This window comes from Lepidochelys olivacea (genome assembly GCF_965140295.1).
Source record: "Lepidochelys olivacea isolate rLepOli2 genome assembly, chromosome: 13".
NCBI lineage: Eukaryota > Metazoa > Chordata > Testudines > Cheloniidae > Lepidochelys > Lepidochelys olivacea.
In genome coordinates, this window is record NC_140423.1 from 38,537,828 (window position 1) to 38,591,988 (window position 54,161).

The 54,161-nt window shown below is 58.4% G+C and overlaps 5 protein-coding genes across 12 annotated transcripts; 3 read left to right on the top strand and 2 right to left on the bottom strand.

Annotated features, from left to right (window-relative positions):
* Positions 1–1,995: 1,995 nt before the first annotated feature.
* On the bottom strand, positions 1,996–4,784 carry LOC311529302 (polyadenylate-binding protein 2). Its single transcript, XM_084645193.1, has 7 exons — positions 4,661–4,784; positions 4,030–4,144; positions 3,364–3,431; positions 3,178–3,284; positions 2,945–3,032; positions 2,521–2,672; positions 1,996–2,095 (listed from the first exon to the last, which is right to left on the bottom strand). The coding sequence occupies exons 2-7, from the start codon at positions 4,109–4,111 to the stop codon at positions 2,056–2,058; spliced, it is 537 nt and encodes a 178-aa protein (XP_084501319.1). The 5' UTR covers positions 4,112–4,144; positions 4,661–4,784; the 3' UTR covers positions 1,996–2,055.
* Positions 4,785–8,559: 3,775 nt separating this feature from the next.
* Positions 8,560–9,820, top strand: PPP1R3E (protein phosphatase 1 regulatory subunit 3E). The gene is made up of 2 exons (XM_084645298.1): positions 8,560–9,104; positions 9,318–9,820. The coding sequence occupies exons 1-2, from the start codon at positions 8,688–8,690 to the stop codon at positions 9,774–9,776; spliced, it is 876 nt and encodes a 291-aa protein (XP_084501424.1). The 5' UTR covers positions 8,560–8,687; the 3' UTR covers positions 9,777–9,820.
* Positions 9,821–10,416: 596 nt separating this feature from the next.
* Positions 10,417–18,710, top strand: HOMEZ (homeobox and leucine zipper encoding). Of its 6 annotated transcripts, none has more exons than XM_084646394.1 (3): positions 10,417–10,822; positions 16,209–16,270; positions 16,440–18,710. In XM_084646394.1, exon 3 carries the CDS (start codon positions 16,505–16,507, stop codon positions 17,750–17,752), a length of 1,248 nt encoding a protein of 415 aa, XP_084502520.1. In that variant the 5' UTR covers positions 10,417–10,822; positions 16,209–16,270; positions 16,440–16,504; the 3' UTR covers positions 17,753–18,710. The 6 variants fall into 6 exon arrangements, with proteins under 6 accessions (XP_084502520.1, XP_084502521.1, XP_084502522.1 ...); XM_084646395.1 differs by lacking the exon at positions 10,417–10,822 and adding an exon at positions 10,830–11,096; XM_084646396.1 differs by lacking the exon at positions 10,417–10,822 and adding an exon at positions 12,910–15,984.
* A 770-nt stretch (positions 18,711–19,480) lies between these two features.
* Positions 19,481–37,990, bottom strand: RNF212B (ring finger protein 212B; the record flags this gene model as incomplete). The annotated part of the gene is made up of 15 exons (XM_084646484.1): positions 19,481–19,585; positions 19,802–19,842; positions 20,017–20,078; positions 20,271–20,398; positions 20,628–20,667; positions 20,923–20,965; positions 21,170–21,227; positions 21,445–21,487; positions 21,989–22,035; positions 22,628–22,656; positions 23,942–24,002; positions 24,256–24,371; positions 35,814–35,888; positions 36,868–36,920; positions 37,891–37,990. 15 exons carry the CDS (start codon positions 37,988–37,990, stop codon positions 19,552–19,554), a joined length of 930 nt encoding a protein of 309 aa, XP_084502610.1. The 3' UTR covers positions 19,481–19,551.
* Positions 37,991–42,219: 4,229 nt separating this feature from the next.
* Positions 42,220–53,406, top strand: SLC7A8 (solute carrier family 7 member 8). Of its 3 annotated transcripts, none has more exons than XM_084645564.1 (11): positions 42,220–43,524; positions 46,187–46,391; positions 46,472–46,623; positions 47,924–48,049; positions 48,535–48,688; positions 49,043–49,166; positions 50,355–50,458; positions 50,656–50,752; positions 50,963–51,112; positions 51,742–51,919; positions 53,032–53,406. In XM_084645564.1, exons 1-11 carry the CDS (start codon positions 43,398–43,400, stop codon positions 53,160–53,162), a joined length of 1,548 nt encoding a protein of 515 aa, XP_084501690.1. In that variant the 5' UTR covers positions 42,220–43,397; the 3' UTR covers positions 53,163–53,406. The 3 variants fall into 3 exon arrangements, with proteins under 3 accessions (XP_084501690.1, XP_084501689.1, XP_084501688.1); XM_084645562.1 differs by lacking the exon at positions 42,220–43,524 and adding an exon at positions 45,086–46,066; XM_084645563.1 differs by lacking the exons at positions 42,220–43,524; positions 50,963–51,112 and adding an exon at positions 45,082–46,066.
* Positions 53,407–54,161: the final 755 nt, after the last annotated feature.

Below are 54,161 nucleotides of genomic sequence, written 5' to 3' on the forward strand. Positions count from 1 at the left end.
GAGTGAGGTCTAGTGGTTAGAGCAGGAGAGGCTGGGAACCAGGACACTTGGGTTCTTTCCCACTTCTGGGACGGGAGTGGGGGCTCGTGGTTGGGAGGCGGAGGGGACCCAGGACTCCTGGGTTCTCAGCCCGCTCAGGGAGGCACCACCACCCCAGGACTCACAAACAAGCGCACACTGCTAGGCCCATCCAGGGGTGTGGGCGGGCCAGGCCCAGGAACACGCCTCGCCAGGTGACCATGTGAACTCCACGCCAGTGCCACACCTGGACTTATGGCAGGCCTGTGCCAGGCAACAACACGCCAGCAGGCCCGTGACACGTGAGGAACATGCCAACGACATTGCCAAGTGCCCAGCACACACACCAGCAACACACCAACTCCATGCTTGGCACATGCCCCACCCCATGCCCAGACATGCAAGCACACACGGGCACCATGCCAGCACCACACATGGGGCCAGGCTGACAGGCCAGCTGGCAAGGGGCACCCTCCAGTGGTGGGCAGTGGGATAACAGCCTCCTACTGAGGATGGCAGGGACCTGGGTTCAAATCCCAGACACCCACTCCCACCACCTCTGCACTGCCCCCCCTCACCAGCCTGGCTCCCACCTCATCTCCCCTGACATCAGAGGAAGGGGGCCAAAACATCTGGGCTCCCTGGGAGGGTGATGAGGTCTAATGGTAGAAGGGGGCAGCAGGCCCCTTGTCCCTGCTGTCTGCCCCCACCTCAACAGCTGAGACACCCCAGGGGGATGCCCCCATCCCTCTACAACTCCCTAACCTTTGCTGGGGCCTGCTATGGCCTCAGGGCGCCTCCCCCAACCTTGCTAGACCCCATCATTCTCTGGGGTACCCCCTAACCTCCTTTGACCCCAAATGCTCCCAGGGATTCCCCATCTTTATCAGGACACCCCCCCCAGTCTCCCCAGAACCTCCAGAGGCCCCCAACCATGCTGGGACCCTCCCTCTTCTATGGCACCTTTCACAGGCCGCTACCACCCCCATCAGCAGAGACCCCAGAGAACCCCACCCCCAACAAACCCCCAACTGAGAGACCACCCCCTCGCCACTGTCAAGGGCCCTTTCCACAGCACCTGCCCCCCATGACCCTGGTCATATGACACCCGCTCCCCAAACACCCCCTCCAACCCAAGTCACGTGATCAAGAGAAGACACCCAACAGACTGGACTCAAGAGCCTAGATTTAGGACCCTCCAAACCCCACTCCCACCAAGGGACAGCAGAGCAAGCCAGCAGCTCAGGTCCCCTCCCCCGCAGGGGGGGCTGGTTATCCAGGGACCCCTTGCCCCGGGCTAAGATGCACCCCTTAACAACCCAGGAGTCCTGGTTCCCCACCCCCACCACAAGAGAACCCAGATGTCCTGTCCCCTCACAAATCACCCTTAACCCCCTTTTCTTTCTTCCAAAAACATCTTTTATTTTTTTTCCACCCTCAAAACATTTTTTTTTAAGTTTTTTTCTCCCCCCTGCCCTTGCCCCCCCCGCCCCCCAGCCTGGAAATTAAAATAAAGGGGGGAGGGGAAAGGCCCCCCCAATCCCTGCTCCGCCCCCCTCCCCCGAAATAGTTAATCTGGTCGCAAGAGCTCCGTGCGGCTCGACAATTCCTTCAGGCTAAAGCCACCTGCAAAGATAAAGACACTGAAATACGGCAGGTAACAGCCCCAGCCCGGACGGAGGGAAGGGGACAGGGGCAGCGAAGGAGAGGAGAGAGCCGGGCAGGGGGCAGCGCCAGGGCCAGGGCCCACCCGCCGGGGGGCGGGACGGGGACGAGACGGGGGAAGGGAGGAGTGAAGCGCCGCCTGCCCAAGGCGGAGAAGTGAGGGGCCGGGCGCAGAAAGCGGGAAGGAAGCGGGCCGCCCTCGGAGGGATGGCGGGAAAAGGGGGAGCGAAGAAGGACAGAGAGGAGGAGTGCCCTGTGCTCAGCGAGCCAGCCCCCGCCCCCCGCCGCGCCCCACGGGGCTGCTGCAACACTGTCACATTCTTCTCTTTTTTTTTTTTTTTTTTCTCTTTTTCTTTCCCAAAAAACACTTTTTTAGTAAGGGGAATACCATGAGGTTGCTCTCGCCCGGCCCCTGCAGAGGAGAGAAGAAGGGAACGAGTTAATAAACCAGGGGGAAGAGAGAGGAGAAGAGAAATACAACCGAAGAACCCAGGAGTCCTGGCTCCCAGCTCCTCCTGCTCTAACCATTACACTCCCCCCCCAACACACACACACACCCTCCACTCCACCCAGGAGTCCTGGCTGCTAGCCCCCACTACTCTAATCACTAGCCCCCTACACTCCCAAGCTGGGCAGAAAATCCAGGAGTCCTGGCTCCCAGCCCTCCCCCTTGCCCCTGCTCTAACCACTAGCCCTCACTCCCCACCCAGAGCTGGGGATAGAACCCAAGAGTCCTGGTTCCCCAGCCCCTGCTGCTCTGACCACTAGACCCCACAGCCCTCCCAGAACCAGGAGAGAACCCAGGCATCCTGCCCGCAGCAGCCTGGCCCCCCAGACCTGTATGAGCGTCCGCGGGCTCGGCTGCTGAATCCACTGTAGAACCGGGCCCGGGAGCTGGTGTAGCCAGAACCGCGCCCTCGGTACCGGGCCCGGGGAAAGCCCCGGTCTGTGGTGCTGATGCCGGGCCGGTTGGTCCGCTTGGGGATCACCTGTGGGGGAAGAGGGGGGTCAGAGAGGCCCAAGCAGGGGGAGGGAAGCGGGGTGCAGCAAGGCTCAATGAGGAACTTGGGGGCAGGGGAGAGAAATGGGGTTCAGACCCAGGCTATAGAAGGGAAGGTGGGGCTGGGGTTCAGGGACAGAACCTTGGGGATCAGGGTGATGGGTGAAGCTCCTGTAAGCCAGGAGAGAGCCTAGAGATCAGGGCAGGATAGGGGCCCAATCTCGGGATTCGGGGGTCTGGGTTTTAGGGTGTGGGGCTCACCTTGATCTGTCGCCCCCTGAACAGGGATTCATCTAGCGCCATGGAGGTGCGCACAGACTCCTTGTCGGAGAACTCGATGTAGGCAAACCTGGGGGGGATCCCACATTAGACACCTCAAAAACATAGCCCCCATAAAAACCAGCCCACAGGGCCGCAGCTTCTCCTCCAGCCTCTCCCTTATGATCCACACTCCTCCTCCTGCCGCTCCACGAGCCCCCCAGAATCTCACTCACCCTTTGGGGTGCCCACTGTATTTATCACACAGGATGGTGACGCGGTTGACAGACCCGCAGCCATGGAAATGAGCCTCCAACTCTTCAGCCGTCGCCCCATAATCCACCTGAAAAAGAGCAGGGGCAATGGGCTGAGAAACAGTGTCCCTTGAATCCCCCCAGCCCCTCCATGGCTCCCCCACTTACATTACCCACGTATATGGATCGAGCGTCTGCCTCCATCTTTTCCTCTAGGGACATTATGACTGGTCCAGCTGTGAAGAGAGAACAGGGGGCTTAGTAAGGGGGGGCTGTACCCCAAATCTCTTCCAGGGCACACCCCCTTTCCCAGAACAGAGAGGGGAAGACCCCCCTTTCTGCATTGGATTTATACCAGCATCTGGCATAACTAGTATGGACAGATGTATAAACAAAGATGTTTATACAGGCCCTACACAAACAATCCAAGGGGTAGCGTTTATGTAGGACCTAAACGGTTCAGAACAGCATGAGTGAGGTCGGTGTTTACATAGGTCCTATGCAAACCAGATGGGAACATTTATGTAGGTACTACACAAACAAAATTCAGAGGGGCATAATTTGCATGTGTCTCTAGGCTTTACAATCGCCAAGGGGGTCTGAGTTTGAATGTGGGGGGCGGGGAGGTTACAGTTTACATAGGTCCTACACGAATACAATTCAGAACAGTGAGACTCCCCTAGAGTCTGGAAATCACCACCATCCACATGGTCCAAGGGCGATATTGCAGGGATGGTTCAGGGCAGTGCAGTTCACAGATGCCCCCTAACTTCGCCACGTACAGGGGGCCTGAGGTTCATGGGGGGCCAGACAGGGGGTGCGAGGAGGTCTCACCGTTGCCAGGCGGGGGGCTCATGTTCATCTGCTTCTCCACCTCGTTCTGCAACTCCTTCAGCTTCTCCGCCTCCTCCTCCATCTCCCGCACACGGGCTTTGATGGCCTCCAGCTCCTGGGGCGCAGGGGGGGAAGATTGGGGGCCTGAGTCACCGCCCTCACTCCCCCGTTGACATCTGCCACCCCCATGTCACCCTCCCCCACCAACTCCCCCCATAGCTCTGCCCTGGCCCCCAACAAATCTCCATCCTACCCAGGACCCCCAGCAAAGAGCCCAGCGCCCCAAATCAGCCCCCTCCTCCCTACAGCCCCCTCTCCTGTTTAGTCCCCTGAAAACTAGCCCCACCCAAGACCAGATCTGCCCCCTCATGGGCAGCCCCCCCCTCGGGCCCCTCCCCCCCACGGGCCCCAGATCCCTCCCCCCCTCCTCGTGCCCCTCCCCCCACGGGCCCCAGATCCCTCCCCCCCTCCTCGTGCCCCTCCCCCCACGGGCCCCAGATCCCTCCCCCCCTCCTCGTGCCCCCCTCCTCGTGCCCCAGATCCCTCCCCCCTCCTCGTGCCCCCCTCCTCGTGCCCCAGATCCCGTCCCCCCTCCTCGTGCCCCTAAACCCCGTTCCCCCGCCCCGCTCACCGGGTCCTCGATGGCGGGGTCTCCGGGGTCCCCCTCTCCCAGCCCGGCCTCCTCCTCCAGCTCCTCGGGGGGGCGGTGGGCACCGGGGCCCCCCCCAGGCCCGACCCGGGGGGCGGAGGCGGAGGGGGGGGGCGGGTGCGGGGGCCCCCCCCGTGCGCCGCCCCCGGCCCGGCCCCCCCCGTCCAGCAGCAGCTCCCCCTCCTCCTCCTCTTCCTCCTCCGCACCCCCCGCCCGCCGCGCGCGGGGCCCCGCCCCCAGTTCCGGCCCCCCGCCCAGCCCGTTCCCGTACTGCGCGGGGGGGCCCCCGCCCGCCTCCGGCCCCTCCCCCGCCCCGCGCGCGCCCCCGCTGCCCCGCGCCGACGAGGCCATGGCGGCTGCGACTCTGCCCCGCGCTGGGCCGGCCGCTGCGCCGCGCGCCGCTCCTCATTGGCTGCCCGAGATGGGCCCACCCCCTCGCCCCCACGCCATTGGCTGGCTCGGCGGAAGGGCCTGAAGGGCGCGTCTGATTGGCCGACGGCCCACCATCGCTCTATTCCATTGGCGAAGGCGCCCGCTCGTCTACGGAGCTCTCCCGTGTGATTGGCCGTCCGCCGGAAGGGCCGTGCCCAAACCTCTGATTGGCCCAGTGTCCGCTATCGCTCGAATCCTATTGGGGAAGAGTCCCGCCAGTCAAGAGATCGCTGCCTTCCGATTGGCTGCCGGGGGCCAGTGGCGGGGCGTACGCTCTTGACCGGCTGAGCATCATGATTCGTCACGTCCCTCCCCGTGGCTGCGGCCCTGAGGGGATAAACCGGCCCAGCCTCATTGGCGGGGGGCTCCGCCGCCCTGAGCAAGCCCCGCCCACGTCGGACCTTTTGACCCCAACTTGAGCCCCTGGGCCCCCGCCCCCCAGGTCGCTGAACCAACATGGCCGCCCCGGGCCTGAATCAGTCCCCGCCCCACGCACCCCCCACCGGGCTGGGGCTGCCGGGGCCGCGGGGCTTCTTCAGGCTCCGTGATGGCCCCTGCTCCCGCCCCGCCCCCGAGCCCCTCGCTCCCGCCCCGCAGCCCCCTCCTGGCCCCGCCCCGCCCCCACCCCCCGAGCCCCCTCCTGGCCTCGCCCCGCCCCCACCCACCCCCCCGGTGCCGCCCCGCCCCCCGAGCCCCCCCTCCGAGCCCCGCCCCGCCCCCGAGCCCCTCGCTCCCGCCCCGCAGCCCCCTCCTGGCCCCGCCCCCACCCACCCCCCGGTGCCGCCCCGCCCCCCGAGCCCCCCCCGAGCCCCGCCCCCACCCCCCGAGCCCCTCGCTCCCGCCCCGCAGCCCCCTCCTGGCCCCGCCCCGCCCCCACCCCCCGAGCCCCCTCCTGGCCCCACCCCCACCCCGGTGCCCCTCACTCCCGTCCCGCAGCGCCCCCCGGCCCCGCCCCCACCCCCCGAGCCCCCTCCTGGCCCCGCCCCCACCCCCCCCCGTGACCCTCACTCCCCACCCGCAGCGCCCCCCGGCCCCGCCCCGCCCCCACCGCCTGAGCCCCCTCCTGGCCCCGCCCCGCCCCCACCCATCCCCCGGTGCCCCTCACTCCCGACCCGCAGCGCCCCCCGGCCCCGCCCCGCCCCCACCCCCCGAGCCCCCTCCTGGCCCCGCCCCCACCCACCCCCTGGTGCCCCTCACTCCCGACCCGCAGCCCCCTCCTGGCCCCGCCCCGCCCCCCGAGCCCCCGGTGCCCCTCACTCCCGACCCGCAGCCCCCTCCTGGCCCCGCCCCGCCCCCCGAGCCCCCGGTGCCCCTCACTCCCGACCCGCAGCCCCCTCCTGGCCCCGCCCCCCCCACCCCCCGGTGCCCCTCACTCCCGACCCGCAGCCCCCCCCCCCGAGCCCCTCACTCCCGACTCGCAGCCCCCTCCTGGCCCAGCCCTGCCCCCCGCCAGCTCTGCCTCCCCTCAGTCCCCCCCACACCCATTCCCTGGCTGGCTTCCCAGCATCCATTAGCTGCATCTTGTCTCATGAATTATTGATCCCAGATTGGAACATTTTAGACCCTTCACCTCTCAGGTACATGGTGTCCCCAGCTGGGCCTAGACTCCCGGACGCCTGGGTTCCTGCCAGGTTAACTCCGTATGGTCTGGAAGGAGCAACTACCCCACCCCCACCTCCTGGCCAGGGGCGGGGGGGAAGGGGGAGCCCTGAGCATTGGAAGGAGGGGAGAGTGCTTGGAGGGGATGTGTCGTTTCTGAGCATTACAGTAATTGCCAAGTCAGATTTTGTGTGCACCTGGACCAGGAGGGATGGAGGGATATTGAAAGAAGGAGAGAGTGGGAGGGAGGAGGGGCGTCTGCGGGAGGAAAGAAGGTGAAAGAGACAGAGAGAGAGCCAGGGTGAAGCCCCCTCGGAGCGACAGAACGAGACAGCTCCTAGCCAGAGCAATAGAAAGATGGATCGCAAGGAGACAGAATGAACCAGCGGAGACATCAAAGGAGGCAGTGACCAAGCCAGACAGAGCCCGGCCGGAGCGAGAGAACGAGAGAGTCTGGAGGAAAGGAAAGTGGCAGGCAGAGTTACGGCAGGATAGGAGGAGAGAGGAGACAGCGCAGAAGCGACAGAACGAATCAGAGCCTGGACAGAGAGAGACACTCAGACTCTCAGGAAGGGAAGAACCTGGAAGACGGAGTGACGGAGAGAGAGAACAAACCAGCGCCTGGCTGCAGTGATAAATTGGGACTCTCCAGAAAAAAGGAACAAGAAAGCAACAACAGAGAGATAGAAGGAGGCAGAGTCCAGACGGAGACGTAGTCTCGGAAACTCTGGAAGGGAGGAACGTGGAAGGCAGCGAGGAAGGAGTAGAATAAGCCAGCGCCCTGCCAGAGCAATAGAACAAGACACGGCCGAGAAGGAGAATTTCGGGAAGGGAAGAATGTGAAGATAGCGACAGAGCAACAGAACAAGTCGGGGTCCAGACAGAGAAACAGACTTGGACTCTCTAGAAGAGAACAATGTGGAAGGCAGCGATGAAGTGGTAGACTGAGCTGGTGCCGTAATGGAGCGATAGAATGAGACGCAGCCCAGATGGAGTGATAGAAAAAGGGAGCACTTTGTTGAAGCAGTAGAATGGACAGAGAGCTAGGAGGACTCAAAACCCAGATAAAGCGATAGAGCGAGCCAGGGCCCAGAAAGAGCGATAGGAGGAGGCCTGGACGGGTGACAGAAGGACACAGGGCCTGGACGGAGGGACAGAATGAGGCCTGGACGGAGCGACAGACAGGTACAGCTCCTGGATGGAGCAACAGAATGAGCTGGTTCCCAGACAGAGCGATAGAACAAGCCAGCACCTTGACAGACCAATAGACCAACACAGGGCCTGGACAGAGCGATAGAACGAGCCGGCGCCCGGGGGCAGCGATAGAACGAGCCGGCGCCCGGGGGCAGCGATAGAACGAGCCGGCGCCCGGGGGCAGCGATAGAACGAGCCGGCGCCCGGGGGGAGCGATAGAACGAGCCGGCGCCCGGGGGCAGCGATAGAACGAGCCGGCGCCCGGGGGCAGCGATAGAACGAGCCAGCGCCCGGGGGGAGCGATAGAACGAGCCAGCGCCCGGGGGGAGCAATAGAAGAACCCAGTGCCCGGGGGGAGCAATAGAAGAACCCAGCGCCCGTGGGGAGCGATAGAAGGAGCCGGCGCCCAGGGGGAGCAATAGAAGAACCCAGCGCCCGTGGGGAGCAATAGAACACAGCATCCGGGGGCAGCGGTAGAAGGAGCCGGCGCCCGGGGGGAGCAATAGAAGAACCCAGCGCCCGTGGGGAGCGATAGAAGGAGCCGGCGCCCGGGGGGAGCAATAGAAGAACCCAGCGCCCGTGGGGAGCGATAGAAGGAGCCGGCGCCCAGGGGGCGCAATAGAAGAACACAGCATCCGGGGGCAGCGGTAGAAGGAGCCGGCGCCCGGGGGCAGCGGCAGAAGGAGCCGGCGCCCGGGGGCAGCGGCAGAAGGAGCCGGCGCCCGGGGCAGCGGTAGAAGGAGCCGGCGCCCGGGGCAGCGAGCTGGCCTCCACCCCAGGCCCCATGGCACGCGCTCCCCCGCCCCCCAGCGACATCCCGCGCAACCTGAGCTACATCGCGGGGCTGTACGAGCGGGCGTACTACCGCACAGTCCGGCCCAGCCTGGGCGACGACTCCGACTCCGAGGCCGAGGGGCGGGCCCGGGGGGCCCGGCCGCGCGGACGGCAGAGCCGCATGGGAGGCGGGGGGGGGCGCCGGCGCCGCAGGGCCCGCTCCGCCCCGGCTGGGGGCCCCGGTGGGGGATCCCGCAGCTGCAGCCCCGGCTCCCGCAAGCGGGTGCGCTTCGCCGACGCCCTGGGTCTGGAGCTGGCCAGCGTGAGGCACTACTGGCCGGCCGAGCTGCCCCAGGTCCCTGAGCGCGTCCACACCCAGCTCCGGCGCGATGCCCTGCGCCACTTTGCCCCCCTGCGCCCCTTCCAGGTAACGGGGGGCGCGATTGGAGGCAGGGGAGAGCTAAGGGCTGGGGAGGGCAGGGGCAGGCAGGGTGGGGGCAGGGAAGGGGATGAGAGCTGGGGGGCATGTGCCTAGCTCTGTCCCCCCAGCAGGGGGCACCGGGGTCCAGGGTGGGGAACAGCGTGACATTAATTTTCTTTCTTTCTCTCCATCCCCACCCCCACCGCCCGTTTTCTCCAGGACCCCCAGGACCCCCTGGAGGGGCGCCTGCCGCTGGCACCATGTTTCTGGGACCCGCTGGGGCTGCCGGACTTCGGGGCGCGGCTGGGGGCGCAGGGCGTGTGTCTGGAGGGGGTGCGGGCCGGGGCGATGGGGGTGGCGGGGACCCTGCGGGTTCTCAACCTGGCCTACGAGAAGCGGGTCAGCGTCCGCTACAGCTGGGACGGCTGGGCCAGCTATAGGGAGGCCCCCGCTGCCTACGCCGGCCCCTCCGCTGGCCCCCCCTCCGACCGCTTTGCCTTCCGCCTGCCCCTGCCCCCTGGGGGCACCCTGGAGTTCGCCCTGCGCTGCCACGTGGGGGGCCAGGAGCTGTGGGACAACAATGCGGGACAGAACTACATCCTGCGGGGCGGGGGGCGGGCCGAGGGGCCCCCCAGTCCCCTGCAGGACGGAGACGGGGGCTGGATCCACTTCCTGTAGGGAGCCCCACATCCTCTGCGGGGACTGAAACGCGGGACCCCAAAGCCATGGGATGGGGGGGCAGAAATAGGGGGTGAGATACAGGGAGCGTGGGGGAGGGGCCTGATGGGTGGAGGGGGGAGACAGGACTTCTAGGATGGGGTGTCCAGCGGAGGGTGGGGCTAGGATGGGGGCGGAACTCAAAACAAAGACGCCCCCCACATCAGGCACTGCCCCCTGCCCTCTGGGACCTGCACCCCCACCCAGGACGTTGGGGGAGCCATTGCCTTATAGGGGACACTAAATCCCATCTGAACCTGCCCCCAGCTCGAGGGGAGGGTCTGGCTGTATCAGGGGTGGTGGGGAGCAAGGACATTGGGAGGTCATTAACTGGTGGAACTCCCTGCTGGTGGACAGTGCTGCACTCAACCTGCTGCAAGCCAGGACCAGTCAAGCCACCCGACAATCCGGGATGGGGGTCCGTATCACGCTGGTTGGGCCCCTGGGGTGATCCAGGGGGGATGTACCAGGCTGGCTGTTGTGGCAGGTTTCCCCCACGACCGCAGCCCAGAGGGGGGAGGGAAGGTGCCACGTTCTCCATGGCACATTTGTCCGGACACCAGGGCTGCCCACATCTTGGCACCCAACCCCCCCTCGGACCAACCCCCTGCTCCCCCAGCCCTGCCTCTGGCCTCTGACTCCCAACCTGCCGCCCCAGCCCTGCCGGTGCCCCTCACGCCCGACCTGCAGCCCCGGGGGCCCCCCGGCTCCATCGTGGGCCGGTTTCCCCAGGGCAGCAGCCGGTTTCTCTTCCGGCCCAGAGGAGCGTCTGTGTCTGAGAGAACCCAGGAGTCCTGGCTCCCAGGCCCCACAACAGGGAGGGAACCCAGGCGTCCGGCTGGTGGCCGGGTTTCCGGGCTGGGCTGTGTGGCAGCCAATGGCCGGGCCGGTCCCGCCCCCCGGGCCGCGGCCTCCAATCCCCGCCCGGAGGGGCCCAGGCCAGGCCGAGCCGCGCCGGGCAGGGATCGGGATGGTGCCGGCCCAGCCCTGGCAGCACCGCAGGGAGGGTGAGTTCGGCCGCCCTTCCCCCCCCATCGGCGCTGGCCTGGGTCAACCCGTCCCCGCTTTTGTGTCCGGGCTCCTTGCCCCCTCCCGGGAGAGAACCCAGGCGTCCGGGCTCCCAGCTCCTTCCCCTCCCAGGAGAGAACCCAGGTGTCCTGGGCGCCCTTAAAGGGCCAGTGTAGGGGAAGCCCCGCCCCCTGAGTCTCCATTACCCAGGATGCAAGTGGAGCAAAGTCCCAAAACTTGGGAGGAAACTAAAATCGGAGGAGGAGGGAACGTGTGAGTGGGGGGAGGGGCTGGGGGCTCTTGGGGGAAGAGGGGAGGCTTGGGGGGAACCCCGGAGAGAAAGAGGGGGATTGTGGGGGGTCCCTGGGGGTCGGGGGATACCAGGAGGAGAGACTGAGACAAGGGTCGGTGTCGCAGAGAACCCAGGAGTCCTGGCTCCTAGTTCCCCCCCACCCGCTCTAACCCACTGGACCCTGCCCTCTCAGAGCCAGGGAGAAAACCCAGGCGTCCTGGCTCCCAGCCCCCCACCCCAACCCACTGGACCCCCCGCCCTGCCCTCTCAGAGTCAGAGAGAGAACCCAGGTGTCCTGGCTTCCAGCCCCTCCCCGCCGTAACCCACCAGACCCCGCCCCTCTCACAGCAGGGATAGAACTAGGTGGGGCTGGGGGTCTCGGAAAGCGTAGGGGGCTAGAAGGGGGTCGGAGGGAGCTGGGAATTGGTGAGGAAACTGTCTGTGGGGAGGTCGCTGGGGATGGCTGGGGGAGGGGATGGGGAGTCTCTGTGGGGTTGGGGGAGCTGGGGTATCTTGGGGAGAAGCTGGTGTGGGGGTCTCTTGGGGAACTGGGGAGAAGCTGGGGTTTGGAGGAGCTGGGGTCAATGGGGAGCCTCTGGGGGAGGGACTGGGGAGAAGTTGGGGGTTTGGGGGCCTCTGGGGAACAGCTGGAGAGTGGGGGTCTGTGGGGGAGGAGTTGGGGTTGTGGGTGTCTGGGAGGTGGGGAAACGGTAGGGTTGGAGTTGGGGGGTCTCTGGGGGAGGAGCTGGGGTTGTGGGTGGCTGGGAGGTGGGGAAACGGTAGGGTTGGAGTTGGGGGGGGTCTGTGGGGGAGGAGCTGGGGTTGTGGGTGGCTGGGAGGTGGGGAAACGGTAGGGTTGGAGTTGGGGGGGTCTCTGGGGGAGGAGCTGGGGTTGTGGGTGGCTGGGAGGTGGGGAAACGGTAGGGTTGGAGTTGGGGGGGTCTCTGGGGGAGGAGCTGGGGTTGTGGGTGGCTGGGAGGTGGGGAAACGGTAGGGTTGGAGTTGGGGGGGTCTCTGGGGGAGGAGCTGGGGTTGTGGGTGGCTGGGAGGTGGGGAAACGGTAGGGTTGGAGTTGGGGGGTCTCTGGGGGAGGAGCTGGGGTTGTGGGTGGCTGGGAGGTGGGGAAACGGTAGGGTTGGAGTTGGGGGGGGTCTGTGGGGGAGGAGCTGGGGTTGTGGGTGGCTGGGAGGTGGGGAAACGGTAGGGTTGGAGTTGGGGGGGTCTCTGGGGGAGGAGCTGGGGTTGTGGGTGGCTGGGAGGTGGGGAAACGGTAGGGTTGGAGTTGGGGGGGTCTCTGGGGGAGGAGCTGGGGTTGTGGGTGGCTGGGAGGTGGGGAAACGGTAGGGTTGGAGTTGGGGGGGTCTCTGGGGGAGGAGCTGGGGTTGTGGGTGGCTGGGAGGTGGGGAAACGGTAGGGTTGGAGTTGGGGGGGTCTCTGGGGGAGGAGCTGGGGTTGTGGGTGGCTGGGAGGTGGGGAAACGGTAGGGTTGGAGTTGGGGGGGTCTCTGGGGGAGGAGCTGGGGTTGTGGGTGGCTGGGAGGTGGGGAAACGGTAGGGTTGGAGTTGGGGGGGTCTCTGGGGGAGGAGCTGGGGTTGTGGGTGGCTGGGAGGTGGGGAAACGGTAGGGTTGGAGTTGGGGGGGTCTCTGGGGGAGGAGCTGGGGTTGTGGGTGGCTGGGAGGTGGGGAAACGGTAGGGTTGGAGTTGGGGGGGTCTCTGGGGGAGGAGCTGGGGTTGTGGGTGGCTGGGAGGTGGGGAAACGGTAGGGTTGGAGTTGGGGAGGGTCTGGGGTTGGGTCTTTAGCACATTAGGAAGCTGTATTCGCTTATTTTACACAATTCCCACATGGTGGAATTTCTGGGCAGTTCCCTACTAATTGGTCACTGCTGAGGAGGCTGCTTGGCGGATAACCACCAGGGACTTGCTGGATCTTGGGTGACAAATCAGGATGCTCTTTTCTGGAGGTGGAGGCGGGGCACCTATAAGACCAAGGCCCTGCAGGGATGTCTGGTCACCCCCGGATTGAATCTAATTCCTCGTTCTTCAGGTTTGTTGGGCATTGTTTGGCCCATGACCTGGTAATTGCTAATCACTCATCCGTTATTTCCGTAACGAGGGGCCCGTCAATTAATAGTGGAGTGGTAACGAATAGGGGCTAATTTCAGGACTGGTGAGTTCTCGGTCCAGCTTGGTGAGCAAGGGAAAGACCCGATTGGCCCCAGTGATCTTGTTAATGTAGGGTCTGGGCCATTGTTACATTTCAATCATATTGACAGGATCAGTGCTTAGTTACTTTAATTAGATTGATTGGTTTACTTTAATGAGCTCTGTTCTTTGGGGAACAAGAACTGTTGCTGTACGTCTGCTGCAGGTTAGGAGCCAGGACTCCTGGGTTCTATCACTGGCCCTGGGAGAGGAGTGGGGGTCTAGTGGTTAGAGTAGCAGAGCTGGGAGCCAGGACTCCTGGGTTCTAGCCTTGCCTCTGGGAGAGAAGTGGGGTCTAGTGTGCCAAGCATAGTGAGGCCCACCCCTCCAATCAGTGACATTTCTCTGTTTGTCTGTAACACGATGACCTTTGAATGCTGCATCCAACCGAGTCCAAAACGTCCGGAAATATGGCAGGCATTGGTGGAGAGAACCCCATCTGTTGGAGTGAAATCCGGAGACACAACAAATGCCTTCACACTGACAACCTGCTCGGCCGACATCGGGTACAAAGTCTGAGACCCCAGAGCGAGCCAACGGTTTTAGGGAAAGTGGTTTATGACCGTTAGGATTGCTAAAAATTAGAAAACCAGCAATGGCTCCTCTACTTAGAGCTCTAAAGGTTGATAGTTTGTGTGCTCCAGTACCACTGGGTTGTACCTTACATACATTCACGGTCCTAGTTCCTCTGGCTGCGTTGCTCTTCCGCTCATCCACAATAAGGATTGGTTGATAAACCTCAAAGACTGTGGGATGGAACCGAACTAATGAGGCTTCGTAGAGGTGACAGCCAGTTGACACACTAGATCATCCAGTTTGGATCACAAGCTGTTCAATTTACCCATTGTCCCTCTAGTTAGCCTTAATAACATGCATTGGACTAAAGCGTATTTTCCAGTCTGGATTTGAAGAGCTCAAGATATGGAGATGCCACTTCCCTTGGCTGTTTGGGCCAATCGTTTTTTTCCGGAATTGGGGCTGTCTTTCCAATCGGAATTTGGCTGCCTGCCGCGTTCAGCTGTTGGTTTGGATTCTGCTTTTTTCCGCTAGATTACAAAGCCTTTCGGCACTGGGTATTGGTACGTAGACACCATCGGAGAAGGTGGAAGAATGGACAATGTTCTAAAAAATGGGGTTCTCCAGTGCTCCATCCTCTGGGCATTGGCTGAGCTGAGGAAGCCCTTATGTAGAAGTGATAAGATCTGATTTTGAATTTTATAGTTCACTGTCTATCCTGCCCAGGACCAACAAGCAACCAGCAGCAACCAAAGCAAAACGTCAAACCACGTGGTGTCAACAGTGTCTGCAGACTGAGGATGCGCTGCGTGCCATTACCCAGGTGGTGGAAGCCAGCACCTGGTGTCACAGGGAGAGCGCCAGAGGCTAGTTCATGCCATGGAGATGGCTCTCCAACAGTGGCTGCAGGGGGACCGTTGTTGCCATGTCACTACCTGTGCCTTGGAGACACTGGGTCAAATGCGCCAGTCAGTTGGTAGCGCAGAGAGCACGCCAGCAGCAAGCTCGCACCATGGAGATGCCTCTTCAATGCCAGTGGCAGCTGCAGGGGGACCCCTGGCGCCAGGTTGTTGCCCACACAATGGAAACGATGCTACAAAGCTAGCGGCATCTCCTGGAAGAGCAAGAGCATCATGCATTTGCCTGCATCACGGAAACGAAGCTCCACCATGAGCAACATCTGGAAGACGAAGCTGGCTGCGCCATGGACACTTCGGCCGAAGGTGCTGATGGATTGTTGCTTAAATGGCCCTTCCATGGGAACCTGGCCCATTAGTCGCTTACGACGGCAAGCAGCCAGATGTGATCAGGAAGAGGTTACCAATGCGGATCCATCTCAACTTGATCGCACGGCTCTAGGGTGCAGCGAAGACCAGGGGCGTTGGGAGCGATTTCTAGGAGCGGTCGGAGCCGGGGGCTCTCAGAAGCAGCACACGCAGTAAGCCATTTGCACTGAACTCAAGGGGCCAGCCGAGCTCGGGGCTCGTTAGCCTACTTCGAAGTGCCAGCAGCCATGCCAGTTCTCGGTAGGGTGGTTACAGTCCCTGCTGCCTAGAGCCTCCCTGGCAGCGTCGGAGTGGGTCGGCCGCAGCATTACAGAAAGACGGAGAAGCAACCAGCGTGGGCTTGGATAACGCCTGGCGCCCGGCTTCCATAAGCGAAGAAATGCACGACCCTCCAGTTTCCAAATTACCGGTCAAATATTTTGTGGTATTAGTGACTAATTAGTAATTATTGGTCAATTATTTAATTAGCCAGTCAATAATCAAGCAATCCTTTCCACGAGCTAATTATTTTTATAACAGTTTGACTGTTTCTTTAATTGTTAACCAGTCAGTTCATCACTGAGCAATCCTTTCTTGAAGCTAATCACCAAGTAATGCAATCGGGGTTCGCTTATTTCTTAGCCAGTAATTACGCATTAAAACAAATTGCATTATTAGTAATTATTGTGTGTCTTGTCCTAGCATCTCGGCAGCCTTGTCACAGACACACAAGCACGATTGCTGCCCCAGAAAACTTATTTTAAGGACCGATCAGCTATGTCCCTAGCTAACGACTGACCCGAAGATGTAATTGGCCCTAATTAGCTAAAGAAGGTAGGAGCTGGTCCTTGAGTCCCCTGAAATATGATGGAAATGAATTCCTGGGTATGTATTTCATTTCATTATTTGAATGTTTCTGAGTTCTTTGAGGCAAGAACTGTGCTTTGTGTTTCCTGCCTGGTGGGGGGTGGCTGCCAGGACTCCTGGGTTCTATCCCCAGCTCTGCAAGGGTAGCAGGGTCTAGTAACTTAGGGAAGGGAGGGAGCTGGGAGTCAGAACTCCTGGGTTCTATCCCCATCCCTTTCACCGGCATGTGTCTCTCTTCTCAGGTCTCAGGCTCCCTGGGGGGACGTGGGGCTGACAATTTGGGGTTCAGACCCCCTTACGGCAGGTAAGAGCCTTCGCTCCCCATTGCTGTCTGGGCGGGGGGGCAGCAATCACCCCCAAACCACCCCCTGGGGGGAGGAGATTGCCTGGCTTCCCATAGAGCTCTGGGGCACCCCACACCGCCCTCCTTGGTGTCTCCTGCTCATTGTGTCTCGCACTCTCTCTCCCCACAGCTGTCCCCGTGGGCCAGCTGGCCCCGGAGCCCCAGGCCAAGGACCCCCCGGTGGCAGGGCCAGCCATGCCCCCCAACAAGGAGTCGCCAGGCCGCCCCGGCTCGCCAGCGGCCCTCATCTGCCTGCCGCCCATCTCGGAGGACCTGCAGCTGGTGTGGACCCAGGCGTCCCAGACCAGCGAGCTGGACGGCCACCAGCCGCTGCGCCAGGCCTTCAGCTACTTCCCCTACCCCAGCCTGGCTGACCTGGCGCTGCTTTGCCTGCGCCATGGCCTGCAGTTGGAGAAGGTCAAGGCCTGGTTCATGGCCCAGCGGCTGCGCTGCGGCATCAGCTGGAGTGCTGAGGAGATCGAGGAGACGCGGGCGCGGCTGGCCTGCCGCCAGGACCGCCCGGCCTTCGGGGCCCTGCTGGCCCCCAGCAACCCCCTGACGCAAACTGGCAAGGCCCCAGGCGGCAGGGAGGCCCCTGCAGCCGCTCACCACAAAGCCAAGCCCCAGGAATCCCCGGGGAGCTGTTCGGCTGCAGCCCAGGGGCCCCCAGAGCCGGGGAGAGCTTCTGCGGCCCCCCAACCCAAAGCCAAAGAAATGCTGACACCACCCCCCAGCCTTTTCCCCACGCCGCCCCCTCCGTGCCGGGCCTGGGCAGATCCTCCAGCCAGCGCCAGCCACCTGGACACCGCCTGGGACCTCAGCAAGCCCTGCCGGCTGGGGGTGGCTGACGTCGCGCCGCCCTCCTCTGGAGCTGCCGCCAATGGGCCCGAGGTGTGGGCCCGGCCCGGCCACCCCCACGGCACCCTGGAGGCCCAGCGGCAGCGCAAGAGCCGGCGGAAGAGCAAGGAGCAGCTAGCGGTGCTGAAGTCATTCTTCCTGCGGTGCCAGTGGGCACGACGGGAGGATTACCAGTGGCTGGAGCGGATCACCGGCCTGCCGCGGGCAGAGATCATCCAGTGGTTCGGGGACACCCGCTACGCCCTCAAGCACGGGCACCTGCGGTGGTTCTGGGATAACACCGTGCCCCCCGCCGCTGCCCTGGAGCCCGGGCCCCGCACGGACACGGGCCCGCTGGAGCGGTACTGGGCCGCCCGGCAGCAGCTGCGCCAGGACGACCTGCCAGCCCTGTGCCGCGAGTCGGGCATGGGGGCCCAGCAGGTGCTGAACTGGTTCTATTCCCGCTCACCCGAGCCGGCCGAAGTGGTGGTGTGCCTAGGCGAGGAGCCCGAGGATGAGGACGAGGAGGCCGGGCTCATGGTGCAGGACGACGGGGAGGAGGAGGAGGACGAGCCAGAGGAAGAGGACCTGGGCGCCCAGGAATGAGGAGTTTCAGAGACTCCCGGGAGGGCGGAGGTTCGGGGGAACCGACCCGTGCACTGGGGCCCTGCTCTGTCTAGTTCTTCCCTCTGCTCTAGAACTCAGATCTGGGTCTTGCATCTAGTTCCCCCTCCCTCTCCAGTCCTGGGCCCCACGTTCCCCCCTGCCTCTCCCCAGCTCTAGAACCCGGGTCCCAGGTTCTTTTCCCTTTCTGTTCTGGAACTTGGTGTCATGCAGTTCTGCTTCATAGCTCACTGTTGTAATTTGCTCTCCGTGCCTCAGGTTCCAGATCTGGGTTCCTTCCCCCCTCATCTTGGTGATCTAGAACAAAGTACTGGTTCCTCCCTGTTCTAGAATCTAGAACCCCGTTCCCCCGCCCGTGTTCTAGAATCCCAATCACACCCTGGTTCTCTTCCTCTTCTAGAACAGAGGGCCACCCCCAAGCTCTGCCACAGACCCTAGAACCTGGAGCTCTTGACCTAGAACCCAAGTGTCCGGTTTCCTCTACTGTGCTCTAGAACCCAGGTACCATTTCACTCCTAGTCCCCAACTCTAGAATCTATGTTGTCTGGTTACTGGTTTGTGCTCTAGAACCCAGTACCTTCCGACCAGTTGTCTGGATTCAGGTATGCTCCCTTCTCCAGACTTCCCCCACCTCTCCCCCCTCCTTCAGGCGCCTCTGTTTCTAGAGTCTGCCCTGGTTCATCCCTCCCCCCCTTCTAGATCATGTTACGGCCCTGTCCCCCAGAGACACTTGTGTGGAGGGAGCTGGGTGGGGGTGGGAGCTGGTCTGTCGGGGGCTCCCTGGGTTTGGTTTTACAAACTGGGCAGGAGCGAGGGCACAGAAAACTGGGCAGCGGAGAGCGGGCATGGGACTGACTTTCCCTGGCGGCTGTCGGTCCTTTCTGGAGTTGTTAATTTATAACGCCCTGCCGATGGGAGTTAAACGAGGTTTGAAGTTGAACCCCACGCCTGTGGCCTGTGTCTGATTGGCGGGGGGGGAGGGTCTGGATGGGGGGCACGGGGAGCAGGGCTTTGGTTCATTCATTCACTTACGTTCTCAGTTCTTGTTCCCTCGTTGGTAGCTAGCGCACGACAGTGGGGAGGGGTCCCTGACACTCAGTGGGGGTGGGTCTCCCGTCTCCCCTTCCTCTCTCCTCTCCGCCCTCATTTCCTCTTCCCCACACCCTCCTTCTCCTTCCGCGCCCGGCTCCTGCCATCCCTGTTGCCCCCTTGCCCCACTCCCTGGCCTCACCCCCTCCCACTAGGGCTCTGGGAGGTTGGGGTTCACCCCCCAAAAACCCACAGTCAAACCATCCAACCCTTCCCCCAGCAGAGCCCCCCAGGGCAGGGGAAGAGCGGCTGGGGGGGCAGGGAATCGCGTTACATCCCCCCAGGGTAAGGGGCAGGGGGGTTACAGCTGAGTTTCAGTTCTTTCCCCCAAAACACGCAACACCCCAGTTGGTAAAGCCCAACATTTATTGTCAACCTGCGGGGGAGTCTGGGCTCCAGTGGGGTGCCCCCAAGTGTCTCTGATCCCAGCTGGGGGGTGGGGATAACAGGCCTGGCCCTGGGGCTGGCTGGGTGGGGAGGCAGGTGCATGGGGAGTTGGAGGAATGGGGGACCCCTGGGCCGGGCCAGCGGGGGTAGTATGGGGGGGCTGTTAGGGAGTGTGAGAGGGTGGGGAGGCTCCCCTAGCTGTACCTCCCACCGCACCGCGGCACAGTCACTCCGGTCCCTAGGGGGCTGCAGGGGTAGAGTCCGTTGGGTGCTGGGGAGCCTGGGCAGTTTCTGTGCCCCACATGCTACAGCTGGGGGGCCCGGCTGGCACTGGGGGGCCTGCGGGGAGAGAATCCTAGTGAAGAGACAGAACAGCCCCTGGGAGGGGTCCCTCCCCTCTGAGCCCCCCCTCCCCAGACCCCTCTTTTGGGGGCTCACCCCCTTCTGAGGCCCCCTCCCCCAGACTCCTCTGTCTAGGGTCGTCGCCACCCTCTGAGCTCCCCTCTGTCAGACCCCTCTGTGTGGGGGGTGACCCCGTAATCCAGTCTCACTCACCTGCCATGCTGGGAGGGGGTGAGCTGGGGGGTGAACCTTAGCTGGGGGAGAGAAGAAATTACCCAGAATGCTGCAGACAGACATCCTAAGTCTGAGCCCCCCATCCCCAGCCCACTCTGCTCCCGAGCACCCTCCAGCTTAACCCCCAGCCTGTTCAGCCCCCCAGCTTGACCCCTACCCCACCTCCGAATCCAGTCTCCCCTGCCCCCGCTCACCTGTATGGGTCTTGGTCTCTCTGCGCTTTGGCTCCCCCGAGGGGTGCCCCTCTCTCTCAGATCTGTTAGGCAGATGGGAAGGGTTAGTGGGGCAGATTGGGGATGCCCTGTGGACCCTGCTATGGGCTGGGAGGGGCATCCCCTGACCTCTCATTCCCATCCCTCCCCAGGTCTCCCAGGACAGGGTGTGGGGCTGGCTGAGTTGGGGGGCCTGGCTGCCATTGTGGGTCCTGTGTCTCATCCCCCTGGCTCACCTGCGAAGATGCTTGGTGCCAGCGTGGGGGGGCCCCGGCCCTGCCCAGCCTCACCTTCCACTGGCCCCTGCCCAGGGGGGCGCAAGGGGAAGGTGCCTAGCCCAGGGGTCTGGTTGGAGGAGGAGGCCCTGGGGGGAGAAGAGAGGAAGTTAGTGGAGGGGGGAAGAAACAGAGAGACCCCCCCTGGGGGAATCCTAGGTCCCAGACCCCCACAACCAGAGAATCCCAGCCCCATAGACCACCCCCCCACTGGGTAATCTGAGTCCCAGAGACACCCCCCCACCTGGGGCAATCCCAGCCCCACAGCCCGTGCTCCCTAGGGGGATGCAGGGGCACCCCACACACACACACACTCACCAGTAGGACAGGCTTTGGGTGGAGGCTGGAGACGGGGTGGCTGCAGAGCAGAGGGCAGACAGTTTAGGGGGGTGTCATGGATTTGGGGGGGCCCAGCCCTGAGAAGGGAGAGTGAAATTGGGCAGGGAAAGGTGGGGAGCGATCCAGTCCCCTGGTGGGGAGGTGGGGGGGGGCAGCCATGGCTCTGAGGCCTCATCCCTGTGAACACAGTTGGGCCAAGCTGAGGTCAGTTCTCAGACTGCTGTGGGGCTGCCCTCTGGGGCCCCTGAGCTAGCTGGCCCCCCAGTCCTCTCACCGATGCTGGAGCCAGTGGGGGTCTGGGCAGCTCCTGCAGCCTGCTGGGAAAAGGAGAGATGGAGTGAGTCAGAGTGGGGTGCCCGGGCAGCCCCCCCATGCTCCCCCACAGCTCCTGTGGTCCCAGGCACCCACACACCCCCCATGGCCCCCAGCTCCTGCACGGCCCTCATGCCCCCCATACCCTGTGTAGTCCCCAGGCCCCCCCACAGGCCTCCCACTCCCCAAGGGGCACGCGGGTGACTCACCGGCCAGCTGGGGGTGCTGGAGAGGCGGTAGGGGATGGACTCCAGTGAGGAGGAGCGGCTGTGGGGGGAGAGACCTCGTTACATGGGTCACGGGGGGCACCCCCTGCATGGGCACATACATAGCAGGGCTCAGCTCTGCCAGCAAGGGACACAGGGGGACACACACACCCCGCAGGGCTCAGCCCCGCCAGCAGGGGGCGCAAGGACATAGACGCCCCCCACCGCAGGGCTCGGCCCCGCCAGCAGGGGGCAGAGACGCACACATGCACGCTCACCTGACCACTTGGCTGCAGAGCTGGGTGCGGGGCCGCGGGGCACCTGCGAGGAGGGACGGGCATTAGCTCCAGCGCCAGGTGAAGACAGGGAGTCCAACGCCCCACCCCCATTCACACACCCGCCATCCCCCACTGCCCTCGCACACCCGTTGCCCCACGGGTACCCCTTGCAGGCCCACCACCCCACAGGCACCCCTGGCCCTGGTATGCCTGCTGTCTGTGGGCACTCCTGGCCCTCATATGCCCACCACTCTGTGGGCACACCCAAGACCCTGTGGGCACCCCCCAACCTTGCATGCCCACCACCCAGTGGACACCCCCCACTCTCACACACCCATTGCCCCACAAGACCCCTCAGCGCTTGCACACCCACTGTGCCACAACACCCACCTCACATTCCCAGCATCCCCGGCCCTCACATGCCCAGCGCCTATGCGCACCCCCACCTTTGCACACTCACTGCCCCCACCATGCCTTCGCACACTTGTCACATTTGTCCTATTTCAAGGAGGCTCCCTGGTGCCCGCCCCAGGGTTCTCCTTACCACTCTGTGAGGGGGAGGTGATGCCAACCGGCCGGGGGGTGCTGCCCCTGCCCAAAGGAAAGGGACACAACTCAGGGCTGAGAGGATGGGGCACCTCCAGTGCCCCAACTCCCCATACCCCCATCCAGCACTCCACCCACCCCACCCCCGCCCAGCACCCCACTCCCAGTGCCCCCAACTCCCCATCCCCACCCAGCACTCCACTCCCACCTCCCTGCCCAGCACCACACCCCAGTGCCCCCCAGCTTCCTACCCAGCACCCCACTTCCAGTGCCCCTAACTCCCCACCCTCCTCCAGCACCCCACAAGTGCCCCCAACTCCTCATCCCCCACCCAGCACCCCAGCCCCCATTGCCCCAACTCCCCACCCCCCCACTCAGGACCCCAACCCCAGTGCCCCCAACTCCCTGCCCAGCACCCCATGACCAGTGCCCGCAACTCCCCATCCCACCCCCAGTGCCCTCAACTCTCCACACACAGCACCCCACTGCCAGTGCCCCCAACTCCCCACACCCTCCCACCTGGCACCCCCACTCCCACCACTCCCCATCCACTGCCCAAGGCTCCCATGTCAGACCCCACTCCTGCCCCACAGACCCCCCAGGTCACATGCCCTGGGCCCAGGAGGGGTTTGCTGACCTGCTGCCCTGGCATCGGCTGGGCGAGGCCTGCAGAGAGAGGGGCAGAAGGGGGGTTAGTGTGTCCCGGGGGCAGCAGAGAGACGGGGGCACAGGCTGCCCATGGGGTGAGTGGCACAGATGGACAGACAGCAGGCGGGACAATGCACAGACAGACAGACAGTAGTCAGGCGACACACTGACAGATGGACAGACGGCGGGCAGGATGACACACTGACGGACAGACAGACAGTGGGCAGATGACACACTGACGGACAGACAGCGGGCGGGATGAAACGCTGATGGTCGGAGGGCGGGATGACACATGAAGGATGGAGAGACAGCGGGTGGGATGACACACTGACGGATGGACAGACAGCAGGCAGGGAGGACACACAGACAGACGGACAGACAGCATGCGGGATGACACATGAAGGATGGAGAGACAGTGGGCAGGAAGACAGACAGCGGGCAGGAATGACACACAGATGGACTGACGGACAGCGGGCGTGATGACACACTGACGACCGACAGACAGCGGATGGGGATGACTGACGGACAGACAGACAGCGGACGGGGATGACTGATGGATGGACAGACTGCGGGCGAGATGACACACTGACAGATGGATGGACAGCGGGCAGGAATGACACACAGATGGACGGACAGACAGCGGGCGTGATGACACACTGATGGACACACAGTGGGTGGGATGACACAGACGGACAGACAGACAGAGGACGGGGATGACTGATGGACAGACAGACAGCGGTCGGGATGACACACTGACGGACCGACAGACAGCGGGCAGGATGACACACTGACGGACTGACAGACAGCGGATGGGGATGACTGATGGACAGACAGACAGCGGTCGGGATGACACACTGACGACCGACAGACAGCGGATGGGGATGACTGACGGACAGACAGACAGCGGACGGGGATGACTGATGGATGGACAGACTGCGGGCGAGATGACACACTGACGGACTGACAGCAGGCGGGGAGGACGCACAGAAAGACGGACAGACGGGCGGGATGACACATGAAGGATGGACAGACAGCGGGCGGGATGAGACACAGACAGACGGACAGACAGCGGGCGGGATGTCACACTGACGGGTGGACAGACAGCAGGTGGGATGAGACACAGACAGACGGACAGACAGCGGGCGGGATGACACACCAACGGATAGAGAGACAGTGGGCGGGGAGGAAACACTGATGGACACACAGTGGGTGGGATGACAAACCGACGGACGGACAGACACTGGGGGGGATGACACACAGATGGATGGACACACAGATGGTCAGACACACAGACAGCCCTCGCCTTGAGGATGCTCAGATATTTCTTCAGCTCGCCGTTCTCCTGCCTCAGTGCCTCCAGCTCCCTGGGGAGGGGAAGGATACATGGGGTCAGAGGGGCTGGGCACTGCCCCAATCTGCCCACCCCTGGGTGCCCCCACATGCTGGGATGCATGCACAAGTGCCAGGCTTCGTGCGTGCTGTGCCAAGCAGGCCAGGCGCCGTATGCCAGCCATGCCCCAGGGATGGCGGGTGCTCTGCCCACCAGCGTGTCACACATGACGGGGACATGGGGGTGAGTCATATGTCCCTGGTGACCCCCAGTGGCTGGGCTCTGACCTGTCGCGGGTGGAGAGTTTCTGGCGTGCCTCCTGCAGGGACCCCTCAGCCTGGGATGCCCTGTCCTTGTAGAACGAGAGCAGTCGCTCGCTCTGCGCCCGCTGGAAACTCCACACCTGGGAGACAGACACAGGGAATGGGGCACAGGCCGGACCCTCTAGGGGGTGCTGGCTCCCATCCAGCCCCAGGGCGGGGACTGGCTGGCTTGCGGGGTGGGCAGGGAATGGAATATGGGGCCTGTCCCCTCTGGCCCGAAAGCAGGGACTGGCTGGTTTTGGGGGAGGCAGGGAATGGGACATGGGGCTTGTCTCCTCTAGTGGGCACCAGCTCCATCCAGATCCACAGAGGGGACTGGTTGGCTCAGGAGGTGAGATCCAGAAGCGAACAATCTCTGGGACTATCAGAAGTGCTGCTGACAGCTCTAAAATCCCCTGTGATGATTAACTTTCCATCTCCATTCATCTCCCTCCTTATCTGGCTTCGTTAGGGTAAATAATTAGTAGGGGCATGTGGGAGGAGTTCCAGCAAAGCCCTTGCACTGATTATTAACCAGTCCCCAGCTTGGCTATTAACCTAGGCATCTTTGCCTGACCTCGAATTCCCTCGGCTGCCTCACCCCTTCGAAGATGTGGGACCCTGCCCGGAGTCTGGGCCCCACTCAATCCTCTCTGATAACTCAGCAGAGCGCGCTCACTGGTGGCTTCTCTTCCATCTTTGTTGTTCCCCTGGCTCAGCTCTGCCCCTTTCCTGTCACAGGCGCCCACCAGAGCTGCATGCGACCTGCCTTGATCGGTCTCCACTCCACTTCCAGAGTCTTCGGTGTAGCCCCCTGAGCTCGCTTTCAGCTGCGTGTCCACCCTGACCGCTGGGTCCGTTTTAGAGTCCCTGCTGGCCTGGCCTGCGCGCCTCCATCCTGGCTGGAGAACTTAATGTTTGTCTGGGTTGAAATGTCGTTGGGTGGAATGGGCCCAGCTCACCCAGTGATCCAGGTCACCATGGGCTCGTCACCACTTCCCACTCTACCAACCCTTGGTGCATTAGCAGACCTGACCCCAGTGATCTTATACTGACTTCCCATCAGTGAGGAGCATCCCAGTGTCCTAGAAACGTTGCCAAGGCAGGACCAAGTAAACCTAGACCAGCCCTGATGCAGGTTTGTCCAACCAGATCTTTAAAATCTCCAACAGGAATCCTCAGTCTCCCTTGCTGTGGACTAAGCCCCTTAAGTCTTCTCCTACAGTCAGTGAACATAGAGAACAATTGATCCCCGTCCTCTTTATAGCAGCCCTCACCAGATTTGAAGACTGTTCTCACTCCCCTCTCAGTCTTCTTTTCTCATGCCTAAACATGCCCTGTTTTCTTAACTTTTCCTTGCAGGTCAGGTTTTCTCACCCTTTGATCATTTTTGTGCTTTCCTCTAGACTCTCTCCAGTTTGTCCCCCTCTTTCCTAAAGTCAGGTGCCCAGAATTGGACACAGTACTCCAGCTGAGGCCTCACCAGTGCTGTGCAGAACAAGATAATGACCTCCCATATCTTATAGACAACGTACCTGTTAATATGCCCCAGAATATTTGACTTTTTCTCAACTGCATCACTATGATTCACTCAAGCCCCCAGTGCCTTTGCAGCCGTGCTATTCCATACCTAGCCCTTCCCTATTTTGTAGCTGTGCATTAGATTTTTTCCTTCCTAAGTGAAGTCCTTTGAATTTGCTTTGCTGAATTTCATCTGGCTGAAGTCAGACCAATTCTCCAATCTGTCAAGGTCATTTTGAATTGTAATCCTGTCCTCCAAAGCCCTTACAACCCCTCCCATCTTGGTGACAGACGCAAATTTTAGAAGCATGCTCTCCGTTCCATTATCCAAGTCATTAATGTGAATATGACCCTGTCATAAATATAAAGGGAAGGCTAACCACCTTTAAATCCCTCCTGGCCAGAGGAAAAACCCTTTCACCTCTAAAGGGTTAAGAAGCTAGGATAACCTCCCTGGCACCTGACCAAAAGGACCAATGAGGAGACAAGATACTTTCAAAGCTGGAGGGGGGGAACAAAGGGTTCTCTGTGTGTGTGTTGTCTTTTGCTGGGACCAGAGCAAGAATGCAGGTCAGAACTCCTGTAAAGGGTTAATAAGCAATCTAGTTAGATATGCATTAGAATCTGTTTTGTTTAAATGGCTGATCAAATAAGTTGTGCTGAATGGAATGTATATTCCTATTTTTGTGTCTTTTTGTAGCTTAAGGTTTTGCCTAGAGGGATTCTCTATGTTTTTTTAATTTGATTACCCTGTAAGGTGTTTACCATCCTGATTTTACAGAGGTGATTCTTTTACTTCAATTAAAATTCTTCTTTTAAGAACCTGATTGCTTTTTCCTTGTTCTTAAGATCCAAGGGTTTGGGTCTGTGTTCACCTATGCAAATTGGTGAGGATTTTAATCAAGCCTTCCCCAGGAAAGGGGGTGTACGGCTTGGGGGGATTTTGGGGGGAAAGACGTTTCCAAGTAGGCTCTTTCTCAGTTATATTTGTTAGACACTTGGTGGTGGCGGCAATAAAGTCCAGGGACAAAAGGAAAAATAGTTTGTACCTTGGGGAAGTTTTAACCTAATCTGGTAAAAATAAGCTTAGTGGGTTTTTAATGCAGGTCCCCACATCTGTACCCTAGAGTTCAGAGTGGGGAAGGAACCTTGACATGGTGGCAGAGCAGTAGGATTAACTTGAAATCATTTTGAGATTTTTTGAACCAGAAGCACAGATTTTAAAAGGAAATATTTTTTCCCCTTTGGGCTGCTGGAAAGCAGGTTTTAAGCTGAAAGCAGTTAGAGTTTTTTGTGTCTCTGCTTGGGGGACAGAGCAGGGACAAAAGGGAATTGTCTTTTGTGAGCTGGAGTTTTCTCTACCTAAAGGCAGGGTAGTTAACCTCCTGCAGGGAAATTCACAAGTCTTCACAGACCTGAAGAGGGGGGTTGTTTTTTGGGGGGGTTTTTTACCTAAAGCAACTAGAGGGGTTTTCTGTCTATTTGCCTGGAGACAAAGGTGTTAGTTGTTTTTTTTAAAGGATTTTTCTGTAGGCTGACAATCACTATCAGAGAACATCGGTATCCGGTTACAGTACAACCTATATATATATATTTTTTTACAAGCCACTTTTTTTGTTTGTTTTGTTTTATTTCTAACTCTCGGGTGTAAAGTTAGTTAAAAACAGAGAGGCAAATGTGACAGAGTCCAAGGCAGAAACAGCGAAAGAGGCTGCCCACAGGAGAGAACGGGAGGCAGCGAGAGAGAGAAAAAAAACAAGAGGCTGCCCACAGGAGAGCTATGGAGGCAAAGGAAAAAGAAATGGAGGAGAGGGAAAAAGAGAGGAAGCATGCACTGGAGATGGAGAAGGTAAGGGCTGAGCAGAATCTACTGGATAACCCTAACCATCCTTCCCAACCAATCCACAAATGGGAAAGACTATGTCCACAGTATGATGAATCCAGTGATATTGCTGAATATTTTCTCACCTTTGAGAGACTGTGCACTCACCATAAAATTCCTGAAGCTCACAAGATGACCACATTGGTCACAAAATTAACTGGAAGAGCTCTGGACATATTCAATAAGATGCCAATTGATGAGGCTTGTGACTATAATAAGTTCAAGGATTTGATTTTAAAGCAATTTCAAATTACATCTGAAACATACAGAGTAAAATTTTGAACCCTTAAGAGAAGGCCTGGACTAACTACTGTGGCTTATCTAAACCAGATGAGGGATCTGTTAGATAAATGGATCCAAGGAAGGGGTGTCACTAGCTTTGACGGAATGTGTGATTTGATAGCTCAGGAGCAATTCCTGAATATGTCCAAGGAGGAAATAAAACAGTGTTTATGGGATAAGGAAATGGACTCAGCAGAAAGTCTTGCTTCTTATGCTGATCGATACGAGCAGTCCCAGACCGCCAGAGAGGCGGGGCAAGCCGAAACAAAACGGGTGGAGGGAGTAGAGAGGAACAACCCTGGTTGCAGTTGGAGCGGATACCAGAAGGGACACCCTCAGACCACACCCTACTACCGGGGGCAGCCCAAGGCCCCAACTACACACCAAGGAATACTCCAGACACCTTATCGTCCTGCCACACTGTTCTCCAGCAACCCACCTCACCCCAGTGACCCGTCAGCTGGACAATGTTTTAAATGTAATGAGTCGGGGCATGTGAAGGCCAACTGCCCCAAGAACCCCAACTGATTACAGTTCATTGCACCGGAATAACACAAGACGTCCTCAGGCCCAGATACCTCCCAGATACCCTTGGAGCAGAGGGAAACTGTGAGTGTGGGCGGGAAGAAGGTCACCACATGGAGGGACACTGGAGCACAAGTGTCAGCTATCCATGCTTCCTTAGTGGACCCAAATTTAATCGACCCAGAGATCCAAGTGACAATTCAACCCTTCAAGTCCAACTCTTTCAATTTGCCTACAGCCAAGTTGACTGTCCAGTACAAAGGCTGGTCAGGAATGTGGACTTTTGACATCTATGATGATTATCCCATCCCCATGCTGTTGGGGGAAGACTTGGCCAATCATGTGAAGCTAGCCAAGAGGGTGGGAATGGTCACCCGCAGCCAGGCTAAACAAACCATGACTCCTAGCTCTGTTCCGGAAACTTCTACCAGGATTCGGTCGGAGGTGATGGAACCGGACCCCATGCCAGCATCTGTAACAGCAGTACTGGATCCAGTCTCAGAGACCCAGACAGAGCCAGTCCCAGGACTGGAACTGGCGGAACAACCAGCACCAGACCCATTGCCAGCCCTGAATCCAGTACTTGAAACCCCAACACCAGAGGGCCCCACCGAACCTGAACCGGCAGCAGCCGATAACCCTACACCAGAGGCTCAGCCGGAGCCTGAAACCCAACATAGTGCACAAGTGGAGAGCAGTTTACAGTCAATGGAAACAGCCCATCCCCTACATCGCTTCCAGACGGACCAAGCCTAGGTCCACAATCCAATGAGGAACTGATGTCTCCAGCATCAAGGGAACAGTTCCAGATCAAACAGGAAGCAGATGAAAGCCTCCAGAGAGCTTGGACGGTGGCACGGAGCAACCCACCGCCTCTCAGCTCTTCTAATCGATCCAGGTTTGTTGTAGAAAGAGGACTTTTATACAAGGAAATTCTTTCTGGTGGACACCAGGAAGACTGGCATTCTCAGAGACAGTTGATAGTTCCAACTAAGTACTGGGTCAAGCTCTTGAGCTTAGCCCACGATCATCCTACTGGTCATGCTGGGGTGAACAGGACCAAAGACTATTTGGGGAGGTCATTCCACTGGGAGGGAATGGGCAAGGATGTTTCTACCTATGTCCAGTCTTGTAAGGTACGCCAAAGAGTGGGAAAACCCCAAGACCAGGTCAAAGCCACTCTCCATCATTGAAGTTCCATTTCAGCGAGTAGCTGTGGATATTCTGGGTCCTTTTCTGAAAAAGACACCCAGAGGAAAGCAGTACATACTGACTTTCATGGATTTTGCCACCCGATGGCCGGAAGCAGTAGCTCTAAGCAACACCAGGGCTAAAAGTGTGCGCCAGGCACTAGCAGACATTTTTGCCAGGGTAGGTTGGCCTTCCGACATCCTCACAGATGCAGGAACTAATTTCCTGGCAGGAACTATGGAAAGCCTTTGGGAAGCTCATGGGGTAAATCACTTGGTTGCCACCCCTTACCATCATCAAACAAATGGCCTGGTGGAGAAATTTAATGGGACTTTGGGGGCCATGATATGTAAATTCGTAAATGAGCACTCCAATGATTGGGACCTAGTGTTGCAGCAGTTGCTCTTTGCCTACAGAGCTGTACCACATCCCAGTGTAGGGTTTTCACCATTTGAACTTGTATATGACCATGAGGTTAAGGGGCCATTACAGTTGATGAAGCAGCAATGGGAGGGGTTTACACCTTCTCCAGGAACTAACATTCTGGACTTTTGGCACCTTAGAGACTAACCAATTTATTTGAGCATGAGCTTTCGTGAGCTACAGCTCACTTCATCGGATGCATACTGTGGATACTGCAGCAGACTTTATATACACACAGAGATCATGAGACAATACCTCCTCCCACCCCACTGTCCTGCTGGTAATAGCTTATCTAAAGTGATCATCAAGTTGAGCCATTTCCAGCACAAATCCAGGTTTTCTCACCCTCCACCTCAGCCTGGTCCAGTCCACACAAGAGATCCACTTCCTGGACGCTACAGTGCTAATAAACAATGGTCACATAAACACCACCCTATACCGGAAACCTACTGACCGCTATTCCTACCTACATGCCTCCAGCTTTCACCCTGACCACACCACACGATCCATCGTCTACAGCCAAGCTCTGCGATACAACCGTATTTGCTCCAACCCCTCAGACAGAGACAAACACCTACAAGATCTCTGTCAAGCTTTCTTACAACTACAATACCCACCTGCAGAAGTAAAGAAACAGATTGATAGAGCCAGAAGAGTTCCCAGAAGTTACCTACTACAGGACAGGCCTAACAAAGAAAATAACAGAACGCCACTAGCCGTCACCTTCAGCCCCCAACTAAAACCCCTCCAATGCATTATTAAGGATCTACAACCTATCCTAAAGGATGACCCAACACTCTCACAAATCTTGGGAGACAGGCCAGTCGTTGCCTACAGTCAGCCCCGCAACCTGAAGCAAATACTCACCAACAACCACATACCACACAACAGAACCACTAACCCAGGAACTTAACCTTGCAACAAAGCCCGTTGCCAACTGTGCCCACATATCTATTCAGGGGACACCATCACAGGGCCTAATAACATCAGCCACACTATCAGAGGCTCGTTCACCTGCACATCCACCAATGTGATATATGCCATCATGTGCCAGCAATGCCCCTCTGCCATTTACATTGGTCAAACTGGACAGTCTCTACGTAAAAGAATAAATGGACACAAATCAGATGTCAAGAATTATAACATTCATAAACCAGTCGGAGAACACTTCAATCTCTCTGGTCACGCAATCACAGACATGAAGGTCGCTATCTTAAAACAAAAAAACTTCAAATCCAGTCTCCAGCGAGAAACTGCTGAATTGGAATTCATTTGCAAATTGGATACTATTAATTTAGGCTTAAATAGAGACTGGGAGTGGCTAAGTCATTATGCAAGGTAGCCTATTTCCCCTTGTTTTTTCCTACCCCCCCCAAGACGTTCTGGTTAAACTTGGATTTAAACTTGGAGAGTGGTCAGTTTGGATGAGCTATTGCCAGCAGGAGAGTGAGTTTGTGTGTGTATGGGGGTGGGGGGGTGAGAAAACCTGGATTTGTGCTGGAAATGGCCCACCTTGATTTTCATGCATATTGTAGGGAGAGTGGTCTCTTTGGATGAGCTATTACCAGCAGGATAGTGAGTTTCTGTGTGTGGTTTTTGGAGGGGGGTGAGGGGGTGAGAGAACCTGGATTTGTGCAGGAAATGGCCCACCTTGATTATCATGCACATTGTGTAGAGAGTGGTCACTTTGGATGGGCTATTACCAGCAGGAGAGTGAGTTTGTGTGTGGGGGGGTGGAGGGTGAGAAAACCTGGATTTGTGCTGGAAATGGCTCAACTTGATGATCACTTTAGATAAGCTATTACCAGCAGGACAGTGGGGTGGGAGGAGGTATTGTCTCATGATCTCTGTGTGTATATAAAGTCTGCTGCAGTATCCACGGTATGCATCCGATGAAGTGAGCTGTAGCTCACGAAAGCTCATGCTCAAATAAATTGGTTAGTCTCTAAGGTGCCACAAGTACTCCTTTTCTTTTTGCGAATACAGACTAACACGGCTGTTACTCTGAAACCTGTCATTCTGGACTTTGTAACCAACCTTCAAAACACCCTCCGAACCTCTTTAGCCCTTGCTAAAGAAAACTTACAGGATGCTCAAAAAGAGCAAAAAGCCTGGTATGATAAACATGCCAGAGAGCGTTCCTTCAAAGTAGGGGACCAGGTCATGGTCTTAAAGGCGCTCCAGGCCCATAAAATGGAAGCATCGTGGGAAGGGCCATTCACAGCCCAGGAGCGCCTGGGAGCTGTTAATTATCTCATAGCATTCCCCACCTCCAACTGAAAGCCTAAGGTGTACCATATTAATTCTCTAAAGCCCTTTTATTCCAGAGAATTAAAGGTTTGTCAGTTTACAGCCCAGGGCGGAGAGGACGCTGAGTGGCCTGAAGGTGTCTACTACGAAGGGAAAAGTGCTGGTGGTATGGAAGAGGTGAACCTCTCCCTGACTCTTGGGTGTATGCAGCGACAGCAGATCAAGGAGCTGTGCACTAGCTACGCGCCGACATTCTCAGCCACCCCAGGACTGACTGAACGGGCATACCACTCCACTGACATAGGTAATGCTCACCCAATTAAAGTCCAACCTTACCGGGTGTCTCCTCAAGCTAAAACTGCTATAGACCGGGAGATCCAGGATATGTTACAGATGGGTATAATCTGCCCCTCTGGCAGTGCACGGGCATCTCCAGTGGTTCTAGTTCCCAAACCAGATGGGGAAATACGTTTTTGCGTGGACTACCGTAAGCTAAATGCAGTAACTCACCCAGACAACTATCCAATGCCACGCACAGATGAACTATTAGAGAAACTGGGACGGGCCCAATTCATCTCTACCTTGGACTTAACCAAGGGGTACTGGCAGGTACCACTAGATGAATCTGCCAAGGAAAGGTCAGCCTTCACCACACATCTCGGGCTGTATGAATTTAATGTACTCCCTTTCGGGCTGTGGAATGCACCCGCCACCTTCCAAAGACTTGTAGATGGTCTCCTAGTGGGATTAGGAGAATATGCAGTCGCCTACCTTGACGATGTGGCCATATTTTCGGATTCCTGGGCAGAACACCTGGAACATCTACAAAAAGTCCTTGAGCACATAAGGGAGGCAGGACTAACTGTTAAGGCTAAGAAGGTCAAATAGGCTGAAACAGAGTGACTTACCTTGGACACCAGGTGGGTCAAGGAACTATCAGCCCCCTACAGGCCAAAGTGGATGCTATCCAAAAGTGGCCTGTCTCAAGGTCAAAGAAACAGGTTCAATCCTTCTTAGGCTTGGCCGGATATTACAGGCGATTTGTACCGCAATACAGCCAAATCGCCGTCCCACTGACAGACCTAACCAAAAAGAAACAGCCAAATGCCGTTCAGTGGACCGAAGAGTGTCAGAAGGCCTTTAACCAGCTTAAAGTGACACTCATGTCTGACCCTGTGCTAAGGGCCCCAGACTTTGACAAACAGTTCCTAGTAAACACAGATGCGTCCGACCGTGGTGTGGGAGCAGTTTTAATGCAGGAAGGACCGGATCAACAATTCCACCCTGTAATGTTTCTCAGCAAGAAGCTGTCTGAGAGGGAAAGCAACTGGTCAGTCAGTGAAAAAGAATGTTAAGCTATTGTCTACGCTCTAGAAAAGCTACGCCCATACATCTGGGGATGGCGTTTCCACCTGCAAACCGACCATGCTGCGCTACAGTGGCTTCATACCGCCACGGGAAATAACAAAAATCTTATTCAGTGGAGTTTCACTCTCCAAGATTTTGATTTCGACATCCAGTGCATCTCAGGAGCTTCTAACAAAGTGGCTGATGCACTCTCCCATGAAAGTTTCCAAGAATCAACTGGTTAAAATCATCCTTGAAATGTGGAAAATATTGTTAGTCTTTATATACTTGGTAGTATATTTAGAGGTGCATGTGTCTTATTAACTCTGTTTTCTCCTTGAGCTCCAGGAAGAAATCACAGCCAGCGTTTCACCCTATCTGTGATTTGAGGGGCTTGTCATAAATATAAAGGGAAGACTAACCATCTTTAAATCCCTCCTGGCCAGAGGAAAAACCCTTTCACCTGTAAAGGGTTAAGAAGCTAAGATAACCTCGCTGGCACCTGACCAAAAGGACCAATGAGAAGACAAGATACTTTCAAAGCTGGAGGGGGGTAAACAAAAGGTTCTCTCTGTGTGTGTTGTCTTTTACCAGGACCAGAGCAGGAATGCAGGAATACAGAACTCCTGTAAAGGGTTAATAAGCAATCTAGTTGGGTATGCGTTAGATTCTCTTTTGTTTAAATGGCTGATCAAATAAGTTGTGCTGAATGGAATGTATACGCCTGGTTTTGTGTCTTTTTGTAGCTTAAGGTTTTGCCTAGAGGGATTCTCTATGTTTTTTTAATTTGATTACCCTGTAAGGTGTTTACCATCCTGATTTTACAGAGGTGATTCTTTTACTTTTTCTTCAATTAAAATTCTTCTTTTAAGAACCTGATTGCTTTTTCCTTGTTCTTAAGATCCAAAGGTTTGGGTCTGTGTTCACCAATGCAAATTGGTGAGGATTTTTATCAAGCCTTCCCCAGGAAAGGGGGTGTACGGCTTGGGGGAATTTTGGGGGGAAAGACATTTCCAAGTAGGCTCTTTCCCGATTATATTTGTTAGACGCTTGGTGGTGGCGGCAATAAAGTCCAGGGACAAAAGGAAAAATAGTTTGTACCTTGGGGAAGTTTTAACCTAATCTGGTAAAAATAAGCTTAGTGGGTTTTTCATGCAGGTCCCCACATCTGTACCCTAGAGTTCAGAGTGGGGAAGGAACCTTGACAGACCCGACCCAAGACTGACCCCTGTGGGATACCACTTAATACACCCTCCCAGTTTGCTAGTGAACCATAGATAGCTACTATTTGAGGATGCATCCGATGAAGTGAGCTGTAGCTCACAAAAGCTCATGCTCAAATAAATTGGTTAGTCTCTAAGGTGCCACAAGTCCTCCTTTTCTTTTCGCGAATACAGACTAACACGGCTGTTACTCTGAAACCTGTCATATTTGAGGATGGTCTTTCAGCCAGTTGTGCACCCATCTGCAGTATCATCAAGATCAGATTTCCCGAGTTTGCTGTGTCAAAGCCTTACTAACATCAAGCCATATCACCTTTACGGCTGCCTCCCATCTGTTAAGCCAGTAACCCTGTCAAAGGAGGCTGGTTTGGCATGATTGTTCTTGACAAATCCACTGTAGCTATTCCTTATACAGTGTTGAAGATTGCCAGGCCTAGAGCTGACCTCTCTCAGTGCGACCCCACTAGAGACGTCCCCATTGGATGGTGATTCCCCGTCAAGAACTATTTGTTGAGATCTGTCCCTTAGCCAGTTCTTAACATGTGCACCATTGACATTGGATCCCTGCCCGTTCTTTAATCAGGGTGTCAGGCGGTGCTGTGTCAAACACCTTACAAAATCCGGTCACATCTACAGTTACCTTTACCAACAAAACTTGTGATCTCCTCAGAGAAGAAGGTCAGGTGTGTTTGGCTGAGCAGTTTTCCATATAACCATGCTGACTGGTGTTGATTATACCTCTGTCCTTTAAGTCTTCATCAACTGAGTCCCATATAGCATGTTCATACTTTAGCCCGGGATTGTTTCCTGGCCTATAGTTACCTTGGATGGAGGCTTTCCCCTCTAGGGGGTGCCGGCTCTGATCTGCCCCCTCCAATGGGGACCTGTCTACCCCTTACCTGGGAGATGTGGGCCAGATATTTGAGGGCCGTTTCCACCGGGCTCTTGAAAAAGACCTTTTCTTGGGGTTTCATCTGTGGGCAAGAAAGAAATAGGCAAAGCAAGTACGGAGCAGCTCCCACCCGGCTTGGATCATGACACCCCCAGTGATGCAATCCAGGCAAAAGGGACTGGCATCTGAGGGGCACATCTGAATGAAGATCGAGAGAGACATATCTACAAACATATGTGCCTCAGTTTAATAAAACCTAAGGCTAGAAAGCTCTGGAGATTTTATCCCGAGCCGCACAGTCTTTTGTGATTTTTTGCTAGTTGTCAGCACCCACAGCACCGTGATTATGGGAGAGTTTCAGCTTTCATTTATACCAAAAAATCCCTATGTTTCTAGCCTTCATGACTGGGGTGGAAGGCTTGACAATGTGAATACAACTGAAGCAAAGGAAAAGAACCCCCAATTTATGATCTCATACAAGCTCATGCTTTGAAAGGCAATCATGGTTATTCTAGGGGCTGATGCATGGTATGTTTGATTACTTGGGTCAGCGGCTCTGAAAGCTGGGACTTGAAACAAATCAACAAAAGACTTGGGATTAAGATGGTAAGGCTTGCACAAATTTGCACATCTCCAATTTTGGGTTGAAGTCTTTCAATTAAGAATGGAAGAGCCTTTCAAAGCTCAACCATCAGATATGGGCTATTTTGGTAGGGCACCTTCAAGCCACATATGCTGCACTGTGGACCTGCATCCCAGAGTCCTTTGCACTGCTTTCAGGCTTCCTGGGGGATTTTCAGGGAGGACCGTGGACACCTGAAGTGGTCAGAGGCCCATATACCAGGATCCTCCTGGAGCTTTTGAGCCAACATGAACAGATCATTTTGGGGACCTGAAACAACCAAAGCAAAATTGTTCAGGGCTAAAACTCCAAAAGAGCCTTATGCTAAATTGAAATCACAACTGGGTAAAGACCATATCTCTAGTTAAACCAGCATCACCCTGCATATGTAGACGAGAGAAGGAAGGGAGAATGGTGGAAAAGGAGGAGAGCAACTCACATTATTGGCAAGACACAGATATTTGCAGGTCACTCCACAAATGGGGCATTTCTCTGCAAGGGTTGAAACAAGTGATTATTATTATTATTTTATTTTATTGTGGTTGCAAGTTCTGTACAGAATGATTTAACTAAGCCAGGGAGTTGAAGTGGTACAGTTTGTGTGTGCAGGCAAGGCACTCTGTTACTATTCCCCTCCCTTGTTTTCTAGTGAAACAGAGAGTGTGAAAGTGAGAGAAAATGTAGGAAAAAAACATTTTTGCTTCCTTTTTACTTTATTTTTTCCACTGGAAAAAGCTGATTTTTTAAAAAAGGTACTTTCTCTCGCTTTTTAACATTTTTAAAGCTATTTTTGCACTTTTCCTGTGGGAGAAAAATGTGTGAAATGTGGGGAAGAACTCGCTTTTTACTTTCCCCCCCGGAAAAGAGGGTGGAAAAGAGATTTTCTATCATCTCCCCCACCCCATTCCCCCATATTTTTTGAGTTGGGGGAAATAGTGCAACTCTCACCAACTATTTTCCCTATTTTCTATTATTTTCACAATTTTTCCAGTCAGAAAAATTTAGTGAGGGTGCAAATATGGGTTTCCCCCCTCACTTTCTTTAACTTTATAGTTTGAACATTCCCCCTCCTTTTTCCAATGGGCCAAGGGTGGGCAAAGTTAAAAAACCACAGAAAACAGGAATTTTCCTGTGTCGCTAAATGACAAATGTCAGTTTCCTCTTTAACTTCATCAAAATGATTTTCTAAAAGAAAAAATTAATCTTCAAGGCGGAAAATTTTGAGAAAAATGCAATGGTTGAAAATCTCTTCTCAAAACGAATCAACAATGATTTTTGGGGGGAGGGAAAATTTTTCAGAGAAATTTAGTTTTTGAAGGAAACATTTTTGAAGCATTTTTCAGGGGGCTCCAATGATGGCCCACTATGTGCATGGTCCCAGAGGCTTCTGGAGGGGGCCGGACCCCATTCCCTGCCCCTCAGAACCCAGGGGGCAAAGCACGGAGCATGCCCTGAACCTCACCTGCAGCAAAGCATTTCCTGCAGAAAAGGTGTCCACAGCTGGTGATGCAGAAGTCAGCACCATCTTGGCAGAAGCACTGGTTGCAATGGAACCAATCCATGCTGTGCAGGACACGGACAAGGAGGAGTTAGCTCTGGCCGGCCTGCACTGGAAGGGAGGGGTAAATGGGGGTAGGTGGATAGATCCAGGGACAGATGGATGGAGAAGGATGGAGACATGGATGGATAATGGGATGGGTGAGTGCGTGTGAGGATGGAGGGAGGGATGAGGGAGGGTTGTGTGGATGAATGGGTGTGTATGGGGATGGATTGATCGAAGGCAGAGTGCGGGGGAAGCTAGAGGGATGGATGGTGTTCGGGCGATGGATGGGTGGAAGGGTATGTATGGTGATGGCTGGATAAAAGTGATCAAGTTCCTTATTAATGAAACAAATATGTTTGATTAATTAACTTTTTAATATTGATTTTTATTTCTTAACACTTTGATGGTAGTCTATTGACTGAAATGTTATTTACTTTATTAGCTATTAAATATTTATTATTAATTATGTATAACCACTTAACTATAAAATATTGTTAACAAATAGTGTTAATTATTTGCTAATTGACCATTGATTTTTATCAATAACCGATGTAAAATATTTAGGGCAGTTCTCTGGCCTCTGTCATCCAGGAGCTCAGATGGAATGGTCCCTTCTGGCTTTATAATCTATGAATCTCTAATTTGTGCTGGAAATGGCCCACCTGATGATCACTTTAGATAAGCTATTACCAGCAGGACAGTGGGGTGGGAGGAGGTATTGTTTCATATTCTCTGTGTATATATAAAGCCTGCTGCAGTTTCCACGATATGCATCTGATGAAGTGAGCTGTAGCTCACGAAAGCTTATGCTCTAATAAATTGGTTAGTCTCTAAGGTGCCACAAGTCCTCCTTTTCTTATTCTGATATGGTTTCTTTAGTTATCATCAGTCATTAGTGGCCATTCATCCTTTGTGGATTATTTTTGGGCTTGGAAGGATCAGATTTTTATTGCCAACATTAGTAAACATTGATTTCGCTGCAGACACACAAAACTTTTCCATCAATAATAATTGAAAGTTACAGCCACTACTTCAGAAATGATTGGAGTTTGATTTCTGACTATTGACTGTGTATGTTTTGTCATGTGACCGTTTGTGTTTATCAGTTATAAAGCTTTAACTTTTTGAATTTCAGTGTCTACCATCATTAAATAATTACTGTCTGACACCCACCCATTATCGATCCCGCTCTAATTTCCCACAATGGTGAAAATTTAAATAACTAAAACTAGAAAAAAATGCTTTTAACTCTTTTTTCTGCACAATTTAAATCAAGAAAAAATGGCTAAACACTGATGTGATCCATCAAAATTATAACAAAATAAAATTGAATTCTGCCAATAATCATTAATAATCTGTGAATCTGTATTCTGGGCAGTGGTTCTTTTGTTATAAGTGGCCGTTTTTCTTTTGTGTATTATTCTATTATGTCTGGTGGGTTATTTATGAATAGTATCATGTATTTAATTAGGCCTGTTTTATGGGTTATTTCTTTACAACAAAATATTGTGGATATTTACTAGTTATTTCAGATTGTTCACTAATTGTCTGGCTCTTGGTTGCCTTTTGATTGATTATTTATCTGTTACCATGGGCCTTTGAGGCAGTATTTAATATTTATGAGTCCTTTAATCATGGCCTGTCATCAATTTGCTAATTATTCAGAACAAGCTAATTATGGGCTCCATGTTAATTATGGGTTTTTCCGGGCATGTTGGCTTTTGAATGACTGTTTCCTGAGTATGGTGTATTGATTATATTGGAGGTTATTAATTGTAGCCCCTTTATTAATGAGGGATTATTGGTTATTTAATTAACTCTGGGCTATGTATGAATGATGTTAATTAGGGGTGATTGGCTCTCGTTATTGATGTTAATTAGGGGGGATGTTAATTAATACTTTTTTGATAGTAATGCCAGTGATATTAATGATCGTTATTGATACGAATGACATTCCCGCAGGGTGAGTGGCTACCGTGAGGCTATCCTTAACATATTAATTACCCTGCGGGGATCAGTTGGGTGTTAGGCGCCATGGGCACTGGGGGGTCAATCTTAGTCTTTATTAATGCATTAATTACCTGTGTTAATTAGCTGTGCCCAGGCTATTATTGGCAAAGGCCTTAATGACTGGGGTTTCTAATTAGATGCTGGGGGAATGGGGCTGCTGGGACAGAGCCAAGAGGTTAATTAGCTCGGGGAGGGGTTAATGGGGTGGTGGCCATGGCCAGGTTATTGCCATGAGTTAGTGTCCCCCGGGGAGAAGGGTTTAATTCATTAGCTGGGGGTGGCTACTTAGGGGGAGCTAATTAGCAGGCTGTGACGTAGGGATGAAGCACTGAGGGGGGTTACTATCCCCTCCCCCCCCGGACTCAAACAGAACCGCCCCTCCCTCCAGCCGCCCAACGGTCACCTCAGGGCACGAGGCGGGGAGCGACCGTTGGAACGGGCGGGAAAGCGGAGGGAGTCGCAACGGCCGCGGCGCGAGGCCAGGGGGCGGGGCTGGGGAGGGGGAGGAGGGAGCAGTGGAGCGGGGGTTGGGAGGGGGCTGGAGGAGGGAGGGAGTGGGGTGGGGTAGGTTGGGGAGGGCTGGAGGAGGGGGTTTGGGGGAGGGGGAGTAGGGAGGAGTGGGGGGTTGGGGAGGACGGGAGGAGGGAGTAGAGAGGGAGTGGGGAGGGCTGGAGGAGGGAGGGAGGCGGGAGTAGAGTGGGATGGGTTGGGGAAAGGCTGGAGGAGGAAGTGGGGAGTAGAGAGGGAGTGGGTGGGTTGGGGGAAGGGCAGTAGGGAGGAGTGGGGGGTTGGGGGGGAGGGAGGGAGTAGAGAGGGAGAGGGGAGGAGGGAGGGAGTGGGGGGGCTGGAGGAGGGAGGCAATTGGGGGGTGGGAGGGGCCACAAGTCCCACTAGAGCTGCCCTGCGAGGCTGGGCCATGGTGGGGCACTGCCACCGGGGGGCAGGGCAGGCTCAGCCTTGACTCAGGCTGTGGGGGTCTGTGTGTGCCGGGGGTGGGGGCTGAGAACAGCTTCTAGCCTCTCCCCCTCCCCCACTCCCACAGCAGGATCCCCTCCCCTTGGGTCTCTGCATCCTGTACCCCCTCCTCAATTCCTGCCCCCCTCTGGGGCTGGGGGTGCCCCCAGGATGGGGAGGGGCCCTAGGCCCAGGTGCTGGGAGCTCCTGAGGGTGAGGGGACAGTGGCTCTCCCCCTCCCTTTTCTCAACTCTGCTCTTGGGGAACCAGCCGGTGGCCCCCTGACTCCACAGTCAGAGTGTGCGTGACCAGGGCGCACGGTGACCCCCGGCCTCCATCCACCTCTGGGATCCATCCATCCACCCGCCCACCCCCTGCCATGCCTTTCTTCCCCTCACCCCCACTTCCCCGGCTCAGCACATTGCCCCGCTGGCAGGGGAAAGTCTGGGCCTGGCCCCATTATCAGCGTCTCCCAAGGCCAAGTGGGGGCAAAGGTTGGGCTGGAAGGAGGGATGGCAGTGGTGGAGGCACGGGGTGGGGGATGGGCAGGCAAGAAGTTCCTCCTCCAGCCCTGGGTTGGATGGGATGGGTGGTTAGCGGGGGTGGGGTGGAGGGGGTGTTGGCCTGGGGGATGGGGCAGATGGGCCCAGATCCTGTCCCCCACACAGGGGGGTAGAGGAAGAGGAGAGCTCCCTGGGGAGGGAAGGATGCATGGATTGATGGAGGGGTTTGGGGGGCAAATGGATGGTTATGTTGATGCAGTTACTCTGTGGAACTCCCTGCCGCATGTGGAGCAAGGTTTCCTAGAGAGGGGCCAGCCTAGGCCTCCGGATCCAGGGAGGGGTTGACCCCAACTCCCAGGGCTGGGGAAGCCGCGCTGGGGCCTCTAGGGGGTTGTGCTTCTCCTTGGGGGGCACCTGGGCTAGATGGGGAGAGAGAAGGAAAGAGGGAGGTGGCAAAGGGAAAGAAAGAAAGAGGGAGGGAGGGAGGTGGAGGAACAGAAAGAGAAAGAAATAAGATGAAGTGATGACAGAAAGAAGAGAAATTGAAGTGAAAGAACAAGAAGAAGAAAGGTGGAGCGCTAAAGAAAGGAAGAGAGGAAGCGATAAAAGGAGAAAGAAAAGAACCAGACAGAGAAGCGGAGTGATGGAAAGGAAAAGAGGGAGTGAGGACGAACTCAAAGAGGGATGTAGCCAGCAGAAGGGAAGTGGCTCTGGGCTGGCCGAGGGAGGAGTCTGGGTCCCCCGGGGGTCGGTCGCTGGGAGCCGGGGCTCCAGCCCCAGGAGAACGAGGGAGTGAGCCAGAGAGACGGACGGAGAGGAACACACTGCCGGGGAGCAGAAACCCCCTGGCAGAAGGAGAACTCCGCGCTGGAAGGAGGGAGCGAGAAAGTCCTCGAGGGAGGAGTGCCGGGCAAGAGAGCCTTGTATAACCTCTGGGCGAGCGAGTGAGAGGTGCAGAGGGAGAACTGGGCGCCAGAAAAGCCCCCGGGGAGGAAAGAAGTCCCAGAGAAGTCCCAGCTGGAAGGAGAATATCCCTGGGCTGGCGAGCCCCTTGTAACTGGAGCAAGGGAAGGAAGCAGGCGGCGAGAAGGAGGAAGCCGAGCGAGATCAAACCGGTCTTGGGTTTCCACGCTGCGCGCTCTCCCCTCCTCCGCCGGGGATAGGACGGAAGAGGGGAACGAGTAAACAAGGAGGGACAAGTGCTGAGATTTCGCGAGCAGGGGGCCGGAGCGGCCGGTTCCAGAGACCTCGGACTGGACCGCACCAGAACCAGTTCCCGGTCCGGTTCTGGAAGGAGCCTAGTACCAGCGCCGTCAGAATCAGAGTGCCAGGTACAGAACTGGGCCAGTTCTAGGGGACAAGAGCCCAGAACTCACGTGAGAGGGAACTGGACCTGCATGTCTGGCCCCAGAATCAGAGGCCCAGAACCAGCCTGGATCTAAGGGTACCAGATCCAGAGTGTAAAACAGAACAGTCCCAGTCCAGAACCAACTGCGACAGAACCAGTCCAGTTCCAGGGATTCCAGAACCAGAGAGAGAGAACCAGCTGGGAATCCAGACCTAGACTGAGACAAAACCAACCCAGTCCAGGGAATCGAGAACCAGCTGGGTTCTAGAGGATCTGAACCCAGAACCACCTGGGTTCTAGGAGATCTGAGTCCAGAACAACAGTGACAGAACCGCCTTGGGATCGAAGCCTAGAACCAAGAAGACAGAACCAGCTGGGGACTAGGGAGCCAGATCACAGAACCAGACCAGGAGGGAAATACACAGAACCGCCCTGGTTCTAAAAGACCTGAGACCACAACCAGCAGGACAAAACTGCTCTGGTTTTAGAAGATCTGAGCCCAGAAACAGCCCAGTTTCCAGGCATACGTGTCCAATACAAGTGATTCCAGAGCGGCCCGCTCTGGATCGGTGCCCAGTGTTCCCCAGCACCATCTGGTCTGGTCCCCTACCATGGAGGAGGGTGCGCGGCGCCGGGGTGGTTCCGAGAAGGCCACAGATGGCCCAGATCAGCTGGCAGAGGGTGGCGTGGGGCTCAAGAAAGAGATCGGGCTGGTGAGCGCTTGCGGCATCATCATAGGTGAGTGGCGGGGGGTGTGGAGGAGGGACCCCAACTCTGGTCCAGGGGGCCACTGGGATCCCCCCTCCTGTTCTGTGTCATTCTCTCCTTCTATCTCTCCATCTCTCTTTTCCCCCTTCCTTCCCCCTTCCCCCCCTCTGCCCCCAGCCTGGCTGGCTCTATAAATAGCCTGGAACTGCCTGTCACCTTGTGGTCCTGTTATTCTGATCCGATTAGTGCTGCCAGCCTTCCCCTCACCCAGCGAGGGGGCCCCACCCCAGAGCCAGCCGCCTCTCAGCGCTGGGCAAGGGGTCCCCGTATAACCAGGCCCCGTGCCCCACCCCAGAGCCAGCCACCTCTCAGCGCCGGACAAGGAGTCCCAGTATAACTAGCCCCCATACTCCACCCCAGAGCCAGGCGCCCCAGCCTGCAGTAGCAGGGGACAGGGGGTCTGGGCTTTCCACTTCGATGGATCGGAGCCATGGACCGTGAATTCCTGGTGGCTCCATTAATCCTGCTCCAGATGGTGTTGCTCAGCAGGTGCCCGGAGACGCCAGCGCGTGGGAGGGAGGGGGGGTTGGGGGCTCAGAGACAGGCCCAGCCCCCTACTCACCCCCTGCACTGCCCCTCACTCCTGACCCACAGCCCCCTGCTAGCCCAACCCTGCTCCCTCCCAGCCCTGCCGGTGCCCCTTCCCCCCACCGGGTCAGAGTCCCTCCCCATAGCCTAGTTTATGGGGTGAAATCTAACCTGATATGTTTCAGAGTAACAGCTGTGTTAGTCTGTATTCGCGAAAAGAAAAGGAGGACTTGTGGCACCTTAGAGACTAACCAATTTATTTGAGCATAAGCTTTCAAGAGCTACAGCTCACTTCATCGGATGCATCCGATGAAGTGAGCTGTAGCTCACGAAAGCTTATGCTCAAATAAATTAGTTAGTCTCTGAGGTGCCACAAGTCCTCCTGTTCTTTTAACCTGATAAGATTACAGTTAAGGACTCTGCCCCACTCCTTCCCTTCCCACATTGCTCCCTTCTCCCCAGCCAGGATCCCCCCCAGTGCCCCTTCCCCTGCGACTCCTCCTAGTGGGGGGGTCCCCACAGTTCTCTGCCAGCCGAGAGGTGGGGCTGCGGGTTGGAAGTGAGGGGCACCCTCTTTGTAATGCCGCTTGAGTTGCCATGGCGATCATTAATGAAGGGCTGGTTGCTAATGAGGGGGTTAGTTCTGAGTCTAGAGCCCCCATCCTCCCACCAGGCCCTGGGCCCTCTGCCCCCCTCTCCTCTTATCTCCACTGCCCTCCCCCAGTAAAACCCCATCTCCCGTTCCCCCCCAGCCTTGAACGCATCCCCCTCTCTTTGTAATGCTGTGCCCCCACCCCAGGCATGCAGCTCCGCCACCCCCACACCTTGGCTCCCACCCACAGCCGCAGCAGTGTAATTTGCTAATGGAGCACATGGAGCCAGGAAAGAGGGCAGCCGGGAGGTGAAAGAGAGACAGGGATATGGCAGGGAAGGGGGCGGCGGCGGATGGCAGCTCGGCTAGAGGAGGGGATGTGGGGTGACATTTTAAATGTTATCATTAGACTCCAGAGATAACACTCCCCTGAGATGCAGGAGGCAGGTCACCCCTCTCCGAGCGACTGGCCCAGGCTCTCGGCAGACTCAGGCAGTGGCCCGGCAGGTCACACCTTTCTGAGCGACTGGCCCAGGCTCTCGGCAGACTCAGGCAGCGGCCCGGCAGGTCACCCCTCTCCGAACGACTGGCCCAGGCTCTCGGCAGACTCAGGCAGCGGCCCGGCAGGTCACACCTTTCCGAGCGACTGGCCCAGGCTCTCGGCAGACTCAGGCAGCGGCCCAGCAGGTCACACCTTTCCGAGCGACTGGCCCAGGCTCTCGGCAGACTCAGGCAGCGGCCCGGCAGGTCACACCTTTCCGAGCGACTGGCCCAGGCTCTCGGCAGACTCAGGCAGCGGCCCGGCAGGTCACACCTTTCCGAGCGACTGGCCCAGGCTCTCGGCAGACTCAGGCAGCGGCCCGGCAGGTCACCTCTCTCTGAGCGACTGGCCCAGGCTCTCGGCAGACTCAGGCAGTGGCCCGGCAGGTCACCCCTCTCCGAACGACTGGCCCAGGCTCTCGGCAGACTCAGGCAGCGGCCCGGCAGGTCACACCTTTCCGAGCGACTGGCCCAGGCTCTCGGCAGACTCAGGCAGCGGCCCGGCAGGTCACACCTTTCCGAGCGACTGGCCCAGGCTCTCGGCAGACTCAGGCAGCGGCCCGGCAGGTCACACCTTTCTGAGCGACTGGCCCAGGCTCTCGGCAGACTCAGGCAGCGGCCCGGCAGGTCACCCCTCTCCGAGCGACTGGCCCAGGCTCTCAGCAGACTCAGGCAGCGGCCCGGCAGGTCACCCCTCTCCGAGCGACTGGCCCAGGCTCTCGGCAGACTCAGGCAGCGGCCCGGCAGGTCACCCCTCTCCGAGCGACTGGCCCAGGCTCTCGGCAGACTCAGGCAGTGGCCCGGCAGGTCACCCCTCTCCGAGCGACTGGCCCAGGCTCTTGGCAGACTCAGGCAAGCAGCCCGGCAGGTTACCCCTCTCCGAGCGACTGGCCCAGGCTCTCGGGAGACTCAGGGAGCAGCAGGGCAGCCCTGTCTCTAACTCCCATCCCCATCTCTTGCTTCCCCCGCCAGGTAACATCATCGGGTCGGGGATCTTCGTGTCGCCAAAGGGCGTGCTGGAGAACGCGGGCTCCGTGGGGCTGGCGCTACTGGTGTGGATCATCACAGGGCTGATCACGGCTGTGGGAGCGCTGTGCTACGCCGAGCTGGGTGTCACCATCCCCAAGTCCGGCGGTGACTACGCCTACGTCAAAGACATCTTCGGGGGGCTGGCCGGGTAAGGGGGTGGGGCCCCAGGGGGCTGGCTGGGGGGCAGCCAGGCCCAGACCCCCTCTCATGCCCTGCTGTGCCTCCCAGGTTCCTGCGGCTGTGGATCGCGGTGCTGGTGATCTACCCCACCAACCAGGCCGTCATCGCCCTCACCTTTGCCAACTACGTGCTGCACCCGCTCTTCTCCACCTGCCTGGCGCCCGAGAGTGGGCTCCGCCTCCTGGCGGGGGTGTGTCTGCGTGAGTACCCCCTGCCATTCCCATTGGTGCAACCACTGGTCTAGCTGGCACCTGCAGACCGGCACCAGCTGTGCCCAGCCGAGACGGGAGTCGCTGAGTCAGTGCTGGGTCAGCAGGAAAGCATCTGCGGGCGTCTGTCTGGCCAGGACGTCTGTCTGGCCACGTGTGTGTCCCTGTGTCTTGCCACTCCCTGCGTGGGGACAGGCCAGCAAAGCTGGCGGGGGGAAGGGCTGGCTGGCTGGGGCTGCGGGTTGGGAGTGAGGGGCACCGGCAGGGCTGTGGGGGGAAGGGCCGGGCTAGAAGGGGGCTGCGGGTTGGGAGTGAGGGGCACCGGCAGGGCTGTGGGGGGAAGGGCTGGGCTGGCTGGGACTGCGGATCAGGAGTGAGGGGCACCGGCGAGATGTGGGGGAGTGTTATCTGGGGCTCGGTTTCCTGGGTGCTGAGGCCATTTGTGGGTGCTGGTGACTGGGGGGGGTGTGTGTGTGTGAATGCTGGAGCGTGTGCGGTGGGGGGTGTGCATGGGGGTGTTGGAGGGATGTTGGGTTGGGGAGGTGCAGGCGGGTGCTGGGGGGTACTGAGCAGCGGGTGGCTCTGGCAGGGGCTGGGCTGGGAGTTATTTACACCCTGTGACGAGAGGGGGAACCCCCCACACACTCCGCCTGTCGTGGTCTCAGGTTCCAGTAGGGGGCGGCAGCAGGGGGAATGGGCTGTTTGGTTCTGTTGGGGCCCGGGGCCTGCCCCCTCACCCCCGCACCAGGCTGGGTCACAGACAGGAGCTGGGCACGGGACCCAGGCATCCGGGGCACTTTTGTCAGTGGGGCTCTGAGGGCGGCTGGAGCGAGGGCCAGGCACAGGGGGCAACACTGTGTGTGTGCTGCCCCCGCCACAGCCCCCCCCACCCAGTCCCTCATTCCCAGCCCCTCCCTTGCTCCCCATTACCAACTCTGCTCCACCCTGGCCCCCAGATTCCTGGCCCCTCCTGGCTCAGCCCCCCTATTCCCAGCCACACCCACCCTCCACCGCAGCCCCTTGTTCCCAGCTCCCGCCTGGGGCCCACCTGCCCCAGGTCTGGCCCCCCATTCCAAGCCCCCCTCCCCCAGCCTGCCCCCCATTTCCACCCTCCCCAGCCCAGCCCCTGGCTCAGATCCCCACAGCAGGCAGCTCTGGGTGTGGGGCTGACCCTCTGTTGCCACAACATCCCCACGCCAGGCTGGTTATCTCCCCGGTGGGGCAAGGGCAGCCTTGGGGGGGGGGGAGCACCCCACCCCGTCCCCACCCTGAGCCCTCCCTCTGCCCCCAGTGCTGCTGACTTGGGTGAACTGTGCCAGCGTGCGCTGGGCCACGCGGGTGCAGGACGTCTTCACGGCTGGGAAGCTCCTGGCCCTGGCGCTCATCATCATCATGGGCATCGTGCAGATCTGCAAGGGTGAGACGGGGGCACCGGGACTCCCGGGCTAGCTGTGGGCAGGGCACCGGGGGGCATTGGGATGGCTGAACCAGCTGGGCACAGGGCAGGGCATCAGGAGGGCAGGGGGACAGCGGGGCGCAGGGCAGGGCACTGAGGGGGGGCGGAGTTGGGACAACCGGATGACTGGGCACAGGCCAGGGCACTGGGGGGGATGTTGGGATGGCTGGGCCAGATGGGTGCAGGGCAGGGCACGGGGGGGCAGGGGGATGGCTGGGTGCAGGGCAGGCCACCAGAGGGGCAGGGGAAGGGCCAGGCGCAGGGTAGGGCACCGTGGGGGGGGGGGCATTGGGACAGCCGGGCTGGCTGGGCGCAGGGCAGGGCACCGGAGGGGCAGGGGGACAGCCGGGCTGGCTGGGCGCAGGGCAGGGCACCGGAGGGGCAGGGGGACAGCCGGGCTGGCTGGGCCCAGGGGGTACCCATGCCATGGTGCCACTCTTGCACAGGGCACTACTACTGGCTGGAGCCGCGACACGCCTTCGAGGCCTTCACGCCGGTGGACGTGGGGATGGTGGCGCTGGCCTTCCTGCAGGGCTCCTTCGCCTACGGCGGCTGGAACTTCCTCAACTACGTCACCGAGGAGCTGGTCGACCCCTACAGGTCAGTGTGGGACCCCGGTGTCCGGGCCCCCCCGGGATCAGCACCCCTCTGGGGAACCCCGAGGTCAGCGCCCAGCTGGGGAAACCCTGCGTCCAGGCCCTGCCCCTGCCATTAGTGCCCAGCGAGGAATCCCTGGTGTTCGGGCCCCCCGCCCCCGCTGTTAGCGCCCGATGGGGGAACCCCAGCATCTGGGTCCCCCACAGCTGCTGTCAGCGCCTGCCTGGGGAACACCGATGTCTGGGCACTGCCGACTTCAGTCCCTCCCTTCCCTGGGGTCAAAGTGTGCCCCATTATGGAACCCCAGGGGACCCCGGCATCCAGGGGTTGCACACACTCACACTGCCGCCTCCCCAGGAACCTGCCACGGGCCATCTTCATCTCCATCCCCGTGGTCACCTTCGTCTACGTCTTCGCCAACGTGGCCTACGTCACCGCCATGTCGCCCCAGGAGCTGCTGGCCTCCAACGCCGTGGCCGTGGTGAGCCCCGCCCCTGGCCTTTGCCCCGCCCACAGCCCCCAAACCACTCCCACAGCCCCCCAACCCCGCCAACATGGCCTACGTCACTGCCATGCCGCCCCAGGAGCTGCGGGCCTCCAACGCCATGGCGAGCCCCGCCCCTGGCCTTTGCCCTCCTCACAGCCCCCCAAACCATTCCCACAGCCCCCCACCCCGCCAACATGGCCAATGTCACTGCCATGTCGACCCAGGAGCTGTTGGCCTCCAACACTGTGTGGCCATGGTGAGCCCCGCCCCTGGCCTTTGCCCCGCCCACAGCCCCCCAACCCCGCCAACATGGCCTACGTCACTGCCATGTCGCCCCAAGAGCTGCTGGCCTCCAACGCTGTGGTGAGCCTCGCCCCTGGCCTTTGCCCCGCCCAAAGCCCCCCAAACCACCCCCACAGCCCCCCAACGTGGCCTACGTCACCGCCATGTCGCCCCAGGAGCTGCTGGCCTCCAACACTGTGGCCATGGTGAGCCCCGCCCCTGGCCTTTGCCCCACCCACAGCCCCCCAACGTGGCCTACGTCACCGCCATGTCGCCCCAGGAGCTGCTGGCCTCCAACACTGTGGCCATGGTGAGCCCCGCCCCGGCCTTTGCCCCGCCCACAGCCCCCCAAACCACTCCACAGCCCCCCAACCCCGCCAACGTGGCCTACGTCACCACCATGTCGCCCCAGGAGCTGCTGGCCTCCAACGCCGTGGCTGTGGTGAGCCCCGCCCCTGGCCTTTGCCCCGCCCACAGCCCCCCAAACCACTCCACAGCCCCCCAACCCCACCAACGTGGCCAATGTCACCGCCATGTCGCCCCAGGAGCTGCTGGCCTCCAACACTGTGGCCATGGTGAGCCCCGCCCCTGGCCTTTGCCCCACCCACAGCCCCCCAAACCACCCCCACAGCTCCCCAATCCCACCAATGGAGCCTATGTCTCTGCCCTGTCACCCCAGGAGCTGCTGGTGAGCCCTGCCCCACCCCTGGCCTGAGCCTCACCCCCAGCCCTGAGCCCCTCCTCTAGGCCCTGACTCCACCCCTTGGCCCTGAGCTCTGCCCACACTGCCTGACCCCACTCCCTTGGCCCTGACCCCACCCCCTGCCCTGAGCCCCTACCCTTGGCCCTGCCCCTGCACTGAGCTCTCCCCCAATCTCCTCCACTCTTTTCCCCCCCCAGACGTTCGGGGAGAAGCTGCTGGGTGTCATGGCCTGGATCATGCCCATCTCCGTGGCCCTGTCCACCTTTGGGGGTGTCAACGGCTCCCTCTTCACCTCCTCCCGGTGAGTGACCCTGCCCCCCCACAGGCCCTGCCCTGGGGGTGGGGGGAGGGGATGGAGTCTCCTCTCCCATCTCAGATCCCAATTTCTGCAGCCTGACGTTCACCCTGAACCCTACTGATGGCACCGAGAGCCAGGTCTGTTGGGCCCGGAGTTCCCGCATTCTATCCCCCACTCTTACGTCTCCCCTCCCCTCACAGGCTGTTCTTCGCAGGAGCCCGTGAGGGCCACCTCCCCAGCCTGCTGGCCATGATCCACATGCGGCGCTGCACCCCCATCCCCGCCCTCCTCTTCACTGTGAGTCACCTGGGCCTGCTGAGGGCGGGGTCACTGGGGCGGGGGTGGAGTTTGGGGAATGGGGGCAGAGTCTCTGGATCAGGGAGCATGGCTTGCGGAATGGGTGCAGGGTCTCTAGGACAGGGGTGGGGCTTGCAGCATGGTGGTGGGTGGGGTCTCGTATGGGGCGGGATCCGGCATGACCCCGCCCCATAGTCCCCCTCCCTACAGTGCGTGTCTACGCTGCTGATGCTGGTGACGAGCGACATTTACACCCTGATCAACTATGTGGGGTTCATCAACTACCTGTTCTATGGGGTGACCGTGGCTGGGCAGATCGTGCTGCGCTGGCGCCAGCCCCACATGGCCCGCCCCATCAAGGTGAGCCCGCCCCCTGCCCCACATGGCCCGGCCCATCAAGATGAGCCCACCCCCGCCCTGCCCCCATTCCCTGCCCCCAGCCCCACATGGCCCGGCCCATCAAGGTGAGCCCACCCCCTGCCCTGCCCCCATTCTCCGCCCCCAGCCCCACATGGCCCGGCCCATCAAGGTGAGCCCACCCCCTGCCCTGCCCCCATTCCCCGCCCCCTGCCCCACATGGCCTGGCCCATGAAGGTGAGCCCGCCCCCTGCCCTGCCCCCATTCCCCGCCCCCAGCCCCACATGGCCCGGCCCATCAAGGTGAGCCCACCCCCTGCCCTGCCCCCATTCCCCGCCCCCAGCCCCACATGGCCCGGCCCATCAAGGTGAGCCCACCCCCTGCCCCCATTCCCCATCCCCACATGGCCAGGCCTATCAAGGTGAGTCCATCCCCTCCCCTGTGTTCCCTGCCCCCAGGGCTTGCCTCCTGCCCCACATGCCCCACCCCCTACCCTGCCCCATTTGCCCCACGTGCTGAACCGCACCAAGGTGAGCCCCACCCTGCATATCCTGCCCACCGCATGAAGGTGAGCCCTGCCCCACTGCCCCCTGTATGCCTCGACTCCGGCTGAGCCCCATGTCCCCCACCAGGTCAGCCTGTTCTTCCCCGTCGTCTACCTGCTCTTCTGGGCCTTCCTGCTGGTCTTCAGCCTGTGGTCGGAGCCAGTGGTGTGCGGCGTGGGGCTGGCCATCATGCTGAGCGGGGTGCCCGTCTACGGGCTGGGCGTGGCCTGGCACCGCAAGCCACCCGCCGTCTACACCTGCCTGGGTGAGTGGGGGAAAGGTCTGGAGGATGGTGTGGATTGCACTCTCAGCAAATTTGCAGATGATACTAAACTGGGAGGAGTGGTAGATACGCTGGAGGGGAGGGATAGGATACAGAAGGACCTAGACAAATTGGAGGATTGGGCCAAAAGGAATCTGATGAGGTTCAATAAGGATAAGTGCAGGGTCCTGCACTTAGGACGGAAGAACCCAATGCACAGCTACAGACTAGGGACCGAATGGCTAGGCAGCAGTTCTGCGGAAAAGGACCTAGGGGTGACCGTGGATGAGAAGCTGGATATGAGTCAGCAGTGTGCCCTTGTTGCCAAGAAGGCCAATGGCATTTTGGGATGTATAAGTAGGGGCATAGCGAGCAGATCGAGGGACGTGATCATCCCCCTCTATTCGACATTGGTGAGGCCTCATCTGGAGTACTGTGTCCAGTTTTGGGCCCCACACTTCAAGAAGGATGTGGATAAATTGGAGAGGGTCCAGCGAAGGGCAACAAAAATGATTAGGGGACTGGAACACATGAGTTATGAGGAGAGGCTGAGGGAGCTGGGATTGTTTAGCCTGCAGAAGAGAAGAATGAGGGGGGATTTGATAGCTGCTTTCAACTACCTGAAAGGGGGTTCCAAAGAGGATGGCTCTAGACTGTTCTCAATGGTAGCAGATGACAGAACGAGGAGTAATGGTCTCAAGTTGCAGTGGGGGAGGTTTAGGTTGGATATTAGGAAAAACTTTTTCACTAGGAGGGTGGTGAAACACTGGAATGAGTTACCTAGGGAGGTGGTAGAATCTCCTTCCTTAGAGGTTTTTAAGGTCAGGCTTGACAAAGCCCTGGCTGGGATGATTTAGCTGGGGATTGGCCCTGCTTTGAGCAGGGGTTGGACTAGATGACCTTCTGGGGTCCCTTCCAACCCTGATATTCTATGATTCTAAGGGGGCGCAGCCGGCTGTGCAAGGGACGGGGGTTTGGGGGCAGCCGGCCTGGGAGCGGGGGAAAGGGGGCACAGCTGGGGTGCAGCCGAGCGGGGGAAGGGGAGCAGCTGGCCAGGGGGCGGAGGAAGGGCCCGTGCCCCCCCTGCTCTCTAACCCCCCCCCGTCTCCCTCCAGCGGCAGTGACGCGGGTGGCCCAGAAGCTGTGTGGGGTGGTGTACCCTGAGATGGAGCCCCCCAACCCTGACCGCACCGAGCAGCTGGAACCCATGTGCAACAGCGGGGACCCCAACCAGCCCCACGACTGAGCCCCCACCCTGCCATGGACTGCACCCCACAACGCCTGCCCCTGCCAACGGCCCCTGCCCCGCTCTCCACGGCTCCCCACGGCCCCTGCCCCGCTCCCCACAGCACCCTGCTGCCAGAGGTGGGAGCTCCATCACTCACAGATGCCTTAACCCTGTTCTGTGGCCCCCGACGTTCGGGCCCCAACTTTGTGGCCTTTCGACCGTTTGTCTCTGGTTTTTGATGTAATAAATACAATGACCTCAACGCTGTGGAGCCTAGCTGGGGGGCTGAGGACATTGAGGACTGGGAACCCCCATAACCGCCCCCTGCTGGCATCCCGCATAATGCACCTTGCTGGGACCCCCGGGCCCCTTCTTGGGCCCCTCCCAGTGCCCCCTGCTGGGACCCCCCAGTGCTCCCTGCTGGGACCCCCTTCCTGGGACCCCTTAGTGCTCCCTGTTTGCACTCCCATGGGACCCCCCCCAGCACCCCCTCCTGGGACCCCCCAGTGCTCCCTGCTGGGACCCCCTGCACCCGATGCTGAGATCCCCCCTGCACCCCATGCTGAGACCCCCCAGTGCCCCCTATTGGCACTCCCCTGGCACCCCACAGCATCCACTATTGAGACCCCTGTAATTCCCCCCTTTTGGAACCTACACCCATAGCCCCCCCTGCTGGGGCCCCCCCCCACCTAGTGCCTTCCAGCACCCCCTGCTGGGACCTGCACCCCCAGCCAGTGCCCCCCACTGCACCCCTTCTTAGGAGCTCCCCCACACATAGCGATCCCTGCCCCATAGTGCCCACCCCATGCCAGTAGCTTCCCCCCCCCACCCCCAGCCAGTGGCCTTCCCACAGCACCTGGGATGGGATTTTTCATGTAATGGTGCCACCTTGTGGCCAGTGATGGCCCTCACACCTCAGGCCTGCCCCACTGGGCTGACGGGCCCAAGGCAACTGTGTGGGGTAGAGGGTGGGAAGCCCAGGGCTAGGCTAGCAGGGGACTGTGGGTCAGGAGTGAG

Bases quoted from the DNA above. Each gene is read 5' to 3' on its own strand.
- LOC311529302 (XM_084645193.1), bottom strand. From the start codon at position 4,111: ATGGAGGAGGAGGCGGAGAAGCTGAAGGAGTTGCAGAACGAGGTGGAG. The intron at 3,432-4,029 runs GTGAGACCTCCT...CTCTCTTCACAG, and splicing joins GAGCCCCCCGCCTGGCAACG to CTGGACCAGTCATAATGTCC. The intron at 3,285-3,363 runs GTAAGTGGGGGA...GCTCTTTTTCAG, and splicing joins GATCCATATACGTGGGTAAT to GTGGATTATGGGGCGACGGC.
- PPP1R3E (XM_084645298.1), top strand. From the start codon at position 8,688: ATGGCACGCGCTCCCCCGCCCCCCAGCGACATCCCGCGCAACCTGAGC. The intron at 9,105-9,317 runs GTAACGGGGGGC...CGTTTTCTCCAG, and splicing joins CCCCCCTGCGCCCCTTCCAG to GACCCCCAGGACCCCCTGGA.
- HOMEZ (XM_084646393.1), top strand. From the start codon at position 14,968: ATGCATTTGCCTGCATCACGGAAACGAAGCTCCACCATGAGCAACATC. The intron at 15,273-16,208 runs GTAAGCCATTTG...CTCTCTTCTCAG, and splicing joins TCTCAGAAGCAGCACACGCA to GTCTCAGGCTCCCTGGGGGG. The intron at 16,271-16,439 runs GTAAGAGCCTTC...CTCTCCCCACAG, and splicing joins TTCAGACCCCCTTACGGCAG to CTGTCCCCGTGGGCCAGCTG.
- SLC7A8 (XM_084645562.1), top strand. From the start codon at position 45,109: ATGCAGGAGGCAGGTCACCCCTCTCCGAGCGACTGGCCCAGGCTCTCG. The intron at 46,392-46,471 runs GTAAGGGGGTGG...TGTGCCTCCCAG, and splicing joins ATCTTCGGGGGGCTGGCCGG to GTTCCTGCGGCTGTGGATCG. The intron at 50,753-50,962 runs GTGAGTCACCTG...CCCTCCCTACAG, and splicing joins TCCCCGCCCTCCTCTTCACT to TGCGTGTCTACGCTGCTGAT.